The sequence below is a fragment of the Schistocerca americana genome, chromosome 6 (genome assembly GCF_021461395.2).
Source record: "Schistocerca americana isolate TAMUIC-IGC-003095 chromosome 6, iqSchAmer2.1, whole genome shotgun sequence".
In the NCBI taxonomy this organism is placed as follows: Eukaryota; Metazoa; Arthropoda; class Insecta; order Orthoptera; family Acrididae; genus Schistocerca; species Schistocerca americana.
The window spans coordinates 534,350,797-534,422,885 of record NC_060124.1 but is presented as its reverse complement, the minus strand read 5'-3'; the positions used below and the strand labels follow the sequence as shown (position 1 = coordinate 534,422,885).

The window sequence follows — 72,089 nt, the reverse complement described above, 5'->3', positions numbered from 1 at the left end:
TTCTTTAGGATACCATGTTTTCTATTGGAGATATTTTTATAGCATTTCGTACCCAAAAGCCATCACGGTAGTACCGAAGTGGCCGTACTTGCTGCATAATGTTCTAAGCATTATGATGTTTGCAAAACTTGCCACGTGCATGCTTAATAATAACACAGAATGTTCGGTGTGTTTGTTTGTGTGTGTGTGTGTGTGTGTGTGTGTGTGTGTGTGTGTGTGTATGTAAGTGTGACTGCATCTCTGCAGCTAAGTGAAGTTATTTGTTGCGTATATGCAGCGCTAGTAAGTCGTATTCAAAATTATTTACCTTACCACCGTTAACCTTGCTTATCAAACGAAATCATTTAATTTACTTCGTGTCTATAATACACGCGTCAAGGTATAGTTGTTATGGTCAAGCTACGTCACGTTACTAGTAAAGTGTTTACCTACAGAACACAATGAACGCGCTAAAAACCATGCTTCAAAGGAATAACGGTATCATAAAACATATACCAGAGTAACTAACATATATATCCCCCAGGTGGGGAAAGTCTGTGTTTTTGTACAAAAAAAGGAACTTTTGCTTTCCTTCTATACTTAAAAATGGGTAGATGCTATTACTGAAGTGCGATTCCGAGAGGCGTGTAAAGAGAAAGGTAGTTGCGGCTGTTGCAACGTCTTCTCTGGAATTAAAGCGTTGGGAACCACGACTTTATTTCCAGCACGAACAGATGAAATCCACAGGGTGCCAAACTTGGAGGATAAACTCAAACAGCCGCTGTGTGGGCATGTGCAAAGTCCTTATGGAAACTGATTTTATATTATAGATCCAGCCACTTTTGTATATATTCATTGCTTCATTTCCATAGCACTTGCGCTTACATTCGCAAGGTATAATTTTCCCTACTTCAAGGTCAGTAGTAAGAAAAAGCCCGTGTGGCAACACACACACCTGCGGGAATAAACTGTCAGGAGCGACAAAAGTAAACTCCCAGGGTATTTATTTTATTTTATTTATTTGCTGCCATCTACAAATGACCTGCCACCGTGTTACTAAGACAGGTCTTACTTTCACAGTACGAACTTGTATATATGCAGAATATGATACTTATTTGTTATTTCTTATTTTGGGGTAATAACATTGTACCTTTAAATACTACCAAACTTGAAAGCAATTAAGAAACGAAAATCTCAAAATTAGCTATTTGTGAATGGAAGATAGGAATTTATGAAAACAGAAAAGAGGTTATGACATGTTGTAATTTTAAGATATATTATTATTATTATTATTATTATTATTATTATTATTAGTCGTAAAGCTCCCAACATGGAAGACGCTAAGTAAAGATGGTTCACTTCTGGGGCTTCTTATTCTTCTTGTTTGCCCACCAGGTCTTCATTCTTTGCGAGAATTCAGCTTTTCTTTCTTCGCTCCATTTTGTTCCAGTTCTCGGCGCTTTTGTCTCTGGTTTGACCTCCCATTTGTCAACTTTAAGTTTGAAATTGTTTCTTTTGTTCATGTCTTCAGTAGTAATGTTAGCTAATTCCAGATCTTTGTTTACATTTTTGATCCATTCTCCTCCATTAACAAGGGATGCTACGTATCTTACTATTTTTTTTGTAAGTCTGTGATCGGGAAGTCTCATTATGAGGCCATAGAATTTTAGACGCCTCTTCCTCATGTCTATCTCTATGTTAGAATATTCTTCAATTTTAGAATTTTTCTGTAATCTATACCCCTCTTTGGTCCATCTTGGTCCCAGAATTTTCCTAATTATTTTCCTTTCCTCTTTCTTCAGGTTTTCCATTTCAGTTTTCCTTTTAAGTGTCAAGGTTTCGCTGGCATATAGCATTATTGGTTTAATTACCGACTTATAATGTTTAATTTTTGTATTTATAGATAGACATTTTTTATTGTAAATGTTTTGGACCAGCCCTAGACCCCTACGAGCGTTTAATATTCTTTCTTGTTGTGAGTATTTTTCAGAAATTATCTCTCCTAAATATTTAAAGTATGGTACCCTCTTAATTTCTCCATATTTGGTTTGTAACTTAGAAATTTCTAGATTTGTTGTTGTAAACACCGTTTTCTCAAAAGATATTTGTAGGCCAACTTTTCCTGCACACTCTTTTAAGGTTTCTATCTGTTTGACTGCCATTTCACTAGCATCTGCCATTATTGCAAGATCGTCTGCGTAGGCTAAGTAGGGGATTTGTAGGTCATCGTTTTTGGTTCCCAGTGATATTGGTTTCCAGTACTTTTCTTTTTTGAGTTCTTTTTCCCATTCTGCCATGACTCTATCCAGAACTAAGTTAAATAACAGAGGTGATAATCCATCACCTTGTCTAACCCCAGTTTTTATCTCAAATGATTTTGAAAGTTTTCCCATGAATTTCACTTTGCATTTTGTATTTGTTAATGTCTGCTCTATGATGTTCCGTGTCTTCTTATCCAGTCCTTGTTCTTCAAGAATTTTAAATAGTGTGGGTCTGTGAATTGAATCATATGCCTTTTTAAAGTCGACAAAGGCATATACTGTAGGCTTCCTTCGCATTTGTCTCATCCTTGTAATCAATTTCAAGTTTAAAATTTGTTCTGGACATGATCTGTTTGGTCTGAAACCAGCTTGGAAATCTGAGATTTTGGGTTCTAGCAGTTTTTGTGTTCTTTCAAGAAGACAAGCTGATAATATCTTGTATGTGACGGCAAGTAAGGAGATTCCTCTATAGTTGTTCACATCCGATTTATCCCCTTTTTTATGTAACGGATGTATTAGGGCACATTTCCAATCTTCTGGTATTTCTTCAGTAACCCATATGTTTTGAATAATTTTAACTAGCTCATTTCTTGAGTTAGACCCTAGACTTTTGAGAAATTCGGCTACAATTCCATCTTCTCCTGATGCTTTGTTATTTTTGAGTTTGTTTACGTGTTTGATAATTTCTTCTTTTAAGATATATTATAAATCCGGAATTTTTTTTTGTAAAATAAACAAGATAAAAGCTCATAAACATTTATGAAATTAAAAAAAATTTGGATGATTGAATTATAAAACACAACCATATTTTTAGGAAGAATAAAAACAGAAGATAGGGAAGATGATAGTGAAAGAATGTCCCTTCACCAAGTGTGTAAGACGGTGAGTATCTTAAAATTGTCCATCAAGCCACCGACCGCAAATCACAGCTCTTCATCTAAATCTAACGTCTACTCTCCATTTCCTAATAACTAAAACTTAACCTCTAAATATCTCTTTTTTCAAGGCTCGTTTACAGTCGTGTTGGAATCAGTGTTATTACCTGATTCAATGTCGGAATCAATGCTGTTTTCCAACCTGTGGATTCCCCCCCCCCTCCCCCCCCCCCCCTCGGCTTTGCATATAGGCTCGTTGTCTAGCTCAGACATACTCTCTATAGCTCGCTTTGGGTATATTGTCAGCCAGTGTGTTTAACATGGTTCACTGATCTCCGTCCCTGAACACTGCATATATGGTGTCTTGAATATTGTTGAGGCTTAAGGTATTGTGCATGTGATGTTGGTATATCGTCCACAGAAAAAGACGATGTGTTCTGGAGAGCCTCCTTCCTCGCATGTACATGTTTGGTGTCTGCCTCAGACTCATGCAGTTTAAGTGCATGGGATAAAGGCCGCGCCCTGTTAAGAAGCGCACCATACCGCGACTGGGATCAATATGTTTGAGTGTTAGTCTCTCCTGGCGGCCTAAGTGGCCGTGCGGTTCTAGGCGCTGCAGTCTGGAACCGCGAGACCGCTACGGTCGCAGGTTCGAATCCTGCCTCGGGCATGGATGTGTGTAATGTCCTTAGATTAGTTAGGTTTAACTAGTTCTAAGTTCTAGGGGGCTAATGACCTCAGAAGTTGAGTCCCGTAGTGCTCAGGGCCATTTGTTAGTCTCTCCTTTGCATCGAAAAAGAACTGGTATTGCCTGGGTCCCTCATCACTTGTGTCCGAGTCACCATGCTAGGTATCCATCCTCCAATTTTTTAATTGGCGTTTCGTGTCAATTGGATCTTTCGAACCTAGTCGTGCCTCCCCACCTTAAGCCAGATCATAGCCGCTCCATATCGCATCGTAATGTCTATTGGGTAGATTTCGAGCACCACACATAGTGATTCCACTGAGGTGGTGCCGATAGTCTACGTAAGCCGGTCCTTTGTCTTCGTCTGACGAGGGTCCGGTTTGTTGATAGGCTCAGTCTGTGATTCCATGTGCTGGCGGTGAAGCAAAGTACGGACTCGAAGAGAACACAATGGTATGTCCGTGTAATTCACAAGGGGAGTTTAAATTGTTCTGAACTTTGTCTTGACAGTTTGTGTAGTATTTTGTTTCTACTTTGTTTCTGACAATGCGCATGTGTTCATGGAAATTTTGCTTTTCGTCTATGTGTACCCCAAAACAGCGTGTGGTGACTGCTCGTTTAATGTTTGTGTCCCCTATTTTAACACTAGGGTTTCTATGGAGAGACTCTTTCGGTGAACAGTATGTTGTTTTGTTATCGGCTATCTTGAATTTCTTGTTGTGACACCATTGTGTTATTGTTTTGAGTGTTCCATTTGCTCTCTCTTCTAGCTGGGACCTACTGTTAGCAGACACTGGAACGTCCCCTTAGAAAAATTATGCATGACTGTGTTTAAACTGACACACAGTACTTTTAGCGCAACGCAATCTGACTTTCAATAATCCCTAAAAGAGAATGGCCCTGCCTAAATTAACCTATACGTTTCACAGATCACTTACCTCACAAAAATCTTCGTTACTCCAACTACTGCAATACAGCGAGCGCCACTACTGCCAGCTAAATAAAAGATTCAAACTACTGAAGGCACTAACTACTGATAGGCATAGTTAGCAAAAGAAAGATTTTGATAGAGAACAAACAATGTATTTACCTTAATAGTGTTCAAAAGTCATAATATATATATCAGTCCATGATATCCAATATCACAAATTTACTCTTTCTGATGGACACACGTCCGGGTCGGCCGCTCTCAAAATTCCGCCATCTCTCCCCACATCCACCACTGCTGACGGCTCACCTCCAACTGCGCAACGCTACGCGCTGTTAACATCCAACTGCTCAACACTACAGTAGCACATTTCAACAACGCCACACAGCCACAGACTGCACACTGCACAGCCAGTGATTTTCATACAGAGCGCTACGTGGCGGTGGCGTTACCAACATAAGAACCTAAACAGCCTACTTACAACACTACGACCAAAAGGTCGTCTCCATAGGCTACAACTCCATCTGTCTTTACTGTTCCAGCCATTAGTTGCAGGAGGGGATCAATAGCATATCGAACTCTGGAGGCAGCCTTTTGTAATTCGTCTGATTACTTTTCGGTCGTCCATCTGCCATTCGACCACTCTGTTCTCACCGTAGCGTAGTAGACTGTCGTACAGTGTTTCAGGTACCTCCGGTTTCCTGAGTACCTTGAACACTGCGGGCCACCAGAGATTATCAAAGGCACCTGCAATGTTGATGATAATTGCCATCGCATACTTTTGCCTGATATTGTTGGCAAATTGTAACGCTTTGTTGATGGCATCATCAATCGACTTTCCCTCTCTGAAGCCGAACTGGTCTTAGGCGTTGGGGAGCTCTATGCGCCTGCAAGTGCCTGCACAGGAGCTCCTCCTGGACCACGCCTATATGACTCGGGATCTGATGGATCCCGGTCAGCTGCCTTGGAGACCTTCCAAACTGTAGGCACTCGAGTCAGTCATAGAGCGTCGATTAGCAAAGTTGTAATGAATGGGGTGATTTGTAGTGTTATCTGTTTTAATATTTCTGAATGAATTCCGTCTGGTCCAGGTGATTTCTTGTTTTTGAGCTGTGAGATGGCTATAACCACTTCTTCTTGCGTAAATGGCTAGGTGAATGTGGCAGTGTTGTATGGTGCATTCAGTTCCCCTCACTGTGTTGCTTGTTGTGTGTCAATGTTGACGATGTCATCAGGTAGGAGCTTGTGCAGCAGGAATTGTGCTGTTCGTCTCCTTCCCTTTCTCATCGTGCCTTCACCCTGTCTTAATGTTCCCGGAAATAATTGTCTCTTTATTTTTTCAATAGTTATTTCGTATGACTCCCCCCATATATTTGTCTGTATTAGCGATGCCACATTTCTGTCCCAGTGTTGTTTAGGTGTTTTGAACAATTCATTTTTATTTGGTCTTTTACTAGCCTATATGCTTCCAGCCTTCATTGTCTATCTGCGTCTGCTATTGAGCGTTGGTATAGTCGTCTCACTCTTCGGGTGTCTGGTTTTAGTGTAGTCGGTTTATTTGTTCATCGTATTTGTGTGCGTTTTGTGTATGTTCTTGGTGTGGATGTATTTTGTCCTTTTGTGATGAGATCGGTGAGCACGTGTGCCTTGAAGTCAATGCTTCCGTCTTGTGCTATTCCTATTAGTCTTTCTCAGCCAGTTTTATGGAATAGTAGTGTCTGGTGTGTAGTGTGTTGGTTGTGCTGTTTTGTTTTGTTAGTCTGAGAGTGATCGTATTGTGTTCACTGACAGTAATGTGGTCTTGTACTTTCCAGTCCGTTATGCGTCCTCTGGCAGCGTTATTTGCTAGTGCGATGTCTATATTACTTGTCGATCCGTCATGTCCACCGTGTGTCTGTATCTGTATGTTCACTTCTATGTTAAATACGCGCAGTCGCGTTTCCTATGTGACGTCGTTTATTATGCATCTTCTGTCGTCTGTTATGCTGGAATTCCTCAGGGTGGACCTGGTTGTTGATGATGATGTTGATGATGATAATGATGATGATGATGATGATGATGATGTTTCGTTTGTGGGGCGCTCAACTGCGCGGTTATCAGCGCCCATACAAATTCCCAACCTTTGTTCAGCCCAGTCTCGGCACTTTCATGAAGAACGATGAAATAATGAGAACCACACAAACACCCAGTCATCTCGAGGCAGGCGAAAATCCCTGACTCTGCCGGGAATCGAATCCGGGACGCCGTGCTCGGGAAGCGTGAACGGGATTACGAGACACGAGCTACGGACGTGGACCTGGCGTTTATGTCCGAACATATGAGTTCCTCCTTACCTTGTGCGTATTCCGGTATTAGCTTGATATAATTTGCGTAGGGCGAAATGGAATGACTGTATTGGGTATACAGTGTAGCAGTTATCCATATATATCCTTGGTATGAAAGTTCAAATTTTACCAAGTGTTCATTACGTAATTCGGTTACTTTGACACTATTCATATGTTTATTTAATATAGAAACTGCTGGCTTGCTGTCCTGACTACTGGTTACCGTTATCACACTTGTCGGAAAGCGTGACAGTTTGCCTTGGTTGATGTATGGCTGTTGTAGACACACTATATCTATGTTTAGGTCTTTAACAGTTTTGAGGAGTTCAGCACTAACTTGCTTGCTCCTCATTGCATTCACCTGAAGAACGTCTGTTAGTGATGCTGTGGGTGCTTACGCGTACTAGTCAAAGTACATGCGTCCGCGTGCCCTGACTTAGTCGGCATAAATCTTCTCCAAGTCAAATGGTTCTTCTATTCGTATTCATACTTGCATCATTAAGTCTAACAACTGGTTGCAGTCGGTTGGTATGCTTTCTGTATTATGGGTGATTCTGTCTGGTTGCTCTGTAGTTGGGACACAAAGTCACCTTTTGGTTGTAGTTGCCTAGGCAGCATTCTTTGAGCTTTAAGCTAGATTAAGGAAAGGCAGACCTACGTTTCTAGCATTTGTACTCTTAGAGAAAGCTTTTGACAATGTTGACTGGAATACTCTCTTTCAAATTCTGAAGGTGGCAGGGGTAAAATACAGGGAGCGAAAGGCTGTTTACAATTTGTACAGAAACCAGATGGCAGTTATAAGAGTTGAGGGGCATGAAAGGGAAGCAGTGGTTGGGAAGGGAGTGAGACAGGGCTGTAGCCTATCCCCGATGTTATTCAATCTGTGTATTGGGCAAGCAGTGAAGGAAACAAAAGAAAAATTCGGAGTAGATATTAAAATCCACGGAGAAGAAATAAAAACTTTGAGGTTCGCCGATGACATTGTAATTCTGGCAGAGACAGCAAAGGACTTGGAAGAGCAGTTGAACAGAATGGACAGTGTCATGAAAGGAGGGTATAAGATGAACATCAACAAAAGCAAAACGAGGATAATGGAATGTAGTCGAATTAAGTCGGGTGATGCTGAGGGAATTAGATTAGGAAATGAGACACTTAAAGTAGTAAAGGAGTTTTGCTATTTGGGGGGCAAAATAACTGATGATGGTCGAAGTAGAGAGGATATAAAATGTAGACTAGCAATTCCAAGGAAAGTGTTTCTGAAGAAGAGAAATTTATTGACATCGAGTATTGATTTATGTGTACGGAAGTCGCTTCTCAAAGTATTTGTATGGAGCGTAGCCATGTATGGAAGTGAAACATGGACGATAACTAGTTTGGACAAGAAGAGAATAGAAGCTTTCGAAATGTGGTGCTACAGAAGAATGCTGAAGATTAGATGGGTAGATCATATAACTAATGACGAGGTATTGAATAGGATTGGGGAGAAGAGACGTTTATGGCACTACTTGACTAGAAGAAGGGATCGGTTGGTAGGAGATGTTCTGAGGCATCAAGGGATCACCAATTTAATATTGGCGGGCTGCGTGGAGGGTAAAAATCGCAGTGGGAGACCAAGAGATGAATACGCTAAACAGATTCAGAAGGATGTAGGTTGCAGTGGGTACTGGGAGATGAAGAAACTTGCACAGGATACAGTAGCATGGAGAGCTGCATCAAATCAGTCTCAGGACTGAAGACCACAACAACAATATAATTAGCTTAATGCCAAGTTCTAAGTACTGTATTTAAAGATATTGTTGGCTGTGATGGGCGCTGCTTTGGCAGTACTAGATGCCATCAGGCTGGTGCCGGGTGGGAGCTTCTCAGGGACAGGGGTATTTGTTTTTGCAATGGCGCCGTTGGTGGTGGGTGCATTGGACCTCGTGTCGGCATCCAGGGACGTAGGCGTGGCGTCGGGTGGCGTGCTGAAGTCGGCGTTTTGTGGTGTGTGCTGTGTGTGTTGGTGTTGCACTACCCTCACTACGTCACACGCTTGAATCACCTCTTTTGTCAAACGCAAAGTTCTAAAAATACCTTGTGCCGTCTGTAGAAGACTCTTTTTGTCTCGTTTTACTGGTGTTACCATACCAGCTGTTACACTGGGACTAGGTTTCTTCTGATTCGGTTTGGTGTTGAAAGACTGAGAATTGAATGTTGGTGGGGGTTTATTGCTTTGCTCTTTGATGGCATTGTTGGATTGTGTAGTGGCATATTGTCCTACTGGAGGGGTACCGATTAGTGTTGTGGTGGTTGCATCTGTTGGTGTGTTTTGATTACATATGTTACAGGTATGCCCTCTAACAACTGAATATCGTAATACGGCCTCTAACAACTGAAGAGCGTAATGAGGCCTCCACCGGTTTAAATAATCCTCATAGGAAAAAATGACACTAGGGAAAAATATTTGTTTTGATGTCCCCTACTACCTCCCAGAGTTTGTCGGATTAAATACTTTTCACCCTGTACTGACGACACTTGTATTCATCATCATTTTCGTTTTTATCGTCAGTACCTTTGTTTCCATAATTACTATCTTTTGTGTATTTGCAGTCTCCAGCTGTGACTTTGGGGTCAGTAGGGTTTCATATGTGGATGTTTTTGTGTCTATGTCTCCATTTTCTATCGTCTCTTTCTCCCCAGTGTTGTAGTTATTGCATTCTATATTATGTGGTTTGGTCATAGTACTTGGTGGTATTGTGCCCGGATTCAGCAGTCCGCCTGACACAAAAGTCACAGGCTTTATGTAGCGCTCACATTTGGTTGTATTGTACTTACTTCCATTATTACTTGCCGTTTCTAGTTGTGTTTGGTTTTCGATATTGTGTGTTTTGTGGGTTGTCTTGCGTTTGGTCTAGTGTTTGTATTGTCGATTCTCAAGGCTGTTGTTGATACAGCGGTGAGGTTTTCGCTGATATCTGAGTGTTCTGGATCATTTATTAACTGGTCCTCTAATTCCTCTGTTCTTTGGATTAATGAGGTTTGGAAGTTAATCCATTAGAACATCCGTTTCTTTATTAGTTTTACTATCTCGTTATGTAACGATCCATTTAAGATCATGTCGTCAGCACAGGGTGAAAAGCATTTAATCCGACAAACTCTGGGAGGTAGTAGGTAGTAGGGGACATCAAAACAAATACTTTTCCCTAATGTCATTTTTTCCTATGAGGATTATTTAAACCGTTGGAGGCCGTATTACGCTCTTCAGTTGTCAGAGGCCGTATTACGATCTTCAGTTGTCAGAGGCCGTATTACGATCTTCAGTTGTCAGAGGCCGTATTACGCTCTTCTGTTGTAGGCAACTGCTGTCCACCACTGTAGTAGTGCATCGTCTCTGTTTACTCATGGAGCGATACACCTGGAGTGACTACACTGATATGGTTGGCGCGTACTACGTAGCGCACCACGATGGACGAGCTGCACAGCGGGTTTATCAACAACAATATCCTAATCGCCGTATCCCACATCATACGACCTCTACTACTGTGTACCAACGTCTGCGTGAGACCGGGTCATTTAGTAGATTACCTGGACAGGGACGCCGTCACACGGTAAGAACGCTAAAATTTGAGGAAGCTGTCTTGCAGCATGTGGAGCGGGATCCTTCAATCAGCACTCGTGCAGGATAACTCACATGCCACAGTTGCTAGCGCTCATCAAGTGCGGTTCTTCGTTAATGTGTGGGTCGGTGATGTTGGGGGCTGCGTAACTGGGCCGTATCTGCTACCTAGGCCATTAAATGGCAGGCACTATTACAATTTTCTCGCCAGAGCATTGCCATAATTGCTGGAAGACGTCCCGCTCCCTACAAGACAACGCATGTCGTTCCAACATGACGGGGCGCCGGCATATTTCAGTCGTCGTGTGCGTCGATTCCTGGACCAACGGTTCCTAGAAACGTGGATTGGCAGAGGTGGTCCTGTACCATGGCCTGCTCGATACCCAGATATGTCCCCTCTGGACTTCTTTGTGTGGGGAGAGTTGCGCAACCTTGTTTACGCAACTCCCGTTGCATCAGAAGAGGATCTGTTTGCCCGGATAGTAGCAGCAGCAGCAGGAACAATTCAGGATACTCCTGGGGTTTTTGCCCGTGTCAGACAGAACATGATCAGACGGTGTAACCTTTGTTTGCGTGTCAATGGAGGCATTTTTGAAAATCTACTGTAATTGAAATTGGGTTGTGTTAATGTGTTGACTCTTGGCTATAAAAAATGGAAAAGTGTTCGTTGGTTTAATTAATTTGACGCCAGAGAAATTATCCTCTATCGGTTTAAATACGCCTCATAGCAAAAAATGACATTAGGAAAAAATATTTGTTTTGATGTCCCCTACAACCTCCCAGAGTTTGTCGGTTTAAATACTTTTCACCCTGTATACTTCATTGTATTTGTGTAACTCTCTGCTAGTGTTTTAGTATATAATATTGTGGGTATATGATCGTAATTGTATGTGCTGCTGGGTATTAGATCCTGCTGTCGGCGCCTTGAGGTGGCACGCCGCAAGTTTCTGTTTCTAGTGGAGGGAGATTTGTACTTTCTTTGTAGTAGTGTCGTGTGCATTTTTACTCTCAATATTGTTCACTGAGTACTGATTAATTACCATAATCAATACTGTCTATCAACCTGTTTAGTAACTGCCTGTATGTCTGATACCCTCCTCCTTTTGACTTATTACATTGTCTACTCCTGTTTCTACCTGGAATACATCCTATGGGTTTCCTGACCTTGCATTCGGACTTTTTGTGACCCGCTTGGCCAGACTTGGTTCATATAGCCTCTTGATTTCTACATGTTTTGGTGGAGTGACCACAGTCGCAGCACTTATAACATTGACTCACAAGGATGACTTCTTTAACACTAAGTGACTCTAATTCACTGTAGGCCTTTTGTTTTTTAGTGAGGTACCAATGAAGTTTTAATGTCAAGAACCTTGTGGCTGCATCCACGCGCTTTGGGATCTGTTTTGAAGCGGATTTTCACGTCTTGGTCGAACTCTTCTATAGTCGTTTCGTTACTTAGATTATGCTCAGAGAGACTTCGAGAAATTCGTTGCCAGCGATTGTGTCAGGGACTCTGTGGACTATAATTAGAGGCTTTCGTTTTCTTGGACCTTCACATACGACGCTGCCTAGTTCCTTCGTTTTTCCATAATTTCTCTGTAGTTGTCTTGAGTGGCCGTCTCTGCAGTAACTGCAGGTTGTGTTGTTCGTATTGATTTGATACGCAGGTTCACTTTTCTAGGGTTTATTGTTTGCGCCAGCGTTTGCCTGACTGATTTTGCATCTTGACTGGTTGTTGATTTGATGAACAATGCTGTGGCCTGCTTGGACTTAGCCACTTCGATACGCTTTGCCTCTTTTATTTTGGGTGGAGATGTCAGGGCTGTTACATATGCAAGTGTCTGTGCTTGATTTTGTGCTTGCTCGGACACGTTTGTGGTGAGTTGCCTAACTTGCTCTTGCAGCTCCATATTGTGAGTGCTCAGTTCATTATTTTCAAGCTCAAATTTTCTAATTGTTCTTTCAGATGTTTGTAACCTCCCCACAGAGAAAATATAATAACCTCCCAATAGTAAAAATATAATTATTTATAATTCACATTCTAGCGTAACCTACCAATAATACAATGTGACGAATCTCTCAATAAAATTGTGGCTTACTTACAACCTTTCAATAATTAACTGACTGTGAGTCTAAATTGGTAAATTTGGACGTCAGCAGTGCTGCTTCATGGCCCTGAAAGATCATACTGAATAAATTAAAAATTCTTACCTCAGTAAGGTCGCCGGATAACGCATATATATCTGCTCTTATAATACATTTTTCTGGCACAGCCTTGTGCAATGCTGGCCAATAGATTTGTCATGTATAAAAGAAACAACTGATTTGTCGTTACAATAATCAGGATGACCATGGATTGGAGAAATTAGTAAAATCTTTAAATTAAGTTGAATGATTGCCAAAAGTTAATTTTTATAAGAAAGATTGTTATTAAGAGAGTTCTATTTAAAAGCATTTACATGGGACTTGATATAATAATACTACATATGCCCGAGGCTGCTTTTACCTTATACTGCAACGCTAAGGCACCGCCATCGCTCCACACGACCGGTCCAGCCAGCTCGATACACACGACTGCTAGCAACTACTTACTCCTACTGCCACACAGTTCTTACTGCAGACAACACTGCTCTCTGGTCTGAGATACTATTATAGTTTACATATCGCAGGCAGCGCGTGAGCAATCCATCGAAATTACATCTGCTCGAGTGCACTAGCAACAAATTCCTTAATCATGGACCCCTTACAAAATGGTTCAAATGGCTCTGAGCACTATGGGACTTACCATCTGTGGTCATCAATCCCCTAGAACTTAGAACTACTTAAACCTAACTAACCTAAGGACATCACACGCATCCATGTCCGAGGCAGGATTCGAACCTGCGACCGTAGCGGTCACGCGGTTCCAGACTGTAGCGCCTAGAGCCGCTCGGCCACCCCGGCCGGCGGACCTCTTACATGTTCTATTAGGATTTCTTTTGTAGGGTCTGACGCTTTTTTGTGATCGGACTAAAGTCGCCTTTCGTCCTTCTGTAATAATTCAACCTTTGCTTCAGTTGCTGTCAGCTGGAAGGAGAGGGGTAAAAGTTTATGTCTGAAAGTCGTGTGCATACTTGTCGACAAATGATTGGCCTTTAGTTCTGCTCCAAATTCGGAGATTATATTGGCTGCGGCAGCCAGGTTTTGACTGTGGACGTCGAGGTGTAATCTTCAGTTGTGGACGCCATTTCCTCTGCGTTACGCAGAGCAGCTATTTGCGACCTACCCCACACGGTCGTCCGCCTGCTTTTCTGGGTGGTCACGAGCTCGCCTCCCGTGCAAGGGGGCCCTGGTTCGATTCCCGGCCGGGTTGGAGACTTTGTCTTTCCGGGGACTGGGTGTTGTGTTGTTGTCATCATCATTTCATCCTCACCACCGACGCGCAAGTCGCCAATGTGGCGTCGAATGAAATAAGACTTGCACTTGGCGCTCGAAGATCCCCGAATAGGGGCCTCCATGCAAATGATGCCATACGTTCATTTCCCACACCGTCGGATTTCGTCTATTGTCTGCCACCGGAGTGGTTTCCTGCACTTAATTTCCGTACCCGATCCAGGGTTACTGGGCTGCTCGCTATATTGTGACGGTATCACTACTTCAAGCGACAAGGGACAGCAGTCGCCAAAGTACTATGCGCATACTTTTCGTTACCAAATTGCTAGGCGCGCTCCAAGGCTGGGAGGCTCGGGTTCCGCACCTCCCGGGCGCGCGAGTCAGCTGTCGGATGGGGACTGCTGACTGCAGATGTCCGCTACGCAGATGAGCTGGGCAGCAGCCGGAGCTTCAAGCCTCTGTTACACGATGCGCCTAAAACGTACACCTGTACACCAGCGCCCCAAGCGCGCATATCTGTAACTACAGGCTGATTCACGTAGTCCTATCACAGCACCCACGCGGTATATACCCGGCGCACTTGCGCAGTAGACGATTATAACGCACGAAATGCAAAGAGAACAGTTTGATCTCTTGCAAAGTTGTTCGTTCCACCGAGCGAAACACAAGGGGGACCATGTGATGCAGTGGTACGTCATTCGATTAAATTATTTCTGTGAACACAAGGTTCCTATTTAATAAGAAATTGTATTTATCATCATTTATTAAGTAACTGTTAGTTTGTTATGTAGGTTACTACTCTTATGAATTACAGACTCAACAGTTAGTTTTATATAAACTAACTCTGAGCACTATGGGACTCAACTGCTGAGGTCATTAGTCCCCTAGAACTTAGAACTAGTTAAACCTAACTAACCTAAGGACATCACAAACATCCATGCCCGAGGCAGGATTCGAACCTGCGACCTTAGCGGTCTTGCGGTTCCAGACTGCAGCGCCTTTAACCGCTCGGCCACTTCGGCCGGCGACGTGAATAAATAGCGTTATTTGATGTATCTCCAAAGTTAAGCATTGTCAACTGCTATCTAGAAATAAAACTACTAACGTTATTTGTTTGAAATTGTAGCGAACGCTGCTTCCCTTTGGCACCCTATTAGCGACGAGTGGGCAATACCCCACAACTGGCCACCAACTTTTTTTTTTTTTTGCACGTGCCTTTATTCTCTCTTGTCTTTAGTTTGCAGGGGCGTGTATTGCTTTGACAGTTTCTTGTCATTGTTGCTAATCAGTGTTTTCAGATTGATGTTGCAGAAACTTTTTTTGTACATATTTTTGTCTCTTTGTTGCATTTGTGTCTTGCAACGTGCCCACCAGTCCTGTCCCGCCCCCTGCTCCAGCGTGACAGCCGCAGGCGTCAGATGCCACGCGGCTTATGCAGATGTTTCAGTTTCAGACGACCCAGAATCCTACACTGCTCAACACGGGGCAGCAGCTACTCTCCAACACTGCGTGCCCGACTCGACATGCGCCGCCGACTACAACTGCTGTACCACCTTTTAGTGAACAAGAAGCGGAATGGCTCGAGTGGATGGCCCAGTCTGAGGCGCACGTCATCGCCAACAACGTACCAGGTACTGTGAGACTTCCCTATCTATTATCAACCGCATGAAGTGCAGCGTTCCGCCTCATTCAAAAACTCTTTCCTAACGCCACTCCAAGTGAACTTAATTACGACCAGGTTATCGCCTTTCTAACAGACTATTGTGACCAACAAATGAATGTGGTAGCAGCTAGGTATCAATTCTTCAATTGCAACAAACGGTCAGAACAAAGATGTCGTGAGTGGGTAACAGATTTGCAGGGTATGACAAGGAAATGCAAATTTAAATGTGCTTGCGGTGCTTCGTATGCAGACATTAAGTTGCGTGATGCGATCGTGTACAATGTGCCTGATGTCAATGTCAGAGAACAAATTTTGGAACAATCCGATCCATCATTTCAGCAGGTAGTGCAAGCACTAAGTCTGTACGATTCCGGTGCCTTGTCGGTTCGTACACTGCTGGCCACTAAAATTGCTACACCACGAACATGACGTGCTAAAGACGCGGAATTTAACCAACAGGAAGAAGATGCTGTGATATGCAAATGATTAGCTTTCCAGGGCATTCACACAAGGTTGGCGCCGCTGGCGACACCTACAACTTGCTGACATGAGGAAAGTTTCCAACCCATTTCTCATACACAAACAGCAGTTGACCGGCGTTGCCTGGTGAAACGTTGTGATGCCTCGTGTAAGGAGGAGTCATGCGTACCATCACGTTTCCGACTTTAATAAAGGCCGGATTGTAGCCTATCGCGATTGCGGTTTATCGTATCGCGACATTGGTGCTCGCGTTGGTCGAGATCCAATGACTGCAAGCAGAATATGAAATCCGTGGGTTCAGCAGGGTACTATGGAGCGCCGTGCTGGATCCCAACGGCCTCGTATCACTAGCAGTCGGGATGACAGGCATCTCATCCGCATGGCTGTAACGGATCGTGCAGCCACGTCTCGATCCCTGAGTCAACAGATGGGGACGTTTGAAAGACAACAACCACCTGCACGAACAGTTCGACGACATTTGCAGCAGCATGGACTATCAGCTCGGAGACCATGGCTGCGGTTACCCTTGACGCCGCATCAGAGACAGGAGTGCCTGCGATCGTTTACTCAACGACTAACCTGGGTGCACGAGTGGCAAAACGTCATTTTTTCGGATGAATTCAGGTTCTGTTTACAGCATCATGATGGTCGCATCCGTGTTTGGCGACATCGCGGTAAACGCACATTGGCAGCGTGTATTCGTCATCGCCATACTCGCTTATCACCCGGCGTGATGGTATGGGGTCCATTGGTTACACCTCTCGGTCACCTTGAAAGGTGGCTACACAGAGCCACTGCGCCAGAGATTGCGCCAAAGAGTATTCTTAAGCCGCCTCCACTGTGCTTGTCGAGAGCTCGTGGAAGTCAGTGCTTGGAGAGAGCTCGTAGTACTCAGTGCTTGGAGAGAGCTCGTAGTACTCAGTGCCTGTCGAGGTCTCGTGGTAGTCTGTGCTGAGATGTTATAGCAGAGAGTGTGTGTTGAGATGTGCTATTAGGCAGAGCTTGCTGATATGTGATATTGGAGAGTTCTGGTTGAGATAATGTAAGGATTAGAGTGAATTTCATCAATATAAATGAGGTAATAACTCAGTTTGTTTTTATTTCAGTATCATAAATAATGCGTCATTACAGGTTCAGTCAACAAAGCATCTGGCATGTGTTCTTGTATTAGAGTTTCATTCTGTTTTCCTTACGCAATTATAGTATTTGTAATTTTCTTTTATCACGTCAATATAAATGGTATTTGAAATTTCTTGTCTTGTTGAAGAAGAACCGTGCCAGATGTGTGCGTTGAGTCACACTCCCACACACAGAACAATTACATTTGTGCTTTGGTTTTGTAGGTTTTATAGTTGCTGCGGACTTAATTAATTAACTGTGTTTATGAAAATTTTCATTTCATTCTTTGTTGTTGTTCTTTGCAGTCAGATAGCGTAATAATACTAATCAGGGCCAACCGTTTACGAAACAGCGTAATCGGACATACAGCTACTAAAAACAAAAAGTATTTTCAATTATATTTAATTAAGCCCCCATGCACGTGGCGACCCTGCCAGGATCGTCCCTTGGAATTCTTCTGATTGTAAAAATAGTAGACAGTAGTATTGTTGTAGTAATTTGTAATTTAGTAATTGTAGTCTATTTTGCATTTGTAGATTTGGTAATTGTCATTCTTCTAATGGTATTTTTCAAAATTTAATTTGTGTTGTCTTGTCTACGGGTTTGACAATTTAGTACAATTATTTCAATTGTTCGATTAATCGTGTTTGAGGGAAACATTTTATGTAAATGGTATTGTTGGAGATAAAGGGTCATTGTGTGTAATTTTCGTACAGTGACGAATTTTTTTATGTTTTGTAAATGATTACACGATCAATGAAGAAGGCAAAAATGATGGATAGTGAGAATGACGAAATTGTTAACATGGCGAACTCGCCAACAGAGGAAAACGGTGTGATGAATAATGAAGTGGAAAACAATGTAATAAGTCGGGAAAATAGTCCGGAACCATTTCAAAATTTTTCTCAATCAGAAAACTCACAGAATCCGAGATTAACGACAGAAGATTCTGAAATAGTATTGAACACATATAGCCTTACAGCTATGACGAAGGAAGTTGGTTTTGCGGGAAATGTTAGGGGCGAAAAGAATTTCGAACCGGCTGATATGGAGCAGTTGATGAGTGCAATATTAAATTTGGGATCTCGGTTAGACTCACGAATAGGAACAATGGAAACACGGATGGGAACTTTAGGATCTGAATTTAAAACAGAGATGGGAACAATTAAAACAGAGATGGGAACTTTACGATCTGAATTTAAAACAGAGATGGGAACTTTGGAAACACGGTTAGACTCACGAATAGGGACATGTTTCAAAAATATGAAAGATGAATTGAAGAAAGAAATCAGAGAAGAAGTACAACCAATTTTGAATGCTCACAATAATAGATTAATTGCAGTAGAAATCAGACAAAGGGAGCAGGATAGAGAACAGGAAGAAAGAGATCGCGTGATAGTACAGACATTTTCAGAGTTAAATTTACAACATGCAAAAGATAAGGAAGAAATATTTGAGAGAATCGAGGAATCCGTACCAAATGACAGATTAAATAATCTAACACAACAATACGAACAGTTAACTACCAAATGTGTCAATACTGAAACACGAGTCACGACACTTACGGAAGACGTAAATAAACAGAAAGAACAATTAGGTGACTTATCGGAAAGAGTTGAGGAAATTTCAGATAAACTGACAAATCTTAGTTTACATGGGGACAGAGAGTCGGATGATACAGCTCCATTACCATTCGCAGAAACCGAAGAGTACCAGAACATAAATAAACATGTTGAAAATCAGGGAAAATTTAATGAACGCGTTAAAAGGGAAGTTGAGGCATTACGAAAGGAAGTCAAACAGATCGAAGGCGAAATTGTAGGAAAAGACAGCAAAAGAAATTTGGAATCACAGATATCAGAGGGGTTTGAAGAAAATAATTTGTTTCATTTACGGGATGCGACAAGAGAGCGCCAGGCGCGCGAACTTGACAATAATCGTCATTGGGACTGGGACAGACGCGGTAGGTCTTTGTCGCCACGAGGCGAAAACTTCGACTATAAACACTTTTTGACTGTCCGGAAATTTAAGATCTTCCGCAACTCTAAGAATGACATACATCCATGTGCATGGTTAGATCAATTTATGTACGCACTTCCACCAAATTGGCCCCTAAGTCACAAACTGGAATTTATGTGTGGATATTTAGAAAACGAACCGGCGACGAGGATGCGCGCACTCATTAGAGTTTGTAATAATCTGAATGATTTTTATCATGCATTTCTATCGGCATATTGGTCCGAAAACACGCAAGACAGAGTCAAACACAGTCTTATTATGCAGCGTAATTTCAAACAGTCTGAGTTCCGCACGCCAGCGGAATATTTTGAAGACATGATTCGAAAGAATCAGTTCCTTTCCAGCCCTTATAGCCCGACTGAATTAATTCGCATTTGTTTAACTAAGCTGCCACAATCCATAAGACAAATTGCTTTAGCTGGAAGATGTAAAGACGACATCGAGACTTTTAAGACTTTGTTGCAAGAACTTGAGTGACAACGACGACGGGACTTCTTGTAACTTTTTCAGTAACAGTAATTACAATAGATTTTCAGAGAAAAGAGATAGTGATCGGAACGGGCGTTATATGGGTAACTTTGAGAATGACAGACGTAACAGACAGGACAATAGATACCAGCCCTATGACAATAACAGACGTTCTAACAGAAATTACACAGACAATTACAATAGCGGTAATTCGTACCGGAATGATCAATCATACGGAAACAGTAATCGGTATTATCAAGACAGAAATTATTCAAACAGTAATAGAAATTCTTACTACAGAAGTAATCAGGGTAGTAGATACAACAATAATTTCAGAAGTGACAGTCGAAATTATACAAGAAGTAGTTATGCAGACAGACAGGGAAACAGAAATTTTAATAACAGACACAACCAAGAATTTGCATCTAACAGACAGGAGGGACCTAATTGGCATCCTCCACGCGACAGAACTTCTGAGAGACAAGTGCAAATCGTTGAAATTGATCCGCGAAATGACGCGAATAATCAAAGACGTGACGCAAACAATCGACAATGACTTATAGCTTCGGCTTCTGGCAGCAATATAGACGGTTCAGAAAGTACTGACACTACGACTTTACACTACGTACGCCTGGAAGACATGTGAGACATTTTGTTAGACGAAAAGGAAAATAATGTAGACGCATTTTTACATCCTGTTATTGAAGTATATGTGGGTAAGAATAAGTTCACTGCAGTTTTAGATTCTGGGAGCCCATTGAATGTCATTAGTGAATCAGTTTTTCGTATATGTAAAAGAACTATTGCCTGTCCTGTGTTACCTATTTCTAAAACGACAATTCGAGGTGCTATTTCTGAAAAAAGTGTGTAAGTCAAACAACGGACCAACTTAAATTTCATTTGTCAAGGATACGAATTATCTGCTAATTTTATTATTGTTCCATTACTCAGTACACAAATTATATTAGGTATGGAGTTTCTTAACACACATAAGGCAATTTTGAACTTTAAAGAAGGAAGTGTGAATTTGACTGTTGCCGGAATGCCGAAATGTTTGAAATTTTTCGAGTGTTTAACAAGATCTGAGTCAGATACAAAATGTTTAAGGTTTCTTACTTCTGATGCTTTCGTTGAGCATTATGACGACAATGTGTTCATTCATGACAATGACAATAGATACAGGGACACGATGGATGATATAATTAATAGCGAAGAATTAATTAATGAAAAGGTTAAGAAAGCTGAAGTGCCAGATGACGTTGCAAGAGAAGAGCTGCACCACATTTTGACTTCACATGCTACAGTGTTTAGTCATCACACAGGAACTATACAAGGCTTACAATATTTATTTAAAGTAAAAGAACACACACCATTTCGCGGGAAAACGTACGCTATTCCTTTGGCTTACAGAGACAAGGTTAAGAATGAACTTCAGTACATGTTAGATCAGGGCATTATTGAGCCTGCAGTCAGTCCTTATACCAGTCCATTACACGTTGTTCTTAAAAAGGATGGGCCAATTATTTTGGTTCTGGATTCCAGACAGATAAATAATATCATCATTCCTGAAACTGACCGCCCACAAAATTTAGATGAACTTCTACAACATTTCCATGGAATTAAAGTTTTATCGACGATTGATATGCGCGCAAGTTTTTGGCAGATAGAACTCCACCCTGATTGTAGAAAATATACTGCTTTTTTAGCCTTTGGTAACTGTTACCAGTTTCGGAAATTACCGTTTGGACTTACTGTATCTTCAGCAGCATTCATTCGTAGCTTAAATGAAATTTTACCTGTTTATCTTCGTGACAATATTACTTCATATGTTGACGACATTCTTATTGCTAAACGTTCTTGGAGTGAACACAACAAAATTTTGGATTCATTATTACGTATTTTTGCACGAGTTGGCATTACAGTGAACTTGGAAAAATCTGAATTTGGTCGTTCACAGGTGAAATTTCTCGGTCACATTATTTCTACAGAAGGTATTCTTCCTGATCCAGAAAAATTAGACGCTATTCGTAATTATGCTGTTCCTACTACAAAACGTGATGTTCGTAGTTTCCTTGGTGTCTGTAAATTTCTTAGACGCTTTGTTAGATTGGACAATTTGGCCACACCTCGTTTATGTGAACTATCTGGAAAGAAATCTAATTGGTGTTGGGATGAGGAAGCTCAGTCAGAATTTGAACAGCTTCGTGATGCTTTAGTTGCTGCTCCACTTCTTTCACATCCGGATGTATCTAAAGATTTTTGTTTGGCGACGGACTCATCATACAAAGGCCTAGGTGCACATTTATTTCAAGAGATAGAAGAAAACGGCGTTGTAGTACAGACGACTATTGCATTTGGAAGTCGTGTTCTCTCTAAATCAGAAAAGAATTATTCGATTACGGAACTTGAAGCTTTGGCTGTTGTTTGGGCTTTCACAAAATTTCGGACATTTTTGTGTGGCAGACATACTAAGGTTTACACCGATCATCGAGCTCTGGAATTTCTCATGTCGACAAAATTAACTCATGGCAGATTGTCACGATGGGCGTTGTACCTACAGGAGTTTGATTTTAGTATTGTTTACATACAGGGTTCTTCAAATATTGTTGCTGATGCTTTATCACGTGCACCTGTGGGTTTGAAACAAAGTGCTGAAGAGGACTGCATAGAAAACAATTATTGTTTGATGTATATTCAAGGTGTTGCGTTTGAGAACTTTATTTCGTCTTCGCTCCAGGACATCGCTAAGGAGCAAAATAAGGATCCAATCTGGAAGGACATTAAGGAGAAGTGGAGGAGAAAGGAAAGCGTAGCGATTAGACAGCATTATTTAGTCCGCAATGACATTCTTTTTAAACGAAAATCGGTCGACAACTCCGTTTGGTTAGTTTGTATTCCTGATGAGTGGGTTAATAAGCTGATTTGGTATACGCATTTCAGTTATGCACACTTTGGTCCCAGAAAATGCTTTCATAAATTACGGGAAAATTGCTACTTCAGTAATATGGAAAAACGTATTCGATTTGTTCTGGCCAAATGCAAATTATGTCAAAAGGCTAAGCCGCCAACAGTTTCTCACAGAGCACCGTTGTTTCCTATCATTCCAGCGAAATTAAAGGAGATGGCTGCAGTTGATTTGTTCGGTCCAGTGGTTCGATCTACTAATGGTTTTGCGTACATTTTCGTAGCAGTGGAGTTGACGTCAAAATATGTGTGTTTTACACCTTTACGCAAAGCAACAGCTCGTTCAGTATCTAACGCTTTTATCAAACATTTTCTTAAAGAAGTTGGTCATGTTGATAAGGTTATATCAGATAATGGATCACAGTTTCGTTCTAAAATTTGGCTTCGTACTCTACAGCGTCGTAAAATTAAACCAATCTTCATTTCACTTTTTCACCCTCAATCTAACGCTTCAGAGAGATGGATGAAGGAAACCAATAAATTGTGTCGTCTTTATTGTCATCAGAATCACAGAACGTGGGATCAGTATCTTCATATTTTTCAAAACATTCTGAATGAACTCCCTAATGATTCAACTTCTTTACCGCCTATATTGATATTAAAAAACAAAGCACCGACAAATCGCATTTCTGAAATAGTTCCTTTTCCGCCTTCACGGAAACTGCGGCATTCTGAAGTTGTCAACCTGGCTCTAGGAAATATTGCATCTGCGGCTGCTAGAAGAGAGAGATCAGCTAAGCATCCTGGTCGTTTAAAAATCTTGTCAGTTGGTCAGAAGGTGTTAATTAAGTCCCACCGTTTGTCTCACAAAGGAAAAGGCTTGTGTCGCAAATTTTTTCTGCTTTATAACGGTCCATATAGAATTCGTAAAATTATTCATGATAACACTGTCGAAGTAGAAACTCTTAAATCTCGACGCTCTAAAGGAATACATCATATATCTAACGTAAAAATTTTTGTGGAATGATATACTTTTAAAAATTTTTTTAGAATGACATACTTGTGAGAAACTAACAGCTACATGTAAATATGCTGAGAGTACAAGGATACCGCGCTGTGTTTTGGCGGTGGCACATACTCAAAGCAACAGTCAAGTCTGCGCGCCGCACAAGGCAGTCGTTGACCGCGAACAATTGCTTCCTACGTCACGCGCCTACAGCTGATCGAGCGCTCAGTGCGAATGCACTGACAGCCGTAAACAAATACACAGTTTAATTTCTCCGACTAAATTCAGTATAAAGCTATAGTGACTTGATGAATTATGGTATTAACATTCAGTATTTTTCAGGATACGGTTGTATAAAATATTTAAGAACTTCAGGTAAATTCTGTGTGTCTCCGACGTTAAGAGGACTTGCTATCGAGAAATTTTCAGGAAGAATGTAATTTCGAAGAAGAAACTAATTAACTAAAAAGGGTAACTATTAATTGAGTTCATTTTTCAGGTAACATATTTCCACTTAGGTACGTACTTTAGACGTAATTTGCTGCTCGCGATTACGTGATTCATACTTTGTGCTACTTTCTTGTTCTATGAATTTACGTGTGAAGCGACGTGCTTGCGTACATTAACTGATTTTGACAATGATTATTAATGAACTGGGTTGTGACTTGTGTATATTATGCATCGCTTGGCTGCACTGCTTTTTCACTGATGTCATATTTTTTAATTATGTGCCTGCTGTGCTTATTTATTTAAATTATAATTGTAACATGATTAATTGTGCTGACTGTGTTTATGTATGTAAGTTATACTTTGTGATTTATCTGCTTGCGCCTTCATGTTTACTTATTAAGATGACATATGGACATTTATTTGCTTATGCTGATATGATGCTAATGACATGTTTACTGCTTTGCGTATGGATTGCATATTTATACATATCTGTTGTTGTCATAACTACTCTTTAATTTGGTGTATAGAAATGCTGATGTACAGTGTACGAATATAGAGTTTAGGTTACACTATGGTATAGGTTACAGATTGTTTGCTTGGCAGAGCCTCGTTGTAAGGATTGTACTGCATCCACTTTTTGACATTCTGTTCTCTACTGGTATATTTACTCGCTATTGCTTGTTTTGCTTACGCTAAGTGCCTTATATTTTTAAGATAAGAAAATGAACTGCTATAATTCGACGAACGACATTAGTACAAGAAACTTCATAGAAGTCACATGAGCTGGAGGTTTTATGGAAGCTGTATAACTTTATGCTAATAGGAAGGAAGCTAACGACATGACATACCATTACTAGGTTTAGACCATTAACAGTTATTACACTGCATTTTTCGTGAGCAATTGAAATAGGAAGTGACACTTGATACAAGAAATACTCCACATGTTTGCTTCTGCCATAATTCTTGAAGTGGTGTACACACTGTGAAATATTGTGATCATTCACATTCCGTAATCGTACTTAATTACTGAGAGTTATTCGAACTAAGTCTGTTAGAGGTCATGTATGCATTTCTTTTGTTTATAATTCATAGTGAGTAGAAGATTTGGCTCAGATGGATTACACAGAGGTTGTGTGTTGGCAATGTGTCTTCAGATTGTATGGGATGATGAACTGAAGTTTGCATTAGGATTTTATCTGTACTTGTTCGAGGAGACTGACTAGAAGAAAGAGTTGTTATGAAAGTGAAATGATATTGATAATAAGGTTTATATGTATCGACGCATTGAAGAGGTATTATTGAGGCATTATTGAGATTATGTGAAGTTGATGATTATTGGAGGTTTGGTGGATAAGAGGTAAAGTAAGTGAGGAGCATATATTGGCAATAAGGTTTATATGTATCGACGTATTGAAGAGGTATTATTGAGATTGTGTGAAGTTGATGATTATTGGAGTTTTGGTGGATAAGAGGTGAAATAAGTGAGGTGCATTTTTTTTTTTCGTTGGTCTATATGGAACAAGGAGGATGAAGATAGCAGACTAGAACACTCAAGTGGAAGGAAGATAGTCTATACACACTTTGTTAAATCACTAAGCAGTATATACTTTTTTTTTAAGAGAGGAAGTATTTGCATATCTTGGCTCACTGACAGTTGTTCAACAACAGTACATTTGATCTTGCTTGGCAAACATTGGTCTTGACATGATGACTATGACGATGACCTAACTATTATTGACTGTTATCCATTGCTGCCACTACTACTTGATACACATGATGAACATCATATTTTGACAGAATTACATTTACACAGTTAACACTATTCAGTTACACAGTAGTACTTAATGTGGATGAAAGATGAGTGAGTGTGTTTTGTGTGTTTTCCTTTCCTAATCCTACCCACCTATCTCCTAAATATTATTTTATTTGTTTGTTGTGGCTTGCACTGACACCCATAAATATTATAGGTTTACTGATATTTGAGTATTTGTAATAGTTAATATGACAATTATCAGACATCATTGGAGTGTTTGTTATGATTTGTATGTTTAGTGTAAAAGCATTTGTATGTGCATTCAAACTATTGTTCATGCCTGAACTGTCTGATTAGTGATGGTAAATATTATGAACTGTTACCTGCACTTTTTCAACATAATGTGTGACACTAGGACATGTTTAATTTCTGCTGATGAACTGTGTGATCAGTGATAATGAATATCATGAACTGTTCTCTGGACCTGCTCATCATTGCTAGGTGCAACTGATGGACTACTTGTATGGAAATGAAGTTACTTGTTGCTGTCTGCACCTACTCAACATTACTGGGTGCAACTGATGGACTGCTTCTACTGAAATGATGTCACTTGTTGGTGTCTGCACCTCCTCAACATTGCTGGGTGCAACTGATGGACTGCTTCTACTGAAATGATGTCACTTGTTGGTGTCTGCACCTGCTCAACATCGCTTGGTGCAACTGATGGACTGCTTCTACTGAAATGATGTCACTTGTTAGTGTCTGCACCTGCTCAACATTGCTGGGTGCAACTGATGGAACTGCTTCTACTGAAATGATGTCACTTGTTGGTGTCTGCACCTGCTCAACATCGCTTGGTGCAACTGATGGACTGCTTCTACTGAAATGATGTCACTTGTTAGTGTCTGCACCTGCTCAACATTGCTGGGTGCAACTGATGGAACTGCTTCTACTGAAATGATGTCACTTGTTGGTGTCTGCACCTGCTCAACATTGCTGGGTGCAACTGATGGACTGCTTCTACTGAAATGATGTCACTTGCTGGTGTCTGCACCTGCTCAACATTGCTGGGTGCGACTGATGGACTGCTTCTACTGAAATGATGTCACTTGTTGGTGTCTGCACCTGCTCTCAACATTGCTGGGTGCAACTGATGGGCTGATATACCTCCAAAATTAAGTATTGTCAGTTGCTTTCTAAAAATGAAACTACTAATGTTATTTGTTTGAAATTGTTTATAGCATTCCGAGAACTCTGCGTCCCGTAGGCACCCTATTAGAGACGAGTGGGCAAGATCCCACATTAATGGTTCACCTGTGTTATTATTCCGAATATGGAATGCATAGAATGTATCAAAAAGAATCGTCTGATTTAGCACGTCTATATTGTTGAAACTAATAAACGTATACAATGAATTTTGGTTTTTGATGAATGGGAAACTCAAAGATTTTTTTTTTTCATATGTTTCCATAGGTGTTGAATGTCCGCCCCCGGTAGCTGATTGGTCAGCGTGACGGATTGTCAGTCCTCTGGGCCCAGGTGCCATTCCTGGCTGGGTCGGGGAATTTTCTCCGCCCAGGGACTGGGTGTTGTGCTGTCCTCATCCTCATCCTATCATCCTCATTGAATGCACGTCACCGAAGCGGCGTCAAATTGAAAGACTGGTACCCGGCGAACGGCCTACCCGACGGAGGCCCTAGCCATACGATTAAATAAAAATAAATAGGTGTTCAATATGCCCCGTTGAGTTGCACGAAGTATGCCAGTGCAGTATTCAAATTGTTCCCACACTACAGCGAGCATGTCTTGAGTTACGGCTTCCACGGCTGCTGTTATGCAATGTCTCAGTTCATCCATTGTTGTTGGTAACGGAGGCACATAAACCAAAAATAAAGATCTACAGTCAGGTCCGGTGACCTTGGAGGAAGTAATGTAAGGCTGAATCATTTGGTCCAGTGGGACCGATCCATCTTTCACTAATCCTTTGGTTTAAAAATTTCCTACTTCCAGATGCCAGCGTGGCGGTGCCCCATCCTGTTGGTAAATGAAGTCGTTCGAATCAGTCTCCAACTGTGGGCAGAGAAAGTTCTCAAGCACATCAAGATATGTGCTTCCTGTAATAGTGCTCTCGGCAAAGAAAATGGATCATACACCTTTTCCCGTGAAACTATTCAAAAAACAATAAATTTTGAAGAGTCCCTCTCATGTTTTACAACTTCATGTAGTTGTTCCATACCCTATATTCTCACATTTAAATGGAATGTTGTTTCGTCACTAAGCACTAAGCATGGAAGAAAACTGTCATCCTCCGTCTTGCCAATAACGATGTTACAGAACTCCACACGTTGTTGTTTGTCACCTTCACGAAGCACTTGGAGCATCTGAATTTTTTTATGGTTACATGTGTTAACGTCGACGCAACACACACCAGACGGACCACGAAGCATGCTCGGTTGCATAGCTGCACGGCGAACGGATTTCTGCAGGCAAATTGTGGAACTATGCTGCATGCGTTCATCTGTGCCAGACACTCGGGGACGGCCCGACTATTTGCCTTTACACCAACAACCCGTTTTCCGGAATTGTTCATGTCATCGTCTAATTCTCTGTACTTTAGGAGGATGCACACCATACCTAGTTAAAAAGTCACGCTGAACTTTTATTTCTGACCCGCACTGCACGAAACGTAGGAAAAACGCTTGCTGTTGTCTCGACACCATTTTTTCAAAAACTGAAGTGGGCGCACATTGGTGCTACCAAGTGGGATCCACGTAAAACTCGAAAGCTTGCTCTTTCCAACGGTACGTTGTTCACGCATGTATCTCAAATAAAATATTAGTCATGACTTTTTAAACTGTATGATTCTTTTTATACACCCTGTATCTATGTGCTGCTCAGAATTTTTCAGCCCTCATCTGTCGCACTGCGCGAAACTGCACGGACTTTCTCGCCTGTCACTTCCAGTTTCTCTTTCTTGGCATGCTGAAGTAAAGCAGGAGGTGAATCAAATCAAACATGAAATTTCGTAAGCTAAGGCGTTACGATACAAATCGAAAATCAGAGTGTAATGTTATATGCATATTACTGAGAAATAAACTATTGCCGACGTACTTTATTATTATAAGAAGGTCGTGCGGGTGATACATACACCTTTCCTCGCTGTATGCCTGAATTAACACGTTTAACGCCTCTTTGCTCCATTGCTTCTCTAGAATACGAAGCAATCAATAGAAAAAATGCTTTCGAAAACAGGTAATGTAAAAGCATATACAAATTATATATAAAAGAAAGACTACTAGCATTAGTGAAAACCTACTTATTGAAAAAAAATGCGGAAAGTCCCCAACACGAAAATCTGAAATTAGCAACTATCCACCCAACAATAAGAAGATAACAAGCAAAAACCACTGCGGTACCCACTTCAGCGCATGCGCGAGTTATGGCCGCCTAGTGCATATGCCCTTACTGACGACAGTATCTATTCTAGCGTGCGGATAATGTCTGCGGACCACTTTCGGCACTAAGTGACTACCGTCCATGCAATAGTTTATGCAGTGTTTTCCATTTTCGTACAAAACGTATGATTTTGCACCTTCCCCCGTTATTAAGTGCAGTTTTACGTTTGTCCAGGATCTGTTTCTAATGTCCTGAACACCTTTAGTCGACTGAGAAAACCCCTAATAACGAAATGTACTGTCCTATATCGTGAACTACTTTACCATGTCTCACGAAAAACCTCACAAAGTGTCCACAAATAGAAGAATGTATGCCAATGTTAGTGTCTATAGTCTCTCCAAATATCTTGGTTAACAAGCCCCTGGCTCAATAAAGATACCTTTTCTTGAGGTCCGTATACGTGATACATACACTCCTGGAAATTGAAATAAGAACACCGTGAATTCATTGTCCCAGGAAGGGGAAACTTTATTGACACATTCCTGGGGTCAGATACATCACATGATCACACTGACAGAACCACAAGCACATAGACACAGGCAACAGAGCATGCACAATGTCGCCACTAGTACAGTGTATATCCACCTTTCGCAGCAATGCAGGCTGCTATTCTCCCATGGAGACGATCGTAGAGATGCTGGATGTAGTCCTGTGGAACGGCTTGCCATGCCATTTCCACCTGGCGCCTCAGTTAGACCAGCGTTCGTGCTGGACGTGCAGGCCGCGTGAGACGACGCTTCATCCAGTCCCAAACATGCTCAATGGGGGACAGATCCGGAGATCTTGCTGGCCAGGGTAGTTGACTTACACCTTCTAGATCACGTTGGGTGGCACGGGATACACGCGGACGTGCATTGTCCTGTTGGAACAGCAAGTTCCCTTGCCGGTCTAGGAATGGTAGAACGATGGGTTCGATGACGGTTTGGATGTACCGTGCACTATTCAGTGCCCCTCGACGATCACCAGTGGTGTACGGCCAGTGTAGGAGATCGCTCCCCACACCATGATGCCGGGTGTTGGCCCTGTGTGCCTCGGTCGTATGCAGTCCTGATTGTGGCGCTCACCTGCACGGCGCCAAACACGCATACGACCATCATTGGCACCAAGGCAGAAGCGACTCTCATCGCTGAAGACGACACGTCTCCATTTGTCCCTCCATTCACGCTTGTCGCGACACCACTGGAGGCGGGCTGCACGATGTTGGGGCGTGAGCGGAAGACGGCCTAACGGTGTGCGGGACCGTAGCCCAGCTTCATGGAGACGGTTGCGAATGATGCTCGCCGATACCCCAGGAGCAACAGTGTCCCTAATTTGCTAGGAAGTGGCGGTGCGGTCCCCTACGGCACTGCGTAGGATCCTACGGTCTTGGCGTGCATCCGTGCGTCGCTGCGGTCCGGTCCCAGGTCAACGGGCACGTGCACCTTCCGCCGACCACTGGCGACAACATCGATGTACTGTGGAGACCTCACGCCCCACGTGTTGAGCAATTCGGCGGTACGTCCACCCGGCCTCCCGTATGCCCACTATACGCCCTCGCTCAAAGTCCGTCAACTGCACATACAGTTCACGTCCACGCTGTCGCGGCATGCTACCAGTGTTAAAGACTGCGATGGAGCTCCGTATGCCACGGCAAACTGGCTGACACTGACGGCGGCGGTGCACAAATGCTGCGCAGCTAGCGCCATTCGACGGCCAACACCGCGGTTCCTGGTGTGTCCGCTGTGCCGTGCGTGTGATCATTGCTTGTACAGCCCTCTCGCAGTGTCCGGAGCAAGTATGGTGGGTCTGACACACCGGTGTCAATGTGTTCTGTTTTCCATTTCCAGGAGTGTATGTCACTGCGACACTCACGGATTTTGTCACAAGTACACCGTATTTCACCATGGAGTTTTCCTCAGAACACGTGTATACACAGCCGTCACTCATCAGCATCGGTTCCACCACAATACTGCGACGATTTCCGCGCTTTTATCACATCAAAAGATCGTCTCGCGGGAGAGCGCACAACACTTCACTCGGCAATGTAGTCAGTGCAGCAAGGAAACGTGATACGACTGCTACTATATTCTGTGTACATAGATGATTCGACGGACGTGGTTAGCAGTAATCTGCGGCTGTTTACTGATGTGCTGTGGTGTACGGGAAGTCGTCCGCAATGAGTGACTGTTGGAGGATAAAAGATGATTTAAACAAACTTTCTAGTTGATGTGAAGGATGATAGCTTGCTCTGAATCTAGAAAAAAATGTAAGGTAATTCAGATTAGTAATCCAATAATATTCAAATACAGTATTAGTAATATGCTTTTTGACAGCCTAACGTAGCAAATTACTACACATTGAAAGCATAGCTTGCCGTGGAGCAAGGAGGAGAACAGATTTGGTTCTCACGCTCGCACAGCCGACACCGGCTACTGGGAGGAGCTTACCGCTGCGTGCAGTACGTTACACACACTCTCTGTGAATCTGAAGAAGTGCTATTAGATATTAATCGATCTTCTTCACATTTTGTGTACCACATCCTATGGATAACACAACCATACTGTTAAACTTCCAAATCAATGACTTCTATACTTTCGGAGATATGAATTATTACTTAAAACACATAATAACCGTGCTAGCATTGTGAAACTGAGTTAAGGACTGTAATGTATTCATCTATAGTATCAATTAAAACTACAACAAAGAGGACAGCTTCAGGGAATCTAATTTTCTGGAATTTTCTTTAGTTTCATTACCACAGATTTCTGATGTAATTAAAAACACTTTGTAAAATTATTGTTTCATCGTGTTTTGGTTGTGTGAGTATTTTGCAGAGACTGAGAGTGAATGAAGGAAGTATGTAAAGTGAGAATGTGATATTTTACTAAAACTATGTAAATTTAAGCGTGAGAAAATTGTTGTGCAGTTGGGGAATTTGTGACGTCAGTCTGAGTGAGCCTGATTTTGTAAAAGGCAGCTAGAAGGGGCAATAATTATAAAATTTATTAGTAATCTATTTTGTAGAAAGAAATGGTATATTGTGTTCTTTAAATTTTATTTAGTTTCGGAATTACGAAATTTTTAGTCCAGATTAGTTCTAACTGACATTACAAATACCGTGAATATAGAAGTGCTCGAGATGATCTCATTGGCTGCTTAACATACCAGCCAACAGGAATTCAGCATTCTTCTGGTAAACATCTATGTTAAACCGCGGTGATCAAATGTGTACCAAAATGAAGAAACTCAAGCGTTTGATCGGTTCTCGTGCCGTTGAAGGAAAGCGAGTACAATATTGAGTATTTTGTGAAAGTTTGAACATTGGTCGTGGTTTATTTTATGAGATATTCGCTTGTGAACACGCGCCAGGTTAGCCGCGACCGCTAATGTGGTGCTTCCTGGACTTCGGTAGGCGCGCCGGCCCCGGATCGAATCCGATGGCGGGTGAACGACGAAGGCCGGTGTGCCGGCCAGCCTGGATGTGCTTTTTAGGCGGTTTTTCACACCCCACTAGGTGAACACCAGGCTGGTCTCCACGCCCCGCCTCAGTTATACGCCCCGCAGACATTTGAAACACGTTCGCACTCTTTCATGATTTACGCTAGACGCATACCGCTGGAGTACACTAATTCCCTCCTGGGGGATACGGGGTGGGGGCAGGAAGGGGATCCGGCCACACCTTAAAATTAACCATGCCAAATCCGATGTAACCACGCTGATCCTGCGCAGAGATGCGGGACAAAGGTGCTAGCAAAAGAATTCGCTCGTGAACCTTCCATGTCGTCTATAAACCCTGCGTGGCGTGTTTCGTGCAGATAATGAGATATTGTGGCGTCCACTTCGTTACAAGAAGCCTACTGAACAACTGAGTGTATTAACTTGCAAGTAGTCATGGGTCAGTGACTGTTTCGGACATTCAAAATATTATGTCGCACTAAATAACTTCTAGCTGCTTTAGGGTGTGAACTTGTTACAGAGACAGTTGTAACATTGCATAGTTGATGTCGGAATATTAAATAGGAACTTCATAGCCTTTTTCCTTGTTTGAAAGACAATAAACATAGATAACGCCGGCCGGAGTGGCCGTGCAGTTCTGGGCGCTACAGTCTGGAGCCGAGCGACCGCTACGGTCGCAGGTTCGAGTCCTGCCTCGGGCATGGATGTGTATGATGTCCTTAGGTTAGTTAGGTTTAATTAGTTCTAAGTTCTAGGCGACTGATGACCTCAGAAGTTAAGTCACATAGTGCTCAAAGCCATTTGAACCATTTGAACCTAGATAAAGGAAATTTTGACATTCTTCAATCGACTAATGCAAGAATTCCGAACGCTCGATATTTTAACTAAGCTTCAGCTGCTACTCATGTATTGGAGTTACGAGCCCTTTGCGTAGTAGGTATTTAGTCGAATTTTCGCCAACGCTGCTTTTGTTGGCTAAACCAGTGTCTACCATCGCAGAGTAAAGGAGCAGACAACCTGAAACCTATCCAGGTGGGTTGACTGAATGTTTAAAGGGTAGCGAGAGATCAAGCCACCCCGCCGCACAGTCACGACGATTGAATACCTTTGTGTAACGTTGCAAACCGAGATGTAATGTAATAAGAACTATAGTATGGAAGGCAAATGGTCCATTTTGGTTTATTGGGTGAATTTAAGGAAAGTGTGACTCATCTGTAAAGGAGACTGCGTATAGAACAATACCGCGATCCATTCTTGACCACTGGTTGAGTGTCTGGGATCTCACTTGGTCGGATTAAAGGAAGACATTGAAGCTACTCAGAGGCGGGCTGCTAAATTTGTCAGCAGTAAGTTTGACCAACACACAAGTACAACGGAGATGGTTGGGAATTCAAATGGGAATCCTTGGAGAGAAAGCGACGTTGTTTACGAGGAATACTGTTGAGAAAATTTAGGGAAACAGCATGTGAAGCTGGCTGTAGAACAATTCTACAGCTACCAACGTTAATTTCGCTTAAGGACCACAAGAGAAGTTAGGGCTTCTAAGAGCTATATAGACAGTCGTTTTCCCTCGCTTTATTTGCAAGTGGCACAGGAAAGGGAATAATTAGTAGTTTCACAAGATACCCTCCTCTAGGCACCATACGGTGGCTTGCAGAGTACATATGTAGATGTAAAGTGGACTTTAGTTCGCAGTGGACTTTCATTAACTGCTATCACTGATTTTCTGTTCCTGGCGTGAGGAGCTGTAATCACCTCAACACCTCTCACAGAAATAAAAAAGCACTCCCTCTTCAGGCCACAAGTGGCCCATCGGGACCATCCGACTTCCGTGTCATCCTCAGCTGAGGATGCGGATAGGAGGGGCATGTGGTCAGCACACCGCTCTCCTTGTCGTTATGATGGTTTTCTTTGACCGGAGGGGCTACTATTCGGTCGAGTAGCTCCTCAGTTGGCACCACGAGGCTGAGTAGCCCCGAAAAATGGCAACAGCTCATGGCGGCCCGGATGGTCACCCATCAAAGTGCCAGCCACGCCCGACAGCACTTACGTTCGGTGATCGGACGGGAACCGGTGTATAAACTGCAGTAAGGCCGTTGCCTACAATAAAAAAAAGCTGACCAGAATATCATTTCGACTTTCCTTAAAGTGGTCCGAACTATACAAGGAAATTCGCGTAATTATGTAAACATATACAGTCTGGATCTTTTATAAAGCTAACCTCCAGTTAATTCTTCATAAACATATTAGCGCCATATATTTTCCTCGACAAGCTTATCTCGAATCCGTTCCGTCGTCGACCATCACTGAGCTGCAGGTGAGACACCCGTTACAAAACAACACCAACGTATATGAGTTCCCATTGGTGGTACAGTTCTCAGAAAGGAAGAATTACGTTACGGAATGAAATTCCAGTTGATCCGCTTCAATTAAATACATACAACACAACTAATTTAAAAATCCCAAATAAGTAAAATATGTCCTTGTGATCAAGCTGCTGTTTGTCGTAGCTTCTTTCGTAACATGTACAACAAACAAAAACCAAAATACCGTGTGATACCCTCGCTTTCTCTTGTGTGCCACGGTAATTTGTATTGCCCCTTCACGACACTTTTGGTTTCGTGCTGTCATGTTTCAGACACGCAACATATTGAGCTTCTTGTTTGTGTCTTCTGCCACTCTTTCCAGTTTTCTATAAGAAGTGTGTCAGTATTTTACAGTCACTTCTTATTAATTGATAATTCGGTAATAATCACACCTGAATGCTTCGGAATAAATTTATTGCATCCCTCTTGATGTCTGGGTGTACATCACTTATCTCATTTTTCCTGCAGAGCAGGTGAAATAGTTTTGTCGTGGCATGCTCTCCCAAGGACTTCAGTACTTGCGAGGGAATGCCGTTGACTCGAGAGTAGCTGAACAGGAGGGTTCGTTCCAGATTTGAAGAGACATGATTAAAACGTACGCGATTCAAAGGGACAGTAGTAAATAATCAGGATTCCTACAAGCTCAGATAATGATATTATCTGAAAGCCACTGATAAGGACCTCCAGTGTCAGGTTACACATTTGTGCTGCTTCTATACAAGGTCAGCCTCCCCACTCCCTTTTTCCCAGGCAACCACCTCCATTTGATCAAGGTCATGTAGGGGAATCGCTGTCCTACCCATGCAACTTAGGCGACTGAAAGTAATTCTCAAGGTCACCCATGTGAACCTCACAACCCACTCTCCCTGCGAAACTGGACTAGTTATATTGAAGGTAGTGACATAACTCGATAACTGTGAAGTTATACAGTATAAAGTAAGTGGGAAACTCCTAAAACGAAGGGGGATGCCATTAATTGTGGGAAACCCCTCCCCCCCCCCTGGACCAATAAGATTCGAGTTCCCACTCTCCTATTATCCTTTACAACTAGTTCACTTGAGTAGAGCTCTTCATTTGAGGTCTGTGCATCATGGGGAGACGTTCAGGTTTGTCATAAACAGATTATTATTAACAGTAATTCTATTGTGAAAGGTACTGAAATAACAGCAATGATATAACTAGTTAATTAATGGATTATTATTAACAATTTCTTTTTTACAGTACATTTTTACAATAATTTTTCATTCTTTACTAACAATACATCATTTTATGGTTTTATTGACAAAGCTGTTTGTTTCTGATGACATATTTCTGGAAGTTGTTTTCCAAAGCTGTTCTTTCTTGTATACATTAATTTGTTTACATGTCTACATTGGCTTTATTTACGAAATAATTCTTTTGTTTTGCTGACATACTTGTATCAGATACATTAAACATTAAAGCTGCTATGGGTAAGAAGAACTTTACTACACTTACCATTTTGTTTCGATTCACACTTTTCACTCTGTTATACAATATTTATATTCTCCTTCTGATTGTTCTATATAAAATATTTACGTTATCTTTCTGATCATGTTATATACGGTATTTCTATTGTTATAATTTGTTTCTGATCAGATATTTCTATATGCGGTATATGGGAAACTGGGACTAGCATCAGCAGGTGAAGAAAAAACCACACACACAAACTATGACAAGCAGTTCCTCCAACTATTCCTCGCATGTGTAGTATCAACAATTTAATGACAAATACACAGCTGCACATTCAATCACTCCAATGAAACATTTGTTCTCATGACATGATAGCTTTACTTACACTTACAGTGCAGTATGTACCTGATGGCCCTACAATCGAAAGACAATGTGTGAACAATTTCTCTGGTCTTTTATCAGGCAGAAAACCCAATTGCTTTGTGGTGATATTCCAAAAGGCTTATCAGCTACAAACTGAGACATCTCGAATTCTTCGTGATTCTATGTAATTACCTCATAAGGCGCAACCTTTCCCTCATTTGATGAAACTGGCTGTATCCATATAGAGTTAACAGGGTATTGTCGAAATTTGGGCTCCCAGCTCACAGTGGGTCAGTACTTATGGAGATTGGAGAGATCCACCACATACAAGTAGACATAGATTGGCTATTTTTCATAGTCACAGATGCTCCTGCAAGTTAGCCGTAAGTGAAAGGTAATCTTGGAAGTTACTTGCAAGTCGTAGTTACTTCTGCAAGATACCAGCGGGTCATAGTTACTCCAGCAATCCATCCACAAATCACTGCTACCCATGCAAGGTATCCAAAAGCCACAGTTTCTCCCACAAGTTACTGCAAGGCATAGGTAATCCTACAAGTTACCTGCAACTCACAAATGCGCAGAAAGTTACTATTAGTCACAGACAGACCCACATTACTAGCAAGTTATAGTTAACCCCATGAGTTACCTGCAAGTCATAGTTACTTCCGCAATATACTTGCAACTTATAGTTACTCCCACAATATACTCACTAGTGTGACAGTTACACCCACTAGCCAGCCATAACACAGTTACATCTGGTAGCCAGTTGCATGTAAGAGCTACACCCATTAGCCAACCACAGGTTATAGCTCTCCTGCTTGCCAGCTGCAAGTCACAAATGGTTCAAATGGTTCTAAGCACTATGGGACTTAACATCTGAGGTCATCAGTGCACTAGACTTAGAACTACTTAAACCTAACTAACCTAAGGGCATCACACACATCCATGTACTAGGCAGGATTCGAACCAGCGACCGTAACATCAGTGTGTGCCAGACTGAAACGCCTAGAACCGCTCGGCCTCCACGGCCAGCTGCAAGTCACAAGTTACTTCCACAAATGCTCTTAATTCGGAGCTACGTCCACAAGTTATTCACAAAAACAAAACATGCTGACTCGCAAGTCACTGTTACTCCTGCAGCTCATTTTTACTGCAGTTTTAGCTACTCCTGCAAGTCATTGTTACTCCCGAAAATCGTAGTTATTCTCGCAAGTCATAATTACTCCCACAAGACATAGTTAATCCCGCAAGTCACAGTTACTCCTCCTGGTTATAGGTAGCCCCGCAAGTCACACTTACCCCCACAAGTCACAGCTACCCACACAAGTCACAGTTACTCCAGCAGGTCAAAGTTACGCCAGCAAGTCACAGTTACTCCAGAAAATCACAGTTACACCTAGAAGATACCTGCAAGTCTTAGTTACTTGCTCAAATTCTCGAAAATCATAGATCCTCCATTAAGTTTTCCACAACTCACTTACTCCAGAAAGTTACCTACAACTCAAAGTTACTTCTGTGTGCCAGCTTCATTCACAGTTACTCCAGGCAGCCGCAAGTAACGGTTACTTCCGAAAGTTAGGTGCAGATCGTAGTTACCCCTGAAGTCATCTGCATGTCATAGATATTCCTACAAGATACATTGCAGATCACAGTTTCTAAAAGTTACCCCAAGGCAAAGTTACCCTCAAGTCAAAGTCACTCCCACAGGTTACCTGCAGTTAACCATTATTATAACAAGTTACCTGCCATTCACCATTATATGCAATTCAGTTAGACCTGCAATTTACAGTTTGATCCAGAAATCACAGTAACTCCTGCAATATACACACAAGCCATACTTTATCCTGCAAGCTATTAACAAGTTGTTGTTACTCTGGCAAGTTGCTCACAAGTCATAGTTACTCACAGGAATTACTCAAAAGTCATAGTTACTCTTGCGAGTTATTCAGAAGTCATATTTACTACTGCAAGTTCCTCAAAAGATACAGCTACCCCTGCAAGCCAGACAAAATAGTACAATTCCTCCTGCTAGCTAGCCACAAGTCACAATAATTTCCGAGAGCTACCCACAAGCCACAGTTACTCCCGAAAGTTATCTGCAAGTTATAGCTATTTCCGCAAGTTACTTGTAAGTCTCAGTTAAACCAACAGTCAGCCGAAAGTTACAGTTAATCACACAAGTCACAGCTACTCCAGCAAGTTATTTGCAATTCACAGCTACTCCCGCAAATTAGTGGAAATTCACAGTTACTCACACAAGTTATTTGGAAAAAATTTCTACTCCCACATGTAGCTCGAACATTGTAGTATATCCATCCAGTTACCTGCAAGCCACAGTTAATCCCATAAGTTACCAGTAAGTAACAGTTATTCCCACAAGTGGCAGGGGTAAAATACAGGGAGCGAAAGGCTATTTACAATTTGTACAGAAACCAGATGGCAGTTATAAAAGTCGAGGGACATGAAAGGGAAGCAGTGGTTGGGAAGGGAGTAAGACAGGGTTGTAGCCTCTCCCCGATGTTGTTCAATCTGTATATTGAGCAAGCAGTAAAGGAAACAAAAGAAAAATTCGGAGTAGGTATTAAAATTCATGGAGAAGAAATAAAAACTTTGAGGTTCGCCGATGACATTGTAATTCTGTCAGAGACAGCAAAGGACTTGGAAGAGCAGTTGAATGGAATGGACAGTGTCTTGAAAGGAGGATATAAGATGAACATCAACAAAAGCAAAACAAGGATAATGGAATGTAGTCTAATTAAGTCGGGTGATGCTGAGGGAATTAGATTAGGAAATGAGGCACTTAAAGTAGTAAAGGAGTTTTGCTATTTGGGGAGCAAAATAACTGATGATGGTCGAAGTAGAGAGGATATAAAATGTAGACTGGCAATGGCAAGGAAAGCGTTTCTGAAGAAGAGAAATTTGTTAACATCCAGTATAGATTTAAGTGTCAGGAAGTCATTTCTGAAAGTATTCGTATGGAGTGTAGCCATGTATGGAAGTGAAACATGGACGATAAATAGTTTGGACAAGAAGAGAATAGAAGCTTTCGAAATGTGGTGCTACAGAAGAATGCTGAAGATTAGATGGGTAGATCACATAACTAATGAGGAAGTATTGAATAGGATTGGGGAGAAGAGAAGTTTGTGGCACAACTTGACCAGAAGAAGGGATCGGTTGGTAGGACATGTTCTGAGGCATCAAGGGATCACCAATTTAGTATTGGAGGGCAGCGTGGAGGGTAAAAATCGTAGAGGGAGACCAAGAGATGAATACACTAAGCAGATTCAGAAGGATGTAGGTTGCAGTAGGTACTGGGAGATGAAAAAGCTTGCACAGGATAGAGTAACATGGAGAGCTGCATCAAACCAGTCTCAGGACTGAAGACCACAACAACAACAATATGCACAAGTCACAGTTACTTTTGCATATTACTCACAAGTCACAGCTACACTCACCAATTACAGGGATGTCACAGATATTCCCACAAGACACAGTTACTTCTGCAAATTGCCTGCAAACAGCGATTACTCGCCCAAGTTAAACAAAAGTCGCAATTACTCACGAAAGTTCATAACAACAGTCGCAGAAACTTCCAGAAGTTACCAGTTATACTTCTGCAATTTCCTCGCAAGTCACAGTACCTTCCACAAGCGGTTACTTATGGAGGCAAAGTAAAACTCATATTTACTCATGCAAGTAAACAACTGGTTGTGGTTACACAAGACATGGATATTCCTGCAAGCCCAACTGCAAGCCAGCAGTGAATTGCAGTTAATTTCACAAGACAGCTGTTAGTTGCAGTTACTTCAGTAAGTCTGTAATGAATTGCAGTTATTTCTGCAAGTCAGCTGCGAATTGCGGTTGCTCCTGCAAGCCTGCCACATGTACCAGATATTCGTGCAAGCCTGCTGCAATTCAGGGTTATTCCCACAAGCCTGCCATAAGTCAAGGCTATTCCTGCAAACCTGCTGCAAGTCACAATTGCTCCCACAAGCCAGCTGTAAGTCGGGCTTACTCCCACAAGCCTGCTGTGAGTCGTGGTCCCACACGCAAGATATCATATACCGAAAATTCATGATCTATAAAGATAAATTCTCAAAATTCAAGAATTACTCCTGTAACCCTGCCAGTAGACACAGTTTCTCCTACAAGCCTCCCACGATCGCAGTTACTCATAGATACTGCAGCAAGCCTGCGTCAAGTCGAGGCTACACCAGAAAGGCTACATGAGTTATGCTTCCTTCCACAAGTCTGCATTGAGTCAGGGGTGCTCCCAGAAGTCTGAGTGAATTGGGGCTGCTCTCGCAAGCCTGAGTGAGTCAGGGATGCTCTTACAAGCCTGCAGTGACTTGAGGTTGATCCTTCAAGCCTGCAGGCCTGCCGCAAGCTGGGGTTACAGCTGCGAGCCAGGGATACTGCTGCACACCTGCAGTGAGTCAGGGTTACACCTGCAGGCCTGACATGAGTCGGGGCTACTGCCGCGAGACAGCTGCAATTCAGGGTTACTGCCATAAGCCTGCTGTGAGTTGGGGCTTCTGCTGGTAGCCTGCCGTGAGTTGGGGTTACTGCTGCGAGTTGGGACTACCGCTGCAAGCCTGCCACGAGTCAAGGTTATTGCAACAATCCTGCTGTGAGTTAGGTTTAGTGCTACAGCCTGCTGTGAATCAGAGTTACTCCCAGAAGGATGCCACAAGTTGGGGTTATTCTAGCAAGCCTGCCACATATTGAGGTTACTCTCGCAAGCCTGTCGTAAGTTGGGGTTAGTCCATCAAGCTTGCGCATAACTGGGATACTCTTGCAAGCCTGCCACGATTTGGCGCTACTGCCACGAGCCTGCTGCGAGTTGGGGTTACTCCTGCAAGCCTGCAGTAAGTCAGGGCTACTCCTACAAGGCTGCCACAAGTTGGAGTTCTTCCCACAAGCCTACCGCATATTGAGGTTACTCTCACAAGCCTGTCGTAAGTTGGGGTTAGTCTAGCAAGCCTGCGCGTAGCTGGGACTCTCCTGCAAGCCTGTCATGATTTGGCGCCACTCCCACAAGCTTGCTGTGAGTTGGTGTTAGTCCTCCAAGCCTGCTGTGAGTTGGTGTTAGTCCTCCAAGCAAGCTGCGAGTTGGTGTTAGTCCTCCAAGCCTGCTGCGAGTTGGTGTTAGTCCTCCAAGCCTGCTGCGAGTTGGTGTTAGTCCTCCAAGCCTGCTGCGAGTTGGTGTTAGTCCTCCAAGCCTGCTGCGAGTTGGTGTTAGTCCTCCAAGCCTGCTGCGAGTTGGTGTTAGTCCTCCAAGCCTGCTGCGAGTTGGTGTTAGTCCTCCAAGCCTGCTGCGAGTTGGTGTTAGTCCTCCAAGCCTGCTGCGAGTTGGTGTTAGTCCTCCAAGCCTGCTGCGAGTTGGTGTTAGTCCTCCAAGCCTGCTGCGAGTTGGTGTTAGTCCTCCAAGCCTGCTGCGAGATGGTGTTAGTCCTCCAAGCCTGCTGTGAGTTGGTGTTAGTCCTCCAAGCCTGCTGCGAGTTGGTGTTAGTCCTCCAAGCCTGCTGCGAGTTGGTGTTAGTCCTCCAAGCCTGCTGCGAGTTGGTGTTAGTCCTCCAAGCCTGCTGTGAGTTGGTGTTAGTCCTCCAAGCCTGCTGTGAGTTGGTGTTAGTCCTCCAAGCCTGCTGTGAGTTGGTGTTAGTCCTCCAAGCCTGCTGTGAGTTGGTGTTAGTCCTCCAAGCCTGCTGTGAGTTGGTGTTAGTCCTCCAAGCCTGCTGTGAGTTGGTGTTAGTCCTCCAAGCCTGCTGTGAGTTGGTGTTAGTCCTCCAAGCCTGCTGCGAGTTGGTGTTAGTCCTCCAAGCCTGCTGCGAGTTGGTGTTAGTCCTCCAAGCCTGCTGCGAGTTGGTGTTAGTCCTCCAAGCCTGCTGCGAGTTGGTGTTAGTCCTCCAAGCCTGCTGCGAGTTGGTGTTAGTCCTCCAAGCCTGCTGCGAGTTGGTGTTAGTCCTCCAAGCCTGCTGCGAGTTGGTGTTAGTCCTCCAAGCCTGCTGCGAGATGGTGTTAGTCCTCCAAGCCTGCTGCGAGTTGGTGTTAGTCCTCCAAGCCTGCTGCGAGTTGGTGTTTGTCCTCCAAGCCTGCTGCGAGTTGGTGTTAGTCCTCCAAGCCTGCTGTGAGTTGGTGTTAGTCCTCCAAGCCTGCTGTGAGTTGGTGTTAGTCCTCCAAGCCTGCTGTGAGTTGGTGTTAGTCCTCCAAGCCTGCTGTGAGTTGGTGTTAGTCCTCCAAGCCTGCTGTGAGTTGGTGTTAGTCCTCCAAGCCTGCTGTGAGTTGGTGTTAGTCCTCCAAGCCTGCTGTGAGTTGGTGTTAGTCCTCCAAGCCTGCTGTGAGTTGGTGTTAGTCCTCCAAGCCTGCTGTGAGTTGGTGTTAGTCCTCCAAGCCTGCTGTGAGTTGGTGTTAGTCCTCCAAGCCTGCTGTGAGTTGGTGTTAGTCCTCCAAGCCTGCTGTGAGTTGGTGTTTGTCCTCCAAGCCTGCTGCGAGTTGGTGTTAGTCCTCCAAGCCTGCTGTGAGTTGGTGTTAGTCCTCCAAGCCTGCTGCGAGATGGTGTTAGTCCTCCAAGCCTGCTGCGAGTTGGTGTTAGTCCTCCAAGCCTGCTGCGAGTTGGTGTTAGTCCTCCAAGCCTGCTGCGAGTTGGTGTTAGTCCTCCAAGCCTGCTGCGAGTTGGTGTTAGTCCTCCAAGCCTGCTGCGAGTTGGTGTTAGTCCTCCAAGCCTGCTGCGAGTTGGTGTTAGTCCTCCAAGCCTGCTGCGAGATGGTGTTAGTCCTCCAAGCCTGCTGCGAGTTGGTGTTAGTCCTCCAAGCCTGCTGCGAGTTGGTGTTTGTCCTCCAAGCCTGCTGCGAGTTGGTGTTAGTCCTCCAAGCCTGCTGTGAGTTGGTGTTAGTCCTCCAAGCCTGCTGTGAGTTGGTGTTAGTCCTCCAAGCCTGCTGTGAGTTGGTGTTAGTCCTCCAAGCCTGCTGTGAGTTGGTGTTAGTCCTCCAAGCCTGCTGTGAGTTGGTGTTAGTCCTCCAAGCCTGCTGTGAGTTGGTGTTAGTCCTCCAAGCCTGCTGTGAGTTGGTGTTAGTCCTCCAAGCCTGCTGCGAGTTGGTGTTAGTCCTCCAAGCCTGCTGCGAGTTGGTGTTAGTCCTCCAAGCCTGCTGCGAGTTGGTGTTAGTCCTCCAAGCCTGCTGCGAGTTGGTGTTAGTCCTCCAAGCCTGCTGCGAGTTGGTGTTAGTCCTCCAAGCCTGCTGCGAGTTGGTGTTAGTCCTCCAAGCCTGCTGCGAGTTGGTGTTAGTCCTCCAAGCCTGCTGCGAGTTGGTGTTAGTCCTCCAAGCCTGCTGCGAGTTGGTGTTAGTCCTCCAAGCCTGCTGCGAGATGGTGTTAGTCCTCCAAGCCTGCTGCGAGTTGGTGTTAGTCCTCCAAGCCTGCTGCGAGTTGGTGTTTGTCCTCCAAGCCTGCTGCGAGTTGGTGTTAGTCCTCCAAGCCTGCTGTGAGTTGGTGTTAGTCCTCCAAGCCTGCTGTGAGTTGGTGTTAGTCCTCCAAGCCTGCTGTGAGTTGGTGTTAGTCCTCCAAGCCTGCTGTGAGTTGGTGTTAGTCCTCCAAGCCTGCTGTGAGTTGGTGTTAGTCCTCCAAGCCTGCTGTGAGTTGGTGTTAGTCCTCCAAGCCTGCTGTGAGTTGGTGTTAGTCCTCCAAGCCTGCTGTGAGTTGGTGTTAGTCCTCCAAGCCTGCTGTGAGTTGGTGTTAGTCCTCCAAGCCTGCTGCGAGATGGTGTTAGTCCTCCAAGCCTGCTGCGAGTTGGTGTTAGTCCTCCAAGCCTGCTGCGAGTTGGTGTTAGTCCTCCAAGCCTGCTGTGAGTTGGTGTTAGTCCTCCAAGCCTGCTGTGAGTTGGTGTTAGTCCTCCAAGCCTGCTGTGAGTTGGTGTTAGTCCTCCAAGCCTGCTGCGAGATGGTGTTAGTCCTCCAAGCCTGCTGCGAGTTGGTGTTAGTCCTCCAAGCCTGCTGTGAGTTGGTGTTAGACCTCCAAGCCTGCTGTGAGTTGGTGTTAGTCCTCCAAGCCTGCTGTGAGTTGGTGTTAGTCCTCCAAGCCTGCTGTGAGTTGGTGTTAGTCCTCCAAGCCTGCTGTGAGTTGGTGTTAGTCCTCCAAGCCTGCTGTGAGTTGGTGTTAGTCCTCCAAGCCTGCTGTGAGTTGGTGTTAGTCCTCCAAGCCTGCTGCGAGATGGTGTTAGTCCTCCAAGCCTGCTGTGAGTTGGTGTTAGTCCTCCAAGCCTGCTGTGAGTTGGTGTTAGTCCTCCAAGCCTGCTGTGAGTTGGTGTTAGTCCTCCAAGCCTGCTGCGAGTTGGTGTTAGTCCTCCAAGCCTGCTGTGAGTTGGTGTTAGTCGTCCAAGCCTGCTGCGAGTTGGTGTTAGTCCTCCAAGCCTGCTGTGAGTTGGAGTTACTCTCACATGCCAACCTCAGGTCATACTAATCTCCAAATGTTGTCTGGGATTCAGCTTCCGCACAAGTTACCTGCAAGTCACACATGCTCCTATACAGGGCAGAGTTACTCCCACAAGTTACCTTCAAGACAGAGTTACTCCCAAAAATTGCTTGGAAGTTGTACTTCTCGCACACATAACTTCCAAACTGTAATTTTTCCCACGAGTTGCCGCCAAACAACTTTTACTGCCACAAGTTTCCCCCAAGCAATTGTTACTCCCACAATTTACCGCAATCTTTTGGCAAGTCCAGAAGTTATCTGTAAGTCTTAGTTACTCCCAGAAGATACTGCCAAGTCATAGATATGTGACATACCTTTGATGGGGAACTCCTGCATGCATAGGACTAGAATAAGTGGCAGGAAACCCATCTCCCCCTTGGACCAATAAGATTTGAATTCCCCTTTAGCCGGCCCTGGTGGCCGAGCGGTTCTAGGCGCTACAGTCTGGATCCGCGCGACCTCTACGGTCGCAGGTTCGAATCCTGCCTCGGGCATGGATGTATGTGATGTCCTTACGTTAGTTAGGTTCAAGTAGTTCTAAGCTCTAGGGACTGATGACCTCAGAAGTCAAGTCCCATTGTGCTCAGAGCCATCTGAACCATTTATGAACTCCCCCTTCCTTGTTATCATTTACAATTTTTTCAGTTGTGTAGAACTCTTTTTTCATGCTCTGTACATTAATGGGACAGGTTTAGGTTTGCTATTAACAGGTTATTATTAACAGTAGTTCTACGTCTGTTATTAAAAAAATTATTACAAACAAGCATCTGTCATGAATAGGACTGAAATAACAACAATTATATAACAAATGAACTAATTAATAATTTCCTGTTTGGAATACGTTTCTTTGCAATAATTTTTTGTTCATTAGTAATTGTTCTTCCTCTCACGATTTTATTTACAGGTTCATTTGTTTCCGATTACATACAGACTGCGTTTTTATCCAAAGGTACATTTGCTTCTACGCAATAATATAGTGCTATGTAACTTTCCTTAAGTTTATATTTCGGCTTTATTTGTTTTTATGAATCCATACACAATGGTAAGATGAGGTGAGCTACATTGTCGTGCAGTGGCTGCAAGGACGGCATCATCATGAGTTATTGCTTCCAGTACAGATGACAAGCAGAATTGTACTGCACAATGTGAACCAATGAGGCCCAGTTTCAAACAGTTCGATGTGACACAGTCAATGTTGTGATTCAGATCTCGGCTGTGCTACTTCCGAAATAAAAATCCATTCCCTCTTCCTTTTCTCATTATTTTTGTAGTCAGATTCCACTGTTAATGTGTCATATTAAATGTCTTGAGGAATATTACTGAGCAGTACCCTGGTTCATGACCTATTATGAGCACTGAAGTTGTGTTTAATAATGCGGTGGCAAGCTCACGAGCTATGTGAGGTGTGGGGGAACGAGAAAAGACGTTAGTGAACCTAGGTTTCGTGCAGGGAAGCTGCCGCACATATACGGCGCCGCTCGGCACACCGTGGGAGAGATACTGGCGCCAGCGTGAGATACGGCACGCAGCCGGAGAACGCGATATCTCACTGACGCCCCGCGCCTCCAGTGTGGCCAACATACCAGCTTCACAACGTCTTCTGACACGGGCGCGGCGAATCTTGTTTCTCTCGGCGCCATAACTACACAAAATACTCTCGGCAGTCCGCCGCATAAAACTAGGATAATACACAGCCCTTTCGAACATTGCCTCCATTATTTTCATCACGAACAACTGATTGTCCTCATCGAGGAGGAGATGGCGCCGATATCTGCGATACGACTGCTGCCCGTTGCAGCTAACAATGAGGTGAGGTCATGTGATAGCGATACACACGTATACAGATACTGGCAGTACCGCGTACCTAAGGTACAAAAGATCAATTTGTACTCTGGTGATTCATGTGAAAAGATTTCTGTCTTGATCATGACCGCGTCTTTGAACGCGGAATGGTAGTTGGAGCTAGACGCATGGGGCATTCCATTTCGGAAATCTTTAGGGGATTCAACATTCCGAGATCAACAGCGTCAAGAATGTGCTAAGAATACCAAATTTCATGCATTACCTCTCGCCACGGATAACGCAGTGACCGCCGGCCTTCACTTAACGGCGGGGAGCCGTGGTGTTTGTGTAGAGTTGTCAGTGCTAACAGGCAATCAACACTGCGTGAAATAACCGCAGATGTACGACGGACGTATCCACTAGGACCGTGCAACAGAATCTGGCTTTATTGGGCTGTGGCAGCAGACGACCGACGCGAGTGCCTTGTTAACAGCACCACATCGCCTGCAGCGCATCTCCTGGGCTCATTACCGTATCGGTTGGACCATACAGGACTGGAGAACCATGATTTGATCAGATGAGTCACGATTTCAGTTGGAAAGACTGAGACGCTTCTTATTGCTGCCTACTGGCACTTTACACGGTCAGCGAAAGTGTAATGTCCTTCTTCCATGCCCAGCCAGTATTCACCTCACCGAGATACGTGAAATCGACGCGTCTATCTGTTATTGCAGTCAATATTTGTTGATTATGTCGGCTGTTTGCACTAATTTGAGTCAGACTCTTTCGTTGCTAAGTTTGTATTCGTGTTATTACTATTGTCTAGCTTCGTTGTTGAGCGGTTGCCCACTAAGATAGTAATTAATAGTTAGTAGGTGGACGATTCGCATTGCAGAATGAATTGATGTCTTTGATTTGCGAAGCATGTGTACACCAAATTAATTCCTCCAAAAGTCACTGGGGTCACATAACACAGCACGTTGAAAATTTTTCTCTTTAATATTAATGTGGAAATCACTATCATCATCACCATCATCATCATTATTATTATCATTACATTGTTGTCATTATCATTATTACTATTATTATTACTGTCCAGAGGTAATCTAATACACAGTTCACTTCTCGTGATACTCTGTTAGAAATTGTAGGACATTACAGTTTTTCCTTAACTCTGTTTTTATTAACACAGTTTCTTTGGTATAATTCAGTACTCTGAATGATCAGACTTTAACCCGATAATAAATGTCCAAACTGAGTCTACAATTGAAAGTCAGGTTGCGACGCGATGTATGAATAGAAAAAAAAAAGTTCTGAGCACTACGGGACTTAACTTATGAGGTCATCAGTCCCCTAGAACTTAGAACTACTTAAACCTAACTAACCTAAGGACATCACACACATCTACGCCCGAGGCAGGATTCGAATATGCGGCCGTAACAGTATCGTGGTTCCAGACTGTAGCGTCTAGAACCGCTCGGCCACCCCGGCCGGCGTTTGAACAGCAGCTTCGGCAACAACTGAAGTTCTTAAATTGGAATTAATGATATCGGTCTTCTAACGATTGAGATGTTCGCTGCATGTTAGCTTTGTCTCCGTTCTGTCAGTTTTCGTACTTTTTACAATAAATTAAAAGAACAGAAATTTACTTTTAACGAACCCGGTTTCCAACGAAGTTAACTACTTCCCGGTGTGACGCATGAACTTATGAGACGCGAATACTCAGTACTCAAACGCTAAACGCTCTCGTTCTAAAATCTCGACCACAAAGACTCCCAGATGCTGGAAAATTACAAACGCTAAAGACTCCCAGACGCTAAGGACATTAACAATATATGCACTGAATTTATATGGTAGCTGTGAAACAGAAGGGACGTTCGTTGGAAACTCTTTGAATAAAGCCCCTTGCTACTTTGCATACAATACTCTATTCCGTTACTATTATTCTTTTTTCAACTTTTCTCTACTTTAAAATTGGAATTCGTGATTTTATATGAAATGTGGGAATTTTTCATGGCCAGTTACAATAAATTTTAGCTTAAAAAAATCAGATATGTAACGAGGGGTTACAAGAGCTGATGGTAGGATTCGAGTGTGGCGCAGACCCCACGAAGCCATGGACCCAGGTTATCAAAAATGTAGTGTACAAGTTGGTGATGGCTCCATGATGGTGTGGGTTGTGTTTACATGGAAAGGACTGAGTCTTCTGGTCAGTTTGTGCAAAAAATCTTGCACCGGAAATAGTTTCTCAATTATGAATGGCAGTAGAGGCAGCGTGGCTCAATATTTTTGATGTCGACCAAAAGGACGTCCTACACGACATTAGGAGATATCCCACGACTTCTGTCACGTCAGACTATATGACGCAGTGAATTTCTCTGTCTGTACTACATCAACACTGTGTAACACAATTGAAGGGTCATTTTTGGACCTCATCTTCCTTTGCGAGTAAGGAGTTTCAAATTTGGCTCAAAGGTGCCTACTACCTTCGTCTGTAATTGTACAAGATCGTGGTGCCTTGCGAGATCAGCCTCGCCCTTGGTGACGCTTCAAACAGCAAGGTGTCGACACGTGTGAAGAAAAGACCTGAGCTCAGAAGTTTATGTGAGGTGTAAGGTACAAGAAGTTTCACCAAATTTCTGCCCAACACCACGGTGGACATGTCCCACGATGGGAAGGTCGTCAGTTTCCATCTTAATCACATATCACATTTCATCCCTTCTTTTGAGCCTCTAGGCTAGATGTCAAACCTGCGACACTCAGCATCTAAATCGTTCGGTTTTCTTATGGGGGAGGGGGAAAGAATCATTTCAGACTCAGCGTCACAGGCAGGTAGGCAACCCTCTCGACACCCCTTAGATTCCACATGCCCACAAGCAGACGGCAGCTGTGGGGTGCAGCGTCAGTCAGCTGAGTGGGTATCGAAGTCTATCTACAGGTACATTTACAAAGAGCTCAACAAAGGTGCAGGGGTGGCAAAGAGTGTTTCCGAGCTTTAAGTTCTTAGAGGGACCGTTTTCCACTTTTTTCATGCATGTATCAATGTTGTACTTCCTACTACCCTGCTCCCCCCTTCCTCCGCCATCGTGATCATGCCACAGGAGGACACAAAACAGGAGAATTGAAAAGCATAAAAACCCTTTGTTGCTCCGGGTCGTGTTCGAGTTTCGCCGAATAGTATTGAACAATCCCTACTGGTTCCACCCTGTATACCAGAGCGTTTCACTCCAAAGGGTTCAGATGACGTTCAGTAGTACCGAAGCCCCATGATGTCCTTAGAGACGAGCTGAATCGTCAGTACTGTCGAACCTCCTCAAGACCGTCCTGTCTCACCGCACTGCTAACTGTCGCTTTTGGAAGCGAAAAGTGTGGGAACAAACGCTCCGAGAGAAGGTCAGCTCCGCCAAACACCGTCAGGTGGCTTGCGGAGTATGGATGTAGACGTAGATGTAGAAGATATGGTTTCATGGACGCCCATTAGGCAACCTCCTGAGGCCTTTTTGTGTCGGTTGTGAGTAGTGGTGAGTCTGAAATGTTTGCCTCGGCAACCAGTAAGAAAACTACCTGATTTCAGCGCTGGGCTTTGCGGTCATGACTGCAACAGATATGTTAAAAGGAGGGGCGAAATGCACATAAGGCGAGGTGTGACCAGCATACCGTCGTGTGGCAAGTCCGCGGTTGTGTAGAGCAGACTTGTGATGAGATTTAGTGCCAATGCCAGAGTCAGTTAACCCATTTTAGACCTCAAACGAACTTCTGGCTATTTTTCGTCTGTATCGACACATCGCAATTTGAATCGTCGCCAAGCCCGAGGCTAACGTTGCAGCACTCCACACTTTTGCACCATTACAGAAGAAGGTTGTTCGCACCTTTGAGATAAATTTAAAACTTCTGCTTCGCAATGAAAGAGAATCAGAGGGTATCAAAAAAGTGACTCTTCAATTGTGTTGTGCATTGTACACGTCTTCTCTGCAATTCACACAAGTGCCTGGCAGAGGGTATCGAACCACTTTCAGACGATCTCTCTACCATTCCTCCCTCGAATAGCGTGCAGGGAAAACGAACACTTAAATCTTTCTGTATGGGCTCTAATTTCTCCCGATATAGATGGGAGTCTAAAAAATATTTTTGCGTTCAGCGGAGAAAGTTGGTGATCGAAATTTCGTGATCTTGCCGCAAAGGAAAGCACTTCTATTTTAATGATTGTCAACTGATCTGATGTATCATAGCTGTGACACTGTCTCGCCTAATTCCCTTTAATACTAAAAGAGCTGCCCTCACAATTTTTTCTAGCTTCTCCGTCAGTCCTATCTGCTGCAGATAGCAGACCGTGCAGACGTATTCCATAAGAGGACAGACAAGCACATGTCGACATTCACATTAATAGAACTGTTACATCTTGTAAGAGTTTTGATATTAAAGTGCAGTCGTTGGTGCGCGTTGTCCACAGCATTATCTATGAGGCCGTTGCACTTTAAGTTGTTTGTAATTGCAATTCTACGCATTTAGATGATTTGACAGCTTTCATATTTCTGTGATTTATCCCGTAACCGAAATTTAATTTTAGTACTTATGAGGAAGAATTTACACTTTTCATTATTTACAGCGAATTGCCACTTCCAGCACCATGCAGATACCTTAATAAATATGTTTGCAACTGGTTTTGCTCTTCTAATGATTGTACTAGACGATAAATGACAGCATCAACTGAAGATGATCTAAGAAAATTGCTCAGGTTTTCTCCTGAATCGTTTACATAGATTAGGAACTGGAGGGTGCCTCTGACACACCCTTGGGGAACCGCAGATCTCACTTGCCAGCTACTCGATGACTTTCCGTCAGTTACTACGAACTGCAACATTTCTGACAGGAAATCACCAGTCCAATCGCGCAGTTGTCACGATACTCCATAACACGCAATTTTATTAGAAGTCGCTTGGGACGAACCGTGCCAAATGCCTTCTGGAAATCTAGAAATACGGAATCAGTTTGAGATCCCCTGTCGATAGTACTCATTAATTCATGTGGACAAAGAGCCTGTTGTGTGTCACGAGAATGACATTTTGTAGATTCGTGCCAGCTGTGTGTCAATGAGTTGTTGCCTTTGAGATAACTGATAATGTTCCAGCACACCTTGTTTTCCAAAATCGAGGTTAATTTCACTGATATGGACGTGTACTTCAGCAGTTTACGCCTATTTTATTTCTTAAGCGCTGGTGTGATCAGTGCTGCTTTCCAGTCTTTACGTACGGATCTTTCATCACTCTAGCGATTGTATATGATTTCTAAGTATTGGGGTATTGTATCAACAAAGGAACCTAATTAGTATACTATATGGACGAGAAAACTAGCCTTTTGTGCCATGGGGGCGACGTGATATCGATTCTGGTACTGGTTGACGTCTTTGGTTTCTTTGCTAAGTTGCGGCTTGTCGGGCATCCCCTGTGATGGCGCTTTTACAGCAAAGCTAGAACAATTTAAGCGCGGGCATAGCTCGCAGATAAAGGGTGACACTTATTATTTAACTATATGAAAAAAAACAAGTAAATTACTTAAAAACTATGGCACCCACACACTTTATTCACAATGTAAACGTCACTGCAGCTATCCGGAATTACATTATGACATGTTAAACATACCTGCCATTATTGGAAACGATGTAGCGCGGACGAATAGCGAAACTGAAGTTTCGGAACTGTGGTGTCACCGCCAGACACCACACTTGCTAGGTGGTAGCCTTTAAATCGGCCGCGGTCCGGTAGTATACGTTGAACCCGCGTGTCGCCACTATCAGTGATTGCAAACCGAGCGCCGCCACATGGCAGGTTTAGAGAGACTTCCTAGCACTCGTCCCAGTTTTACAGCCGACTTTGCTAGCGATGGTTCACTGACAAATTACGCTCTCATTAGCCGAGACGATAGTTAGCATAGCCTTCAGCTACGTCATTTGCTACGACCTAGCAAGGTGCCATTATCATTTGCTATTTATCTTGTGATGAATGTACCGTCAGACCGATGTTCACCAGTTATGGATTAAAGTTAAGTATTCCAGAAGCTACGTACCTTATTTTACTAGTCTCATTCCGTGTCCTGTTCCAGACCTCACGCCAGCCTGCGTGAGCTTAAACGCGTGCCTTTCGGCTTCCTCTCATTGTGGGTTGGCGCTCTGGCCAATCCACAACAGGAACATTGATGCTGTCGATGACCTTTCCAGTGGCTGTTTCTAGCTAATCAGTGTTTTTGGGGTTATTGCTGTACACCTTGCCTTTAATATAGCCCCACAAAAAAAGACTCACTTGTGTTCAGATCTGGACGGCCAATCGAGGCCCATGCCAGTGGCCTGTGGATACCCCAGCGCCAGAATACGGTCCCCTAAACGCTCCTCCAGGACATCAGACAGTCTCCTGCATCGATGGGGTCAGGCTTCGTCTTGCGTGATCCACATCTTGTAGAAATCAGGGTCACTTTGGATAAAGGGGATGGAGTCATCTTCCAAAATCTTCACGTACCTTTCCTTAGTCACAATGCCATCAAGGAATATCACAGCGATTATTCCGTGACTGCGCATTGCACACCACACAATCACCCTTGACGGTGAAGAGACTTCTAGATCGCGAAATGCGGATTATCAGTCTCCAAATGCGCCAATGTTGCTTATTGATGAATCCATTGAAACGAAAGTGGGCTTCGTCGCTAAACGAAACCATACAGCGCATGCTAATTCCCATCATGCCCCGTGGCCAACCGCAGAGTTTGAACGTCCTAAAGATAACCGTTCAAAATTTATGACGATTTTATTTCATATAGTGCAATAATCATCACCCTTTAGATGATCCACTAAGAGGGCTGTTGGCTGGAGGTCGACGAGAATGGAGCCGTGCTTGGAATGGTGGCTTGGTATGTAAATTTCAAGTGGAGGGACAGAAAGGAGAGGAAAGGGGAGGAACTGATGATATCACCTGCATCGGGACTTTATGCGGAATCAGCGGCGACGAGTGAAAGTGTGTGCTGGAACAGGACACGAAAATGGGAACTCTTACTTACCAGGAAGGTGTGCGAACTACTGTGCCACCCGTACACAGTGGTAATCGGAAATACGATGATTTTATCGGTCCACTAGTACTCCCACCTAGCGCCACCACTTATTCGCAGTCCCCCTCCATGCCCACAGTGCTAGCTAATTTAAGCTCCCGCAGTAGGTAGAACGTAAATGTGCATCTGCACGGCCGCGCGGTGTAGTCGTGCGGTCTCAGGCGCCTTGTCACGGTCCACGCGGCTCCCCCCGTCAGAGGTTCGAGTCCTCCTTCGGTCAGGGTGTGTGTGTTGTCCTCAGTGTAAGTTAGTTTAAATTAGATTAAGTAGTGCGTAAGCTCAGGGACCGATGACCTCAGTAGTTTGGTCCCACAAGACCTTACGACAAATTTCCAAAATCTGCATCTGCACTGATGGTTGTACATTGATAGCCCATCAAGGCGTATCGAAGAGATGAGTCCTTACTCGGTCTGCGAGGTGAACGTGTCACATGCTGCTGTTAGTTTTGTGGAGCTCGCTACGGTCTTGGTTGGTGGACAAGGCAACCTACATCGTATATGATTGACTTCGGACTAATACGGGAACAAAGATCAGCTCCATATCTAGTGGGCTTTAATGCGTTAGTTGAGGTTCGCGAGACAAATATGAGCCACTGAGAGCCAAAATTCATTTGACGAAACGTACAAATGAAATATTATAATTACGTTTATTGCAGACATTTTTGTTATTTGTACCTTAAATTCCTTTTCATAGTCCCCAAAAGTTGGAATACCACTTTTCCTCTCAGCATTTTACTCCTAGTGAAATGTGAAGTGGTATAAATCAAGAGTTGTACCGCCCTTCTCATGGTATTTTTTTGGTGAAGTTGAATACCTGAGAAGGAATACGCTGTCTTCTAATCTCAAATACTGCAATTTACTTGGAAAACATAAACGTAATGTCATACAGTGAATGACAGTCTCCACTTACTGCTACCGTTGTACACGTTTCTCTCACAAATTGAGTGAAAATAGTTGCATTATTTTTGTTAAACACTAAATGCTACCTACTGAGTCTTTCTAAGAGTTCAGCAGTACGTTTATCTATAGAGTATAAAATAAATTGTTATTTATTAAATGTCGAAATTTCCCAAAGTGTGATTCTAAATGTGAAAAATGTGTGTGAAATCTTATGGGACTTAGCTGCTAAGGTCATCAGTCCATAAGCTTACATACTACTTAACCTAAATTATCCCAAGGATGCCCGAGGGAGGACTCGAACCTCCACCGGGGCCAGCCGCACAGTCCATGACTGCAGCGCCTTAGTCCACTCGGCTAAAAAGTGTGATTCTTGTCATGCTGATATTTAAAGAGGCTTTCTAATAATGCATGTGTGTTTACCCGATTTCACCGTCCACGGGGTCTTCCTCTGCTAAAGGGTCAACAAGTCCATGATCCAGATTCTTGAGTGGGACTTGCAGCTGCTGGAATGAAGCTTGGTGCACCGGAGGAATGTTCAGGAGAATTGTCATCACGTCTATCCTTTTTGCCTCGTTAACAGGTCGCACAACATTGTTGAGAGGGATGAGTTGAACATTAGACATGCAAGGAAGGTCATGAGCACGATGTGAAGTTGTAATAGCCAAAGTTTTGGAAGTGCTTCCTGCATCAAGAGATTCTTTGTATGAAACGTGATATAGTCAGTCTTTCTGGGAACGAAGCCATTGAACGTGAATCCAATTGAACTTTACTCTTTCTAAACGACACACTTTTCTCTAGCTCCTTTGTTGAGACACAATAATTAAGGGCCATTCTACAAACGGTAAAGGGTTGCTTTCTTCTTCCCTTTTGAAAGACATCACACTAATCATTTGAAATGAAAATTTGAGCGGTTCTCGATTTTGTGTCGGTAACTCCGAAATCCCGATCGTTTGGCAGAAAGGACTGTCCCAATGACATGAACTTACGGTCAATAGCATGTATCTCATTTCTTGATTTCTTTACAATTTCTATCCAAATTGGCGCAAGATTAGAATTCCGATTTTGACCAGTTGGGGCGTCACTGTATGCTATTATGTGATGAACATCATAGGCATGGAGCTCTACATGCTTTAGAAGGCAGGAACCTAATTCTTGGGAGCGCTTTAATGCCAAAGACTCAACCCACATGTACATAAAGGCAAGAGATATTACAAATCTAAAGAAAGACCACAATCCTAGTACTTACCAGCACTGTTGCAATACCTTTTTGATTTTAGAGTGTAACTAAACACGCAAAACAACACGGAACAACAAGGCCTCGTGGATTTGCCGCATGACTTGCACCACCATTCCCGCGAACGCACTTCGCTCTGGCGTGAGAGGAAGAATGCAATTCGCTCTTTCAAGCGGCTCGGGTGGGAGTTACCGTTATACACTTCTCCACAACAAATTTCCGTGCATTTTCAGTAAACTGAGTGATACAACTCAAAAACTTTTGAATTAGACCATCTTCGTTCTCAGCGGCTCGTATCTACACTGTCAGCATTACGTGTCGTTTGTCGTTCTTCATCAATCATTCTACTGGCCAAAGTCTGCCCGATGCATTAAAGGTGGATCAGGATCCTGAGCTTCGGTAGACCTGAAGTTCATTTGATTGTAAGATCGTAATTCTCTTCTTGCACGGTTGGTGCGTGCATTCCTAAATTTCGTTTTCCAGACTTTAAACGCTTCTACCTAAGTGTAGCACTTGTGTTCTATTTCCGTGATGGTGCTCTGGGAGACTGCTAATACAGTTCCCCTACCTCCTGAATTGAATATTAAAAGTCTGATTTTATAAGATAACTAGCAAGAAGAGAACGCGGTATTATCGTTATGACGAGAGCTGACTGTTGGCTTCTTGCTAACAGATTGATTCAAGACCGTGAGAAGAAATATCGATGTTTCAATGCCAGCATTCGCATTGTATTGCAATGAGTCTTTAAAAACTATCGGACTATGTAATACGAATTTAGATTAAATGAAGGTTCTTTTACTGACCATCCGCTGTGCATTCAAGTCTGCAGCAATAGTGGCCGATCAATAGCATCACCATATTAGTAACTTCCAAATTAACTCGATTCTCATCGTTAAAAAAGACTGCAAAAACATTAAAAGATCTAAGTTAGGACAAGCGATAATAATAATATCAAGTAAAAACATTGTAACTTCAAGCGAATATTATTGATCTAAGTGATACAGATACAAACACGAAACCATTTTACGCTAGCAGTTCAAACAGAAAAAGCCTGACTGGAAAGTAGATTACAGGAAGCTGACAAAAACTCAGGAATTGTATTGTAGACAAAACCAGAACGAAAACACCCTCATAGAGTTTATACCATTTACAAACATCTATAACATTATCTGCGAATCTGTAAGGCTGTAAATACAGTTTACATATTGATCTACTATGAAACCCCAATGAATGGCGTTGGCACAGTTCTTTAAGCAACATAATGACGTCATTCACCAAATCGTCAGCCGGCCAGGGTGGCCGAGCTGTTCTAGGCGCTACAGACTGGAACCGCACAACCGCTACGGTCGCAGGTTCGAATCCTGCCTCGGGCATGGATGTTTGTGATGTCCTTAGGTTAGTTAGGTTTAAGTAGTTGTACGTTTTAGGGGACTGATGACCTCAGAAGTTAAGTCTCATAGTGCTCAGAGCCATTTGAACAATTTGAACTGAATCGTCACTTGACACACGCACTCAGTTGAGTTCACTCTTTTCTCTGTCCGTTATTGTTACAGCTCATTTGTATTCATAAATACTCTAATTTCTCCGTTTCTTGGGTTGAATAATTCAACACATATTACATTATATTCATATACAAAAATACACTGATGAGCCAAAGAAATTGGTAGACCTGCCTAATATCGTGTAGGACTCCCGCGAGCACGCAGAAGTGCCACAACACGATGTGGCATGGACTCGCCTAATGTCTGAACTAGTGCTGCAGGGAACGAGCACCATTAATCCTGCAGGGCTGTCCATAAATCCGTAAGAGTACGAGGGGGTGGAGATCTGAATAGCACGTTGCAAGGCATCCCAGATATGCTCAATAATGTTAATGTCTGGAGAGTTTGGAAGCCAGCGAAAGTGTTCCTGGAGCCACTCTGTAACAATTCTGGACGTGTGGGGTGTCGCATTATCCTGCTGAAATTGCACAAATTCTTCAGAATGCACAATGGACGTGAATTGATGCAGGTAATGAGACAGGATGCTTACGTACGTGTCACTTCTCAGAGTCGTATTTAGACGTATCATGAGTCCTATATCGCTCCAACTGCACAAGCTGCACACCATTAAAGAGCCTCCACCAGGTTGAACAGTCCCATGCTGCCAGCAGGGTCCACGGATTCATGAGGTTGTCTCCTTATCCGTATACGTCCGTCCGCTCTATACAATTTGAAACCAAACTCAGCTCCGAAATCCAATATCGATGACGTTTCATTAAGTAGTTCGCTCGCTGACACTCCTTTATGAGCCAGCATTAAAATCTGCAGCTATTTGCGGAAGGGGTGCACTTCTGACACGTTCAACGATTCTCTTCAGTCATCGTTGCTCCCGTTCTTGCAGCATCTTTTCCCGGCCGCAGCAATGTCGGAGATTTGATGTTTTACCGGATTCATGACATTCACGATACACTCGTGAAATGGCCGTACGGGGAAATCCTCACTTTATCGCGACCTCGTAGCTGCTGTGTCCCATCAATCGCGCGCCGACTATAACATCACATTCAAACTCATTTAAATACTGATAACCTGCCATTGCAGCAGCAGTAACCGATCTAACAACTGCGTCAGACTTATAGGCGTTGCCGACCGCAGTGCCGTGTTCTGCCTGTTTCCATATCTCTGTATTTGAATACACATGCATATACCAGTTTCTTTGGTGCTTCAGTGTGTAATGAATAGATCTGTCTACCTGACATAAGTAAAAGAAGGTTACATCTAAGGTATTAAAATTTCCTTCACGGTTCAGGAACCCCATTACTTCCATACTTTGAGTTTAGCGTTCACGTAAGAGATACAGGTAAACAATTGTCAAACTTTTCTTCAAGAAGTGATTAGATAATGATATCATTATTCCTTTAGAAAATGATCTGAAACATGTTTGTTAACGAAGAATATTAAGTGGACCAATGGACAAGTGACAAGGGGTTCAGTGGTTGTCGGTTGGTAGCGACTGGGACAGCACCCAGGTGATGAGTTACATTGTTGGACTAGCACAAGACATCTCGAATCGACAGGGTTGTCATTTGTGCAGGTGTCCAGTGTTCAGCATGGACGAGATTTAATGGAACAGAAACGTCTTCGCACGGCTCATAGTGGTTGTGTGGAAATAAAAGTGCTTATTAGAAAAACATGACTTTTTCCAAACAAGCTAGACATAGATCTCATGAGAAATATTTGCAGTGGTTGTATATCCGGGCCTTATTGTCATGTTTATTTTTCATAATAATTTTTGTTTTCTGTCGTAGGGCATTTCATTGGTTCTTAGATATTCTGCACCATGGCGTGGTTTAATCAGTCTCACACATCACAAATATACGTAGAAAAAAAAAGGTTCAAATGACTCTAGGCACTATGGGACTTAACTTCTGAGGTCATCAGTCCCCTAGAACTTAGAACTACTTTAACCTAACTAACCTAAGGACGTCACACACATCCATGCCCGAGGCAGGTTTCGAACCTGCGACCGTAGCGTTCGCGCGGCTCCAGACTGTAGCGCCTAGAGCCGGCTATACATAGCAAGCGCTTTGTTAAACCCATTTTCCCACTTACCTTGGTCATGCTATTTGAATGCTTTTTCACAGACCCGAGCGCTGAGCGATGTTCAAATTGGTTCAAATGGCTCTGAGCACTATTGGACTCAACATCTGAGGCCATCAGTCCCATAGAACTTTTTTTTTTTTTTTTTTTTTTTTTTTTTTGGTCATCAGTCTACTGACTGGTTTGATGTGGCCCGCCACGAATTCCTTTCCTGTGCTAACCTCCTCATCTCAGAGTAGCACTTTCAACGTACGTCCTCAATTATTTGCTTGACGTATTCCAATCTCTGTCTTCCTCTACAGTTTTTGCCTTCTACAGCTCCCTCTAGTACCATGGAAGTCATTCCCTCATGTCTTAGCAGATGTCCTATCATCCTGTCCCTTCTCCTTATCAGTGTTTTCCACATATTCGTTTCTTCTCCGATTCTGCGTAGAACCTCCTCATTCCTTACCTTATCAGTCCACCTAATTTTCAACATTCTTCTATAGCACCACATCTCAAATGCTTCGATTCTCTTCTGTTCCGGTTTTCCCACAGTCCATGTTGCACTACTATACAATGCTGTACTCCAGACGTACATCCTCAGAAATTTCTTCCTCAAATTAAGGCCGGTATTTGATATTAGTAGACTTCTCTTGGCCAGAAATGCCTTTTTTGCCATAGCGAGTCTGCTTTTGATGTCCTCCTTGCTCCGTCCGTCATTGGTTATTTTACTGCCTAGGTAGCAGAATTCCTTAACTTCATTGACTTCGTGACCATCAATCCTGATGTTAAGTTTCTCGCTGTTCTCATTGCTACTACTTCTCATTACCTTTGTCTTTCTCCGATTTACTCTCAAACCATACTCTGTACTCATTAGACTGTTCATTCCGTTCAGCAGATCATTTAATTCTTCTTCACTTTCACTCAGGATAGCAATGTCATCAGCGAATCGTATCATTGATGTCCTTTTACCTTGTATTTTAATTCCACTCCTGAACCTTTCTTTTATTTCCATCATTGCTTCCTCGATGTACAGATTGAAGAGTAGGGGCGAAAGGCTACAGCCTTGTCTTACACCCTTCTTAATACGAGCACTTCGTTCTTGATCGTCCACTCTTATTATTCCCTCTTGGTTGTTGAACATATTGTATATGACCAGTCTCTCCCTATAGCTTACCCCTACTTTTTTCAGAATCTCGAACAGCTTGCATTATTTTATATTGTCGAACGCTTTTTCCAGGTCGACAAATCCTATGAAAGTGTCTTGACTTTTCTTTAGCCTTGCTTCCATTATTAGCCGTAACGTCAGAATTGCCTTTCTGGTCCCTTTACTTTTCCTAAAGCCCAACTGATCGTCACCTAGCGCATTCTCAATTTTCTTTTCCATTCTTCTGTATATTATTCTTGTAAGCAGCTTCGATTCATGAGCTGTTAAGCTGACTGTGCGATAATTCTCGCACTTGTCAGCTCTTGCCGTCTTCGGAATTGTGTGGATGATGCTTTTCCGAAAGTCAGATGGTATGTCGCCATACTCATATATTCTCCACACCAACGTGAATAGTCGTTTTGTTGCCACTTCCCCCAATGATTTTAGAAATTATGATGGAATGTTATCTATCCCTTCTGCCTTATTTGACCGTAAGTCCTCCAAAGCTCTTTTAAATTCCGATTCTACTACTGGATCCCCTATCTCTCCTAAATCGACTCCTGTTTCTTTTTCTATCACATCAGACAAATCTTCACCCTCATAGAGGCTTTCAATGTATTCTTTCCACCTATCTGCTCTCTCCTCTGCATTTAACAGTGGAATTCCCGTTGCACTCTTAATGTTACCACCGTTGCTTTTAATGTCACCAAAGGTTGTTTTGACTTTCCTGTATGCTGAGTCTGTCGTTCCGACAATCATATCTTTTTCGATGTCTTCACATTTTTCCTGCAGCCATTTCGTCTTAGCTTCCCTGCACTTCCTATTTATTTCATTCCTTAGCGACTTGTATTTCTGTATTCCTGATTTTCCCGGAACATGTTTGTACTTCCTCCTTTCATCAATCAACTGAAGTATTTCTTCTGTTACCCATGGTTTCTTCGCAGCTACCTTCTTTGTACATACGTTTTCCTTCCCAACTTCTGTGATGGCCCTTTTTAGAGATGTCCATTTCTCTTCAACTGTACTGCCTACTGCGCTATTCCTTATTGCTGTATCTATAGCGTTAGAGAACTTCAAACGTATCTCGTCATTCCTTAGTACTTCCGTATCCCACTTCTTTGCGTATTGATTCTTTCTGACTAATGTCTTGAACTTCAGCCTACTCTTCATCACTACTATATAGTGATCTGAGTCTATATCTGCTCCTGGGTACGCCCTTCAATGCAGTATCTAATTTCGGAATCTCTGTCTGACCATAATGTAATCTAATTGAAATCTTCCCGTATCTCCCGGCCTTTTCCAAGTATACCTCCTCCACTTGTGATTCTTGAACAGGGTATGTCCTGTGGATACACATTACGTGTCTTTAATGTAGTGGTTTCCATTGCCTTCTGCATCCTCATGTCGTTGATCATTGCTGATTCTTCCGCCTTTAGGGGCAATTTCACACCCCTAGGACAAGAGAGTGCCCTGAACCTCTATCCGCTCCTCCGCCCTCTTTGACAAGGCCGTTGGCAGAATGAGGCTGACTTCTTATGCCGGAAGTCTTCGGCCACCAATGCTGATTATTTATCAAAATTTAGGCAGTGGCGATGATCGAACCCGATACCAAAGACGTTTTTGATTATAAATCAAAGACGCTACCTCTAGACCACGGGTAGAATTTAGAACTTCTTAAACCTAACTAACCTAAGGACATCACACATGTCCATGACCGAGGCAGGATTCGAACCTGCGACCGCAGTGGTCGCTCGGTTCCAGACTGAAGCGCCTAGAACCGCTCGGCCACCCCGGCCGACATGAAGTTTGTCTTGGGTCACTGGGATTGCCGTCGGATACACGCGCTGGCATGGTTAACAGGCAGTCGGCGATGCAGCATAGCGACTACTTTGTTTGGGTGTTTGCGTATCTGGAATGCCTCGACGATCTGCTTAAGGACATCCCTCTTCTGCACATCGGACCAGGAGCAACCAGCTGCTCACGGGATTAAACCCAGGTAAGTGAAATTGTCCGGCTGTACTGCGCAACACGCGCCAGACCCTGTGTTTCCCTGACATGTTACCCTGTCTGCAAGTGCCCTTATTCTAGTCAAAAATGTTTAGTTGCTCTTACGCGCAGGGGCAAGTTTCACAGTTGCTTTTAGAGGGGGGTAGGAGTCAAACGGACCGATTTGGAGCGGGAGATGCACCACAGTACATTTTAATTTCCACTGACTATACCTCTTACAATAAAATTCATAAAACTTCGTCAGAATGACCAGGAAGGATTCGGGATTCAGACTCATAGCAGTGGAAGTTCAAAAACATAACAAAATAATTTCTTTTTTTACATGTGGCATTTCATCATTTTATCACTTACTTCCGGCTGCATTTGTTGTTATAGATACACATTACTTCATAAGTAAGAGACATTCTTCGATGATACAAACCACACTTACAGGTGTATGGAACTCTTGAATTTTCGATATCTATTAAAAACTGTGGTAAAAACTGAGATAAATATCTATAAAATTTGAGGTTTTTTTTGTAAACACTAAGTTTAAAATGTAACTGCTGATTCCTTTTTTTACATAAATTAAATTCAAGAGTTTCATACACCTCTAAGTATGGATTGTGTGCTGTGCAAAAGTCATCGAAGAAAAGTGTACCTATGGCAACAAATGCAGCCAATAGTAAGTGAAAAAATGTTGAAATTTCACGTGTAAAAAAAATTTATTTTGTAATATTTGGAACTTCCACTGCTATGAGTGTGAGTCCTGAATACTTCCTCGTCATACTGAGAAAGTTTTATGAATTTATTTGTAAAAGTATAGACAGTGGAAATTGAAATGTCCTATGGTGACTCCCCAGATCCAAGTCGGCCCGTTTGACGTTCTACCCCCCCCCTTAATACATATTTTCACTTTAAAGTTCTGTCATTCATATTCCATAGACATATTTAAAGTTCGTCTCTGCTGATCTCGTTCTTCTTAATGGAACCCAAAATCTTTTCATGCCATATACATAAAGTATATTAGTTTTACATTTATTTTTTTCATGCTTTCCTTAGAATCTACAGAAATATACATATTGCATGATCCGTTGGTTAACTACTCGTTGGGTAAGGATTAGGCAGATTCCATTTTAAGCATTTGTTACTATATGGACTCAGTATGTGGTTTGTCACATGAGCAAGAGTTAGTCGGTAGCCGAGCAGAAACTGTCAGTATAGATAATTTTGGTTCAGAGGAAGTAAGGCTGTCAAAACAAACATTAACAGCTAAATTTGAAGTTTTAGACGATCAATTAGCAAATGGTGTCAATGCAGAATACAAGGACTGTCTGTTGATTTTACCGCACTTACGAGACAAGTGTCGCAGCTGAAAAGACGTGATAGAGCAGAAATGGAGAAGCCGTTAGAAGGATATACTGGATTATTTAACCTGCCTGGATCACTACCAGCTACACCTCTGTTACAACACAGAATTCCCACTGGGATCGAGTCACCAGTATAAAATAAATCATGCTGTGTACCCGACTATTTTTAACTGGTAATGGAGGAGTTAAAAGATCAACAGCTTCGGGATAGAATCATGGAAGAAAGTGCTTCTCGGCCCCATTGGTAATTGTGCCCAAGAAAACATCTGGTGGCAAAAATGCTTACAGATTTCTAAATCGACGAACGGTCACCGATGTATACTCGATGCCTAATACCCCTGCGGGTTAGGCCCAAGACACCATTTTCCATCCCGTTTGGACCTCAGAAAAACGCGTCAGCTACTTACCAGCGCTTACTAGACGGAGTTCGATGAGTCTCTCTATATGACATAGCAGTACACTCCAAAGACATCCGGAAGCTCATGGTGCATCTGCGGGGAGTATTTGAGCACTTGCAGCACGGTTGACGCTCAGCTTAGAAAGGTGTAACTTCGTACTGCAGCATCTCCGCTATTAAGATCATGCTGTTGGCCAGGATTAGGTACGTACAGCCAAACGCTTGAGCAAGGTGTAACGGCTAACACGGTGAAAGAAGTACAATCACATCTCTGGTCCGTGATTTTCTATAGAAAATACAATAAAAGGTGTAAATATTAGCTGGCCCCCGGATTGTCAAGAAGCATTTAAATGATTAAACGAATTACTGACCTTATGTTCTGTTCTCATTTTTCCAGACTATAAAACATACTATATTTTAGTGATTGGCGACTCCATGCAGTGCTGTGTGCACAACGACCATATATGTTAAATTAAAAGGAAGGTCAGCGTTGGCCGTAATATTGATGGTTTTTTGATACAAAATCGATTTTCAATCACATAGTGATCATCTTCAGTGCTGGAAGTTAAAAATTTCTCATAGCGATCAGTGAATAAAAAACCAAAACCACAAGTACACCTAAGTATAAGCCAACTGTTGGAAAGAATATACCTATGGTGTACAAATTAAACTCATAGGCACTGGTATTAAGTTATTATCAGTAACCAAAATTGAGAAACGGTCACACTAACTGAAGCCGCTGTGTACATTTATCTATACAGCAACCTCGGTGTGACAGGGTCTTGACGCCAGCTTTTATGTTATAAGGGGTCCCACTGCTGCTATAAGACATGTAATAAAATTATCTCCTTCATGAAATGGAAATGGAAATGAAGTCCCAAGCTTCTTTACAGAGCGTAGGGGAACGATGCGGGAGACCCGCACCGCCTTACTAGGCAAGGTCCTAATGGAGGTGGTTTGCCGTCGCCTTGCTCCGACCGTAATGGGGATGAATGATGATGATGATGAAGACGACACAACAACACCCAGTCATCTCGAGGCAGAGAAAATCCCTGATCCCCCCCTTCTAACAGCCGTGTACCGCAAGTCTCTAGAGGAACGGAGGGTTCCAAATGATTGGAAAAGAGCACAGGTAGTCCCAGTCTTCAAGAAGGGTCGTCGAGCAGATGCGCAAAACTATAGACCTATATCTCTGACGTCGATCTGTTGTAGAATTTTAGAACATGTTTTTTGCTCGAGTATCATGTCGTTTTTGGATACCCAGAATCTACTATGTAGGAATCAACATGGATTCCGGAAACAGCCATCGTGTGAGACCCAACTCGCTTTCTTTGTTCATGAGACCCAGAAAATATTAGACACAGGCTCCCAGGTAGATGCTATTTTTCTTGACTTCCGGAAGGCGTTCGATACAGTTCCGCACTGTCGCCTGATAAACAAAGTAAGAGCCTACGGAATATCAGACCAGCTGTGTGGCTGGATTGAAGAGTTTTTAGCAAACAGAACACAGCATGTTGTTATCAATGGACAGACGTCTACAGACATTAAAGTAACCTCTGGAGTGCCGCAGGGGAGTGTTATGGGACCATTGCCTTTCACAATATATATAAATGACCTAGTAGATAGTGTCGGAAGTTCCATGCGGCTTTTCGCGGATGATGCTGTAGTATACAGAGAAGTTGCAGCATTAGAAAATTGTAGCGAAATGCAGGAAGATCTGCAGCGGATAGGCACTTGGTGCAGGGAGTGGCAACTGACCCTTAACATAGACAAATGTAATGTATTGCGAATACATAGAAAGAAGGATCCTTTATTGTATGATTATATGATAGCGGAACAAACACTGGTAGCAGTTACTTCTGTAAAATATCTGGGAGTATGCGTGCGGAGCGATTTGAAGTGGAATGATCATATAAAATTAATTGTTGGTAAGGCGGGTACCAGGTTGAGGTTCATTGGGAGAGTGCTTGGAAAATGTGGTCCATCAACAAAGGAGGTGGCTTACAAAACACTCGTTCGACCTATACTTGAGTATTGCTTATCAGTGTGGGATCCGTACCAGATCGGTTTGACGGAGGAGATTGAGAAGATCGAAAGAAGAGCGGCGCGTTTCGACACAGGGTTATTTGGTAACCGTGATAGCGTTACGGAGATGTTTAATAAACTCAAGTGACAGACTCTGCAAGAGAGGCGCTCTGCATCGCGGTGTAGATTGCTCGCCAGGTTTCGAGAGGTGCGTTTCTGGATGAGGTATCGAATATATTGCTTCCCTCTACTTATACCTCCAGAGGAGATCACGAATGTAAAATTAGAGAGATTAGAGCGCGCACGGAGGCTTTCAGACAGTCGTTCTTCCCGCGAAACATACGCGACTGGAACAGGAAAGGCAGGTAATGACAGTGGCACGTAAAGTGCCCTCCGCCACACACCGTTGGGTGGCTTGCGGAGTATAAATGCAGATGTAGATGTAGAATCGAACCCGGGACCCCGTGCTCGGGAAGCGAGAACGCTACCGCGAGACCACGAGGGGCGGATGACTATCCAAAACCGTTTGCTTGACAATTTTCATTTCTGTTGTATCAACTGTAAATGTATGATGGGTTCTGACCCAGTGCTTGTGCAAAAGGGTATAACTAGAGTGCGATGTATTTTTTTGGGACAAAGCTTTTATACTTTAATGAGAACACTGTTTCCTTATACCCAAGTTCTGTTTGTATCATGTGAGGTGTGATAGTGGAGGTATCTACTAAGCTAGCGTATTGCGTACACTTGTCTCTATCCAACATATAATTAGTTCTTTGCAATTTGTAACAGTAGTTTTCACTCACGACTGCGCTAAACGATCTCTGCATCCACAATGTGATTTTAAAACCTTCTGCTTTCATAATTACGATGATTTTTTAATTTATATAAAGTGCTCACATGTCCCAACGGGACGAATGAGGTGTGTGTATCATCATGTCGTTAAATACGATAAAAATTTGTTACTCTGCACCCTAAAAAAAAATTAACACGTAATGTGTTTCATGGCATTTTGACCTGCTATATTGTGACATAGATTGTGTAATCACCACTATTTATGTATTTCACCTCTTGGTTTCAATGTTTTACATAAATTACGCCAGATGGCGGTTACTGTGTTATAACAAATTCTGTTATATTTGATGTCATGTTAGTTGTATTTTTTTTCTTTACTAGTCCTGTAATCTGACACCATATGATTTTACCTGTTGATTTTTATTCTTACATGTTTTTTAAGTTGTTTGAAAATAACACGCCAGCGTATGTTGGCAAAATGTGCTTTTCCCCCTTTCTTTTTTGCTATGCGTTTTTTAATGCGCAATTTTAAAATTTAAATATTCAATTAATGATTTGCAAGTGCACTTTGGTATTTTGTGGTCATCTCTTGCAAAATAAAGTATTGTTAAGTCTTAGCGTGATACACGCCACATAGAGTGCGTCAGTTAGTTTGCCAGTTATTGACTTTTAAACAGTGGATACATTTTTTTTGGACCCCTCTGTATTGTCACTGTAGTGGACTTTCATACTGTTGTGCGAGTATTTTGGTGTTGAGTAAATTCTTCTTGTTGAGTCGCTATGAAGCTGATTTGTTTGCTCATTCTGTAACAGTTTTGGTCAGGAAAAAGTAATTGTCTTTTAAATCTCGGAACTGTGCTACTCCTTATGCGGAAGTAAATATTCCGAATTTGTTTGAATAAAACAAAAATTTTTTCGGGGAGGAGTAAGACCAACTGACAGCTAAACCCAGCTCTACCAGTCCTTCTCGCGGCATGTGAATAAAGCGGAAAAAACTATTGAACAATGGAAAGAAAATGCTGGGGCTAATTTTTGTTATCTCCTGTTTTGGTTACTATCTCCACAGGTGGCGTTTTTAGGTCATAACGGATGAAGACGCACTAAAATGCCTTTTGGGAAGAATCCAGTCTTTAGGCTAAACAACTGTGCCTTTAGGTTCAGCGAATTCGATTTTGAGGTAGTGCATCTTTCTTCAGGGAAGTCTTATGGTAACGCTGACTGGGTACGTGCTGTACAACGTGCTGTAGGATGCACTGGAATAAGCACAGAAGAGTGGCATAGAGCTCTGCACTCCGACCGCGACTGTCAACAGTACGCGAGACACGTACAACGCGGCTCTGAGGACGATGTAGTCGCTTTGTCGCTGAATCAGTCGACGATACAATCCTATCGGGACATAGCGGACGACGACCCATGGAATACGGCGTTTGTTGAAATTGCTGGTGGCCTCAGAGGAAACGTAAAGAACTGCATCCCTGCATGCAAAGGGCCAAGCTGAGTCGACTGCGAATGGTTCAAAATGGTTCAAATGGCTCTGAGCACTATGGGACTTAACATCTGTGGTCATCAGTCCCCTAGAACTTCGAACTACTTAAACCTATCTAACCTAAGGACACCACACACATCCATGCCCGAGGCAGGATTCGAACCTGCGACCGTAGCAGTAGCGCGGTTCCGGACCAACTGCGAATCCCAAACGATTGGAGAAATCGGTATGTGTTAACTATAACTGATCATTTCTCATGTTACTTGGTCGTAATCGCCGTACCAGACCAACAAGGAGACACAGTGGCTTTCGCTAACCCTTGGCTACTGAAATTCCGCACACCGGAAGCAATAATAAAAGGTCAAGACACGAAGCTTATGTCTTAATTATTTAATCAGCCCTGTCGACTAACTGTGCATTAAGAAGTTACGAATTTGTGCCCTTCACCAGTAAGTGAGCAGGAGAACAGAGACAGTCCTTTGGAAATTGTTAAAGTGCTACGTTATCTGACTAGTAACCACGATAATTAAACATCTTATTATAGTAAGTCACAAGCACGTACAGTGCAAAAACCCACGAAAACATGGATCTTTCGCCCTACAAACTTGTTTTTGGTCAGACAATGCCCTCTCTTTTCGAATCACGTCAACTTACTCCAGGACTGTTCGGGACTTTACTGAAAAGCTGAAAGGAATATGGTATCAGGTGAAAAACTGAACACATAGACTCTAGGAAGGCAGGAAAACACAATAAAAAAGCGAAATTACATAAGTAACACGTCGGGCAGTGGGTTATGTTATCTAACGTTCACGTACCGAAGGGAAAACCAAACATATTAGCCCCGCGGTACCAAGAACCCCATCAGGCAATCTAAACGACATACACAGTTAATGTTCAAATACATCTCCCGATGAGAACCACGATTTCCATATAAGTGGATTTCGCCCGTTCAAGGTGAAACGTAAGCACTGTCTCAATTGTCGGAAGCTCCTTCCGAAGGGGGAAGGGAAAGGGAACTTGGTAGACAAAACAGAAGAAAGGCAGATATAAGCCAGTGGCACAGAGTGTATCTAAGATCTTCGTGGTCTTAGAGGTGAATGGTTGTGTTTACTTATAAGTTATTGGGTTATGTCTACGTTGTGTCACGTGTTATTTCAACGAGAAACGTTCACGGGAACATTTGCATATAGGTAAATAGGTTATAGAACTATTAACAGAGCATTAGCGTGTCTACATTATATCAGTTGTTTTGTTTTACTGAGAGGCATGCCTTGCTCATACTGTGGCATCAAGCAGTCACGCCTGCAAGATGAGTGGTCTGCCAAGCGAGTGGATTTATTCTTATTTATCGAGTAACATCAATGACTGATTATGAGCTCTAGTACTCCAATTAAGCTACAAATTACTCTCCTGTTTGAATATTACGCAACGGAAACGGATAACGCACATCTGACTATTTGCAATTTACACAACTCTGAATGTTCACTATGCACTTTTTTTGTTTTTGTTTGGTGTTTAAGGGCGCTCGACTACTGAGGTCATTAGCGCCCAGTCACAATTGTTAGAGCACATAGAATCTAGTAAAACTCAAGGGGCGGGGGGGGGGGGGGGGGGGCGGGGGGGAGTGGGGGACACCAGAAAGTTCTTACAAAGATGCAAATAAAATAAGTGAAAGAGTTAGATGTCTTTGGACAAGCCAGTCAAAGTAATAAAACGAAGAACACGAGCAGCTGCTCGAGCGTCATCAGCTAAAATATCCTGTAAAGTAGATGGCAGAGACAGGACAACACGAGATTGACTAAAACGGGGACACGACAATAAAACATGGTGCACTGTCAAGGCATGACCACAAGGGCACTGCGGGGCTGGGTCACCGGGGAGCAGGTGGCGGTGGCTAAACCGGCAATGCCCAATCCGCAACCTGGTCAGAATGACCTCTTCCCGCCGAGATGGTTGGGAGGAGGTTGTCCAAGCAGTTGGGAACGGTTTTACTGCCCGGAGCTTGTTTCCTTGAAGTGATGACCAAGTATCCCACCACAATGACACAAGCCTCTTACAAACAACCCCACTAATGTCAGATGACGGGACACAATGGGAGGCTGGCAGAGGCAGGAGGACTGCAGCCTTGGCTGCAGCATCAGCAGCCTCATTCCCAGGCACTCCTACATGGCCGGGAACCCACAGAAAGCTGACAGGAGAGCCATCATCAGAAAAAGAATGGAGGGACTGCTGGATCCGTTGCACCAAGAGATGGACCGGATATGGAGCTCCAAGGCTCTGAAGAGCACTGAGTGAATTAGAGCAGAGTACATACGATAAATGGCGGTGGCGGCGGGCATACTGAACGGCCTGATGGAGAGCAAAAAGCTCGGCCGTAAAGCTGGAGCATTGGTCGAGGAGCCGGTATTTAAAGGTGACGGCCCCGACGACAAAGGCACAGCCGACACCATCGTCTAACTATGCACTGGCAATACCACATTTTCTTTCTTACCCAACGGCTTTGATCAACACGTGGCCATCGCACTGAATATGAATGGCGCACACATTATAAATTCTGTGTATCATGACTACACTCTATTCGAAGAACAAGGCCACCAATCTTTTTCTTTTTACTATATTTTTTATTCCGATAAATTCTATTATGATTCAAAGATAACCTAAACACACCATTACATTTTGTACAACAATTACACATGAGAAACTCCGCCCAGTGGGCATGGATTTACATTGATGATTCTCTATCTTATGGCCTCTTAATTATCTAAAGCTACAGAGCACTTTCTGGATAGGATGGTGGATCTTTTGCTATATCTCACACTTCGACTCTAACACCCGTCATCACGAAACTTTCCTCCAGACCGAGCGGTACAAAAAGGAACACTCATAATCCACTGCCTCTGAACCTATCTTGCTACTCTCCCATA

The 72,089-nt window shown here is 43.0% G+C and overlaps 1 protein-coding gene across 1 annotated transcript; it reads right to left on the bottom strand.

Moving 5' to 3' along the window:
• Positions 1-41,947: 41,947 nt before the first annotated feature.
• Positions 41,948-47,035, bottom strand: LOC124620269 (putative uncharacterized protein DDB_G0282133). The gene is made up of 2 exons (XM_047146937.1): positions 46,979-47,035; positions 41,948-45,334 (listed from the first exon to the last, which is right to left on the bottom strand). Exons 1-2 carry the CDS (start codon positions 47,033-47,035, stop codon positions 41,948-41,950), a joined length of 3,444 nt encoding a protein of 1,147 aa, XP_047002893.1.
• Between the last annotated feature and the right edge of the window lie 25,054 nt (positions 47,036-72,089).

Bases quoted from the DNA above. Each gene is read 5' to 3' on its own strand.
- LOC124620269 (XM_047146937.1), bottom strand. From the start codon at position 47,035: ATGGCGCCGAGAGAAACAAGATTCGCCGCGCCCGTGTCAGAAGACGTT. The intron at 45,335-46,978 runs GTATGTTGGCCA...AACTCACAGCAG, and splicing joins CAGAAGACGTTGTGAAGCTG to GCTTGGAGGACTAACACCAA.